Here is a 72,089-nt window from a genome sequence, read left to right as displayed (position 1 = left end):
AGCTGCTGTGCAGAGATGACACAGACGCCTGTGCACCACTGCTCACTAGTTTGCTAGAAACCTCAGCCTCCTGCTCAAAGAATGCTCCCCGCCCCCCACAGCCCAGCAGATTTTCCGGTGCTGCCCCTGCACACAGAGGTGAATGACCCTGGCTCTTAGGTCTACCTCCATGGCTCCATGAAATATTCAAGGCGATGGTATCAGCTGACAGTCATTAGCTCTGCCTCACATTCCTCTCACCACAGAGAAGACTCATTAATATTTATTCACCTTGATTTGCTTTGTTTTTCTCGCTTTTTTTTTCAAAGCCTGTTTCAGGATTTATGGAATAATTCTGTGGAATGTGTAACTCATGCACTGTGGATGTGGGCAGCTTGAGTCGCCTGCAGCAAAATCCTTCCAGGGATGGACAGGGTCAGCGCTATTGCAGCCAGCCAGCCTGTTTCACCAAAAGCCCACACAATGGCTTTTAGAAAAGTCCCTGTGAACCACTGTGTGAGCTCACAAGTGGCTGTGAGACCAGCCCTGCAAATATCTGATATTCTCAGGAGGTTCTTTCCTGGGTTCCAGAGTCCCTGCCTGCCACAGGATGCCATCTTTTCTGCTTACATACAGTCTGATGCAAGGCCACCTTGGCTTTGTTTGTGTCCAGGACCAGCCAACTGGGCAGGTGCAGGAGTAGACTGGCATCACACCCAGAGACAGGCTTTTGCTTTTTCTTCTAGCCTGCCCAGAATCTAGCAACTCTGAGCTACAGCCGAAGCCTTCCTTCCGGTAGGCTGGCCACCTAGAGCCCAGCAGTCTACTGAGAGCTGCCCACCCCACTGTTGGCTGAGCTGCTCCTTCCTAAGAGCCAGCCCTGCTACCCAACAGCCAACATCATGGCACCCTACCTGACTACTGGCACATTGTGGGTCATGAGATGTGGACGGGAAGGAGCAGAGATTGGGGAAGAAGGCGCTTTTAGCTACAAGACACGCGCCACCATCCTGTTCTTGTTGAACACCGGACACACTTCAGGCAGCCTAGTCCTAACCAGGGTGAAGTTCAGCTCAAGGCAAGTCAAAGTGATGTCTGTCAGTGCACACCAAATGATGCAGTGGGGCTTCTCCAGCAGTTATGGGGAGGGTATTGCTGACAAAAATAAGACCCAAAGATGTGTATCTGACATGTGATTGTTTTATTCTCTATTCTCACATAGGAAAGGGAGACAGCTTACTCCGTGTTTAATTCAGGTTGTCGGGGGGTTTTGTTTTTTGTTGTGGAACAAGTAAATTGACAGGAAGTTTTAGACACAGTGAGACACTTAAAATACTCGAAGCTCAAGAATGGAAAAAGAGTACAAGTGGTCAGCAATGCCAGAAACTGCAGATCTTCATACTGTGGAGCTGGAAGCCCAGTGTGCGCCTTCCCCTGTCCCTGGGGAGGGAGGGGGCGGGGAAACAAAGGTGGCTGCTGCTAAGCTCCTGTCTATCAAGCCTCGTTTTTTAAAACAGTAGAGTCACTGCAGCCGTCTAAAAGGCAGGAAATCAGTCAGTAAACACTCGTCTTGAAAGCACATGTTCAATCCCCAGAACTCACACAAAATCTGCACAACATGGTGAACACTTGAGATCCTAGTACCAGGGAGGCAGACACACGAGGACCCTGGCAATCACGGGCTAGCCATGCAGAACAGGGAGTGACAGACCCTCTCTCAAAAAAAGGTAGATGGCTTGAGAGGGATGACACCTAAGGTTGACTTCTGATCTCCCTGGGCATGTGTGCACATTCATGGGTGTACAAGCACACAGACACACACACAGACACAATGCATGAGTGAGCACACACATACTTGCACACACACAGACACTATGTAAGAGTGAACATGCACATACCCGCAGACACATATCATACACACACACACACACACACACACACACACACACACATATACATACTATGCAAGAGTGAGCATGCACATACTTGCACAGACACATCACACACAGACACACATACACCACACACACTATGCATGTGTGAGCACACACACACCTGCATACACACACACACACAGACACTATGCATGAGTGAGAATGCACATACCTGCACAAACACACATCACACACACACACACATAACACACATACATACACTATGCATGAGTGAGCACCCACATACCTGCACATACACACATATACAGAACCAGAAAGGCTCCTGAGTCAGATGTGCCTGAAGACCCTTCTTGGGACAGGGTACTCTCCCCCAAGGCAGTGACAAGCCCGGCATGAGGACCGTTAGGACCAGGACTGTTCCCCTCCACCTTGCGCTCTTGGGCCTGGAAGGCAGATGCGCAGAAGGGAAGCCCCAATTTCTGTCTCACAAGCAAGTTTTCACCTAGTCTAGTAAAGAATAGTTGGGCCTGTATGTTTTTGGGTTCCAAAGCCAAGGATCCCACTAAACACAGCTTGACAGTATCGAACAAAAGCAGCTGCATTTTAGCACACATTTTATAGGTGCTTTTTTTTTTTTTATCATTATTCCCTGAACAATACAGTGTGACAACTATTTCATGGCATTTATGTGGCATTAGGAATTAATAGTAAAGTAGAGATGATTTAAGTGTGTGGGAGGCTGTGTGGAAGCTGCAGGCAAACAATTGCACTGTTTTACACAGGGACTGGAGCGCCTGCAGGATTTTTTATTATCCCAGGTCCCAGCCAGAACCTACTTCCTCACAGACACCAAGGGCGGACTGTGTTTCACAGTTAGCGTGAGAATCCGTGAAGGATCAGAGGCATGCCACACGCTCCTCATTTTAAGGAAATGTCATGGCTCATTGAGACTTCAAGGCCACTGTCGGTGAAGCAATGAGGAGAGATGGCATCTTATCAGATAATGCCTGAGTAAGATCTCAAATGAGATGGGATTAAACAGGATCAGACCACAGAGAAGCCTGGAGTATCCCGGAGAGGCTTTGTGGTAGGACGAGGCTTGACTTGGGCCATGAAGGGATGGCCAAGGCTGGAGGCAAAGGGAAAGCACACATCACTCCCAGACACGCTAATGTGAGGAGACCCTCTCATTTAATGTAGAGTTTCTCAAGCACGCATACTGGTTTTCCTCTTCCTCAAGATGATATGTTGTTCATTTTTTAAAATGTGTATGAGCATTTCCTTGTGCCTTGTACACACAAGCCCTGAGCTCTGTGCATATGCCACAGTCCTGGAATCCTAGCGCTTGGGAGCGGGAGGCAGGAAGCAACCACACTTGACTATGAAGAAAGTCACACTTCACGTGCAATTCCTCAGGGCATCTGTGTCCTGTGAGACTGGGTCTCTCATTGGCCTGAAGCTTGTCAATTAGCCTAAGCTGGCTGGCCAGCAAGATCTAGAGACCCTTCTGTCTCTGGCCCCAGAGCTGGAATTATAAGCTTGGGCTACCATACCAACTTTTTTTTTTTTTTTAGGCAGAATCTTGGGATAAAACTGTGGTCCTCATGCTTGTGTGACACTTTACCAACTAGCCATCTCCCTGGTGCAACTTCCCATCTCACCACTTATGATTTTGGCAGCATCTGTTACCAAACCGTGGGAGCAGTATTCTGTACCTCACGACCCAAGTCTTCAGCTGTAAACTCAGATCAGCCACTCCGCAATCAGCAGCTTACTGGGTGATGATGGCAATGGTTAAATCAGACCACTTGACCCTGTTGAGGCACCAATTAGAACTGATAGGGTCAGAGATGACAAACCTAGATACGACTCACCACCTCAGTATCCTAGAGCCTGAGCAAGAGCAAGCTCTCACAGCAGCTGCCGCCCCATCCCATGCAAGTGCTTCAAGAAGTTCCGGAAAAAAAAAAAAGAAGTTCCGGACTCTGGCTTCAACTTGAACTGGTGGGAAACAGCATCCACTGACATATCTTGCTACAGTGAAAGATGCTACTGACACCGTGTCTGGTGGGGATGGCAAGGTGGACCAGATGTGGGACAGGGTGAGACCCAAGGCAAAGGAAGATACTATCAGTAGAGGCTGCAGGATCCCTAAAGTCTTTGTAGCTGACTGTTTAGAAAAGAGACAGGAGAAAGTTAAGGAGCAAGTCAGAACGGCCTCACTGCCTCTGCCATAGACAGCCATTGTGACCTGTAGTGGCCCCAAAGCATGGCTCCTCCTTCTCTGACATGAGGAATCAGACCTCCACCTCCACCCCAGGGACCATGTTAAAATTCCATAGAAATTGTGCTGTCTCACCGATAAGTCAAGCCCAGGGCACTGGAAGTGATTTATACGTTCTAAAGTAGGGGCAAGGCTGTGTATTTTGTCCTGGCCCCCTGTGCCTCCGGGGACCCCAACTTTTTATCTCACCGCTCATGCTCCCACTTAGAAGGCTCAGCTTTCCCAACTCAGCTCATCCACCAAAGTAGGGGGACTGGCAGAGATGTGTCTCTGTACTTTGGGTCTCCTCCCCTCCTTTCCACCCTCTCCTTTCTTCTTCAACTTGCTTTTATCATATTGACTTTCAAGTGTAAAAGCTACAAACATTTACTGGTTATTTGCTTTTGGCTTGTCACAAAGTGCCGGGCGCTTTATTTTTATTCTTATACCAAATTCTTATGTCTCCTCATGCCCACAATATACTGGAATGCACTTTTCAAATGTTAACGAGCCTCTCCAGTGAAATAGCTACTACTATTATTTCCATTTTACAGATCAATACTGAGGCACAAAGGGACAAAGAAACCCACTGGCTCTCACTGGGGACTGGCAGGGCTCCAGCTTTGCTGCAAATGCACAGACCTGCCCTATTTCACATGCACTTTATGCCTTGGGCATTCCATCAGTCACACAGCAGGGGTGTTTTAATTGTAGGAAAATCGGGGTTCAGAGAAATGGTGACTTGCCCAAGGTCACACAGCAGGAAGAGGACACAGCAGAATCATAAGTCTAAATGTAGGTCTATTTCTCCTTCTAAGGGCCTGCTCTGACCTTCCGGTTGGTCCGGCATACAGGAAGGGGGTTGTGCTGAATTGCTGGCCTATGGGAGTTGAGGCCCTGACTATCCTTCCAGAGTTGAACTCCACTCTTGGTCCCAGTGAGATAGCTGCCAGGACGGAGACTGGAGGCACAGAGAGGAAGGAAAAGGAGGAGGAATATTTTTTAATATTTTATTAATTTATTCATATTACATCTCAATTGTTATCCCATCCCTTGTACACTCCCATTTCTCCCTCCCTCCCATTTTCCCCTTACTCTCCTCCCCTATGACTGTGACTGAGCGGGACCTCCTCCCCCTGTATATGCTCATAGGGTATCAAGTCTCTTATTGGTAGCCTGCTTCCTTCCTCTGAGTGCCACCAGGTCTCCCCATCCAGGGGATGTGGTCAAATATGGGACACCAGAGTTTGTGTGAAAGTCAGTCCCCACTCTCCACTCAACTGTGGAGAATGGACAGGACACTCTCCACAGCTGCTGGGTTTTTAAAATGGCTGTGTATGTCTGAGTGCAGGCAGCTGTCCACTCCTGACCGGGGGGTCTGGCAGGCAGTCTATAGAGCTGCTCCAGGTTCAGAGTAGAACATGCACGCAAATCTTGGGGCTCTGTTAAATACAGGTTCTGACTCAGTGGGTCTGAGCCAGGTGTTTCTAATAGGCTGGCAGATGGCACCTCGAAGAGGTGGTCATGAGACCACACTTAACAGGCCACTTCGGGTTTTGGGCCTTTTCTTCTGTAGATCAGTGATTGTGATCCTCAGAAGTCTCCTCTGCAGCCACGTGATTGCAGTGGCATTCTGTAGCGCAGGAGGCAGGAGGCAGGAGGCAGGAGGATGACTGGAGCCGCAGGCTTTGATCTGCTTGCTTTCCCTACCTCCCCCACCCTTTGGCTTTAGTAAAGGCCCTGGCATCCTGCAAGATTGCCAAGGATACCCTCTCCCAAGCCCTCTGGGCAAGGGTGGGCTCCTAAGCATCTATTTCCATGGTAACACTCTACAGTCTCTCATCACCTGTTCCCTGTTCAAGCTCACGTTAGTTTACTCTTTAGTTGCCTCATGGTCACAGGCCTGCCCTTTTCCCTTCTTTTTTCATCTTCATTCCCAGAGGGCACCTGGCACAGCGAGTGCACTCCAAGCTTACAGGTGATGTCATGAGTGACATGAGACCCACTTCATACCTTACTACCATGCAGACTCCGTTAGACGAACGTTTGGCAATGGCTTGAAGTGTTGGGTAAACACTTTAAACTTACTTTTTAGCTCAGCAGTTAACTTCAGTGGTTAAAATTTGTGGGAAGACTGGCTGCACCACGCTTCCGAGGTGCAGGGAGAAGCTGGGGAGACCCATGAATTAACCTGAGGAGTAGAAATCTGAAGCTTGTAGCCAGGAAGAACTCCTTGGCCGTGACTGGCTCTCCCTCAGCTCTCACAGGTCATGTGCCAAGCAACTTCAGTCATGTGCTGCTCCCACACCTCTTTTACTTTAAGCCTGTGATCTCAGATTCCCAACAGCATTGATCAAATCTATGGAAATGTCCCCCTTCTGTCCCCTGCAGGGGAGGCTTCACTAGGGGCAAACACCAGCAGCTCTGGTTTGCTTGCATGGAACAGGCAGTGAATGATGCTGGAACCTGGGTGCTCAGCAAGGCAGTTCCCAGAATGCAAGTGGCCAATTGAATGCTCTGTCCCTGGGCATTGTTTTTCCAGGACTCCTGGGAGCTTATATGCATCAAGCTCTGAACCTTAAAGGGACTCAGGCTCCCTCTATTTCTTTAGTCCTCAAACATAATCAGTATAGGGAGTATGCTGCCCAGACTTCACGGCTTCCCTCTGCCTGTCTCTTAGTAAGAGGTAGACATCTGCACGAATGTGGGACGGATGTTGTGCCCACCGGTCAGACTTACAGCTTCAGCATTGCCAACATTCAGGAAAATCCACTGCCTCATGGTGGTGATGGGGCTCCAGAGACTCCCTTCTTTTGGAGTTGACATTTCATACCATGCAATTCTTGAGATCTCCGACCATATTATAAAGAAGAGACCTTTTTCAGCTGTGCTGTATCACCAGTTCTCCCTCTGCTTCCTAGACCCCTGATGCTATTCCTCTGGGCCCGCTAGCCAGCTGCCTCCCCCACCGGCAGCCTATGTTGGATCCTTTCTGCAGGCACTCTGAAGCTCATGTGTGGCTTCTGAAGATCCCTCTGTATTCATCTCCTTCCAGATTTCCATTTTGATGAAGGCTGTGTCGGAGAGTTCTAGAGAACAGATGGGAGGCTGTCGTTACACGTTACTGATGCGCAGAGCAGCTTTGGCTCCATGCATGCCAGAGCTCACAGCCACACTCATAATTTTTCCTCTGTTCCCTAGCCCCAGCCAGGAGCACAGCCAGTTTTGGCAAGAAGGAAAAGTATGTGCTTTCTAGGGCATTTATATAAAACATGCTAGAATTGACGAGGGGCTGGGGAACAAATCTTTTCTTCTTTTATTAGCAGAGAAAATACTGTGCTTCTCCTAGTCCCTCATGGATCTAAAATTAGGAGTCAGTAATCCGTTGGCCTAGCTTACGCACCACTGTGGGCTAATCCAGGGGCCTTCTGGAGGTGCTCTTTGATGGTGTCAGAGCTCCCAAACAGCCAAGCTTTTCAAAGAGCATCTTAGTAGCCAAGGTCATGGCACTATGGAATCCACACTAGCACAAGAGCTGGCATTAACTTCCTTTGTTTGATTGGACACAAATACTGGCCAGAGGAGAGAAATGGCCAGCCAAGGATTACTCAGCAGGAAGTTGGGAGCTGAGCTCAGTCCAGTCCAGTGTGTTTTCAGGGAAGTAGAGTAAGGTTATACAAGGATGGAGGGATTTTCTTTTCTAGCAGAAGGAGGTGGAAGGTTGTTTTCCACTTTTGATATGCTCAAACCCAAGATGGCTTACTGACTTCAAACTGTGGAGGGACACTGACTATGCTCATCTCTTATCTTCTGGAGAGACCCCAATTTTTTTTCTTTGAACTTGCGATAATTAAGGCATTTAGACTTATTAATAATAGAGTTGGAACACTTCAGATGAACATTGGCATAAAGCTAGGTTTTTCTATTTTTGTGCTGTGTGGTAGAGATGCAGATGCTTTTTTTACAGAGATTTCTGTAACAGGAAGTGAACTATAAGTCCACGGAAAGTTCAGACTGTAGCACCAGGTCTCCCGGAGGTGACACAGAGGTTTGTTTGAAAGAGCTAAACTGTGCTTTATGACCTACAGAGGGCTCTCTGTGCAGGTAGCAGAACCCGACACATCACCCCTTTCCTTCAGGGGCCATATCTTTTTTGGTACCTGAATTTAAACTAAACTCTGCCATGGCTTGCTCTTCTGCAGATGTCTCTGTTTTAGTCTGCAATGATGCTCACAGGAGATGGATGGTTGGGGCCTCCGAGACAGTGGGGAGGAGCTTCAGGCTAGCGAAAAACCAGGAGAAATGACTGCAGTGAGAAGAGCTCAGTCTGAACTGTCCTGTGGTTTGTCCACTGTGTCCACTGTGGCGTGAAGAGGAATTGAACAAACTCGGCTTAGGAAACGCTGATAATAAAGGGTAGTGGGGAGTACAGAGAGAAGCTGCTGTAGCTCAGGTCTGGGTGAACTGGACTGAGTTAGTGGTGATTACCTGGCAAGAAGAACTGGCATTGGATTTAGTGGCTGATAACATCTGGGGGATTAACGCAGGGAAATAATTGTTATGCCCAAAAGCTCCAGCTTGCCCACAGCAGAAGATCTGTATCAGCAAAAGCTGAAAAGGGAATTCTGAGAAGGGAGTCACCTGAGGCTGGTTTTGTTCTTGGAGTCAGTGGAGGCTTCCTTCCACCTCCATCCTCAGCATCACCTGTGGGCCACCCAGCCCATCACAAGTCAGGAAGTGGCATATGACCACTTAGTGCCATGGGCTCTTTTTGCATGTTTCTATGGAATCATCTTTGATTTTCTGGAAAAGAAATCCACACAGAGAATGTAAACTGGTGTGCATTAAGGTAGGGGTGGGGTGCGGGATGTAGGGTAAGAGGGTGGAGAGCAACCAAGGGCTGACAGGTGCCCTGCAAAGCACAGGAGAAGGAGAGCTGATCTCTCACATAGAAAATCTTGATGGATTTGCATAAATGGATTTCTTAAAGTTTGAAACCTTTCTCCCCATTATTCTTATTTTCCTCTCAAATCAATGAATGCATGGGAGTTTGATTTTCTATAATCAGTGTCTTGCCATAAGCATTTCTATTCTACAATTTAAAGAATTGTAAATAAACCCATTAGTTTACCCAGGGGGCAGGTGTGTAAAAGCATCTTTTGTGTAAAGTTCACAGCTGACACTTAATGCATCTCTGCATGGAATTCAACTTCCTGAAAAGTTACGCTGATAATGAGGGCTTCTCCTCCATCGAATTCTAGTCTAGCATAGGCCAGGCTTCGCCTTCTCAGCTCCTTGAACAATGAGCTCTCTCCTTACCAGTGTCTGACAGCGGGGAATTCACAGGCCTCTGCTTGCTTCAGGAGACACTCCGTCCTGCTTTTGACCTTGCCTTTCAGAAAATGGTCCTTATTAGTCATCAAGGCTGGGTGTAGAGTAGCTGAGACAGTCTCACAGCAGGGTGAACCCCCAAGTTGTGCCTGCAATAACCCCAGAGCTCCAGAGCCCTAAGGGTGGTGATTTAACAAATCATATGTTTAAGCAATGTGATGGCACACTGCTGCTTGAGGGGCCTTTGGAGCACGGTTCTAAATAATGGGGGAAATAATGAATACTCTCACAGTGAATTAAGTGGCACATGCACTGGGGGAGGGCTTTATCATCCTGCATAATGAACTCCCCCCACCCCACCCCCACCCCCATCTTCTTTATCCTGCCCTTGCTTTATGCTTGCAAACGGTCACTGGGAGAAGACCACTGGGCTCTATGTAAGCAGAGGAGAAGGTAGGATGACCAGCCTTTGCAGGACTCTGGAGCTAAGGCAGCGGAAGTCCTGTTTCCCCAGACCTCCCAGGCCACCAGCAACTGGAAGCCCATTCCCTTGCTTATGCACAGCTACTTCTATACAGGAAATGGTATTCTGGTCTACTCAGCACTGGGAGGTTTTCTAGACTAGGGAAAGCTTTGCCTGTGAGGCTGATGGGGGAACACAGGGAAATAACCTCATGGGATGGATCCCATGTTCTCAACAAAGCAGACATAACGCCATCACGTTATTCCTGTTCCCTCCCCAGCATGCCATGCCCCCCAGACTCTGAGCTGTTCTCTGCAGCCCTGAGTTGCTGGGTTTGGGACATAGGAGCTGCTGGCCTGCACAGGAGCATCCACTCTGCTTCTTCTACTGGCCCAGAGGTCTACTCTGCCCAGAAGCTGTCTCCCCTACCCAGGCCTGCTCTAAATTCACTGCCCTCAGCCATATTACCTTTCTGGCACTTTCTTCAAACAAAAACAAATAAACAGCAGATTTACAACCACACTGGTATAAAAACTCACGAGATACAGACTAAATTCATTGCTGGCTATTTATCTGTATGACATCCATCTATTCTTCTGAATGAAAATTAATTGTCACGTGCTCCTAAAATGCTGTGACCTTGGCCTGAGTGCTAGACTCCTAGACCACCAGACATAGACAAGTCTGCCCTGCGTCTGAGTGGCTTTCCCTGCCTTGACAGTACCTGAGGCCTTTCCTATTCCTTATGCTCCATGATCTTCTTTCTAACACTGCTCCCCTGCCTTGCAGGTATCTGTTTATCTACCTGTCTCCCACCAACCTGAGTGCTGCTCGGAAGAAAGAACTTCTTTGTCCACTGTGGAATTACACATAAAGATTCACCTGACAGACAGCATGGAACAGGTTCACACTGGGCTGTAACAGAGGAGAGAGGAGCAAGTGGGAGCTAGTCTTGCAAGTATAAGCTGGGGCCAGCACAATGATGCCTGTGGGGCTGTCATGGGAGTGGGGTGCAGGAATGTCTCCGCTGTGCCTCTTGTTAGCAGGAGCCTGACCCACCCACAGGCGGCAATAGACCTGCTACTGTGGTCAAAGTGACCTGTGGATCTGGAAGGACAAAAGGCTAAGTTACTCTCCGGCCAGTGAGGCGTCTATGCCCCAAGGTAAATGCCTTACGGAGCAGCAAAGCAACCTGCATGAGAGGGGTCCTGTGTGACCACAGCAAACAGAGAAACAAAAACAAGGCAATCAATAAACCTGAGCAATTTCATAACTATGGTTTGGGGTCAGCTTGGCCGGAGGGGAGAATTTAATTGCAAGGCTCCTCTGTCTCAACCGCCTGAGGCTAGCACTTGGAGTGGGAAGATGGAGAGTCAATGCTGATTATGAGCAGAAGGAGGAGGGCTGCAGGTTCAGGGAGGCCTGCCACCATCTATGGTTAGTAGGCTACAGATGAAGGTACCGGAAAGTGAGCGCTTCAGAGACCTGGCATTTCTGCTTTGAGTGGCCTTGAACTCAGACAGAATGATGACCTGTCTTACATTCTGGGATTTGTTTCTACAAAAGTAAAAACCCAATAGGATATTGTGCCCACAACGAACTAGAATATCATCTGGCACAGAAGGAAAAGAAGCTTAAGATACGGTCCCTAAACTCCCAACAGCTACACAGGTTGTGTGTGAATCTCCTCTGTACAGTGACAGTGTGAAATCAAAGCCCTCATAGAGAAAAGCAAAGGGCAAGACTGAAAGAGAAGTGGGTGTTCACGAGTGGGCTGCAGCGCTAAACTGGTTCCTTCTGCTAACTCCACTGTCAGATTGAGTTGAGCTCCTCACCATCCTGTGGCAGGAAGTACTAGGAAGGCTTACTGAAGGCTTGGTTCCTAGCTGGTGGCAATACACCACACACACACACACACACACACACACACACACACACACACACGCGCGCGCACGCGCACGCACATGCACACGCACACACGCACGCACGCACGCACGCACACACGCACACACGCACACACGCACGCACGCACACGCACATACACACGCACACACACGCACACACGCACACACACACGCACACACGCACACGCGCACACACACGCACACACACGCGCGCGCGCACACACGCACGCACACACGCACGCACACACGCACACACACACGCACACACACACGCACACACACACGCACACACACGCACACGCACGCACACACACGCACACACGCACGCACACACGCACACACGCACGCACGCACACGCACGCACATGCACACACACGCACACACACGCACACACACGCACACATGCACACAACCTTTTGAGATCATATTATTACATCATTTTCCCATTCCTACCTTTCCCTCCAAATCCTCCCATATCCCCACCCCTTCTTGATGACAACTATAGACTTACTTTTGAAAACTAAGTGGGCCCTAGATGGAAGAAGTGTGTCACTGGGTGTGTCCTGGTGAGTCTTATTCCAGACTCCTCCTCTTCTCGTCTCTGCTGTGTGACCAGGATGCTCTGTGCCATCATCAGTGCACAGTGAACTTGACCAGGGACTGAAATCTCTGGAGCCATGAGCTAAAATGAACAGTCAGCTCCCTAAGTTGTTTTCTCAGGTGTTCCTAATAGCAAAAAATTCTAACAGGAGCCCCAGGAAGAAGTTAGGAAGGGAATATAGCACCGCTTCCTTCTTTTCTCTCTTTCCCTACATCCCGTCTGCTGTGAGGTGATCCGATTTGCTCCATCAGGCACTCTCTACCATGATACTTTGCCTCACCACAGTCCAAAGTGACAGGACCAAATGACCCTGGGCTGGCACAAGCTGAAATAGCTTTCATTCTTATGCATTGATTACCTCAGCTATTTTGTCACAGTGATGGAAAGCTGTTTCTGATTTGATCTCATCTAAACCACATTTTAATTAGCCTTTGGGAGTGTGCTTTTTATAACAGATCACTATTGCCTACATAGATCCTGTCATTTCCTCTGGCTCCTGCTACTCTCCTTCTTTCTATTATTGGAATGCCATTATTCAATCAAAATCAGTCTCCAGCTTCCCTCACGCTGCAGTTAAGGACTCTGCGGTGATTGCTTCTCTGGGATTGCAGGTTCATTCCTTATAGCCTTACTTGGGTTGAGTCACAGACAACCCAGCTTGTCTTTTCTGCTCTTAGTGCTACGATGGGATGGCCTGAGCGCAGCGCCTTGCTCCTCACCCCACCAGTTCTATTCCATGCATATACTCCCTCACCATAGAAATGCTGCCCTAATAGTTTCTTCCTGGAATGTCTTCAACATTTGTACTAGCCCTGTAACCTTCTCCGTCTACTGTCCTGCCACACTGGCTTTTCATCACCTCCTGAAAGAGTCTTCATTCAGGTATTTGAGGAGTGTGGCTTAAATTGAAAGGCTTTTTTTTTTTTTTTCCCAAATCGCATAGACCAGATTTGAGCCCTGGTTCTAGCATTCATAAATGCACTGTCTGAGCCATCCATTCTAACTACTGTTAAATGGACAGTCATTGCAGCTACATCCAGATAAGAGATGCAAAAATACAGTCAGTCATGCTCCTGCCCTGGTGACTCTGAGTTAAGCATAATATCTGTTCATAAAGAGCTATCTGGCCACAGCCACCCCATAAGCCTACATTTCTAGTAAGTGGGACTCTTCACATATCTCCTGCAGGGTGGGTTATTAAGATCATCTGTAGACAAAGGAATGGTGTCCAGTATTGCCAAAGGAGGACTAGCCTGCTTCAGGCTTCTTAAGTCATTGATAGGCAATGGTCCTTTCTGTAACGGGAAGATGCTACCCTGAATCACAGTCAGATGGGATGGCGCGTACACAGTGCCTAGCTTTGTCCTGTAAGGTTGCTGAAGTTTCATTTGGAGTGTAGAAGAAGGGTCATCCACACGTCAGATGCTCTCACCTACTTGGTTCTTCTAAGGAAGCATAGTAGCGTGGTTAACGTCATGGTGGATGTTAACATCTGAGGCTAGGTCCATGTTTCACTTCAGTATGACCATGTACAGCTTAATCAACCTCGTTGTCTTCTGTGGAAATGGGATTACCACACCATCATATCCCATGTCCACTTGATGATGTGCCTAATAAATCAGCGAGGAAAGTGACCAGGCAGAAGGACACAAAGACCTAGGTGTGGGATACCCAACATGGGGAGTAACTAGGGAGTATAAGGTTGTGCCAGCCTGGTGAACTTCCCCACCAGGATCTTAAAGAATACCAGGAATACAAACTAAAAACGTGTATTCATTACAGTCTGCTACCAGTTGGTCAAGGACAACTCCCACCAGGTGTCAGGATGTGCACACAACAAGCCGGGAATCAAGAGATGCCCCGAGGCTAGAAGTGAGAGGCACAGGGTGAAGACAAGAGGAGTGTCTGAGGGCCATGGTGAGCAAGGCAAAGGAAGCCACTGTGGACTGACCCTTCAGAGTGACAGAAGAGACGGAGAGCAGAAGACTTGGACACATATCTGTTTTAAAGAGGAGCAATTTTTTATGAAGTTGTGTTGGTGAAAGACTAAGTTCCATGACATAATGATCACATTGTTGAAACCCTCCCATATGTCCCATCAAGTTGGACTCAAGAGTCACAGTCCCTGCTCATGACCTTCTAGACTGCTTAGGGTCGCGATCCCAATATTTTATCCTTTACTGCTCATTCTTTCTATACCACATACTCTAAAACTGGGGACCTTCAGAGATCGCTTGGCTGTGGGATGCTTGCATATTCTGTTCGCTCTACTTAGGGCATTCTCTCCCCTAGTAGAGCATGGCTGGCTCTTCTCTCCACACCCTTTATTCAACCTTCTGTCCAAATGGCAGCTCTTCAAAAACAGTTTTCCATGAATTCCCCCACTTAAATTAGAGGGTACTCCGTCACTGTGGGTACACTCTCTCCTTACTAAGCCTGGATGCTATGCCATTCCTGACATTATAGAATAGATTACATTTATGCATTTTTCCATATCTTTTTAGAATGCAACCTCCAAGAAAAAAGTACTTTGCCAGTTTTGTTTACTGTTATATTTAAAAATCCCCACAGCAACATGTCAGAACACACAGCAAATGCCCAATTAATGTTTGTGGCATGAATGAATCGTCCTATCACATACCACCTGTCACTTCTGCATCCTCCTTGCTATCTGCACAAGTGGACAGGTGACTCCTCCCTTGGCTCTGCTGGATGGACCTCTGCAGGAACTTAGCCCAAGCCCTTTTCCATCTACTCCAGCCCCTGCTCTGTTCAACTACCCGTGTTCCAGAAGACCTATTCTACCTCCACAGTTTGCTTGAATTGTAACAGAGGCCAATGATAGAATCCCTCTTCTTGCTATGCCATGCAGATGTGTTTTCCTTTAGAGATAAGACTAATTTGCAACACTACAGCCTTTACTGCTGCTGGGCAAAAGTGACTATTATTCAGTTTGTGTTTGAAAATATGTAACAATCTAAGCATAACCAAATGGCACTCCTGGCACACTGAAACACAGAATACAAGCATACTTACCCTCCTCTGCCCTCATGTCTCCTCTATAGGCATGTCTTTAAAAAACTAGCTTATGAACATGGTTGGGAATATTCATAAACTAGTTTTAAAAAGACATGCCTACAGAGGAGACATAGTGGCCTTATTCATAATAGCCAGAACAAGGAAACAGCCTAACTGTCCCTCAGTAGAAGAATGGATAAAGAAACTGTGGTACATTTACACTATGGAATACTACTCAGCTATTAAAAACAAGGAATTCCTGAAAGTTGTGGATTGAACTAGAAATGATCATTATGAGTGAGTTCACCCAAAAGCAGAAAGAGTCAAATGGTATATACTCACTTATATCTGGACACTATCCCAAGGAGCATGTCCCATGAGAGTCTTCACTTACCAGGAAAGTGGGACAGAGGGGAGGACATCCTATTGGGACTTTAGGCGAGAGAAGCATGGGAAAATGGGGAAATAGAAGGATCCAGATGGTCCTAGAAACCTACAAGAAGAACATTATGATGGGCAGATCTGGGCCCAGGGGTCCTGCTCAAACTACGGCACCAGCCAAGGACAATACGTGCAGTAAACTTTGAACCCCTATCCAGATCTAGCCAATGAACAGGACATTCTCCACAGTTGAGTGGAGAGTGGGGACTAACTTTCACATGAACTCTAGTGCCCCATATTTGACCACGTCTCCTAGATGGGGAAGCCTGGTGGTACTCAGAGGAAGGATAGCAGGCTGACAAGAAGAGACTTGATACCCTATGAGCATATACAGGGAGAGGAGGTCCCCCTCAGTCACAGTCATAGGGGAGGGGAATAGGGGGAAAATGGAAGGGAGGGAGGAATGGAGGATACAAGGGATGGGATAACAATTGAGATGTAATATGAATAAATTAATAAAATATTTTTATAAAGAAACAATTTTTTAAAAACTAGTTTATTTGAGTTCTTATACCTCTACCTCCCTTTCACCCTTTATTCCACCCTAAACCCTTCCAACCAACCAACAATAGGAGGGAGAGAAAGAAGGTCAGAGGGGGAAAAGGAGGATAGACCTCTATAGGCTGCTTCCTGCTGATTTGGGGGCTTTTGGGTTTCTTGGGGCAAGTTCAATCTCCTTCATCAGAATACCTAGCAGTCCAGTAACCCAGCAATCTCGCAATAGCAAACGCAGCATCCCCTCTTCTTTGGAGTGCTCCCAGCCCCTCTCCTGGATCTGGCATTTAAACCCTCTGAAAAGTCCCCAGAATTCAAAACATAAACTATCTGCAGCTGGGGGAAAATGCCCCTACCAGACCACGAGACACATTATAATCACCTGCTGTGGACCATCCGAAGCAGCCCCATATCCCACACCTGGGATTAAAACAAAAATGTATTCACGTAACATAACTGGTTTTTTAAAGAAACCAAAATCCTCACTACACTCCCCTTTCTGCTCTCCAAGTCTCCACTGTCTGCCACTGGACAGTCCTTTGTTGAAAGGAAACACTAAGTGATATAACGCTGGATTCAGGCATCTTCTGGTTCTTAAAGGTTTGATATGAACCCCTGACACCCAGGGCAAAACTCACACCGAAGTCAAGGTTTTCTCTTCAGCTCAGGAAACAAAGGGTCCCTTCCCATCCTTCTGACCATGACCTGCCCACCCCCAGCGGCTCTGAGCCAATGGTGTGGACATAATTCAAAAACTCTGCTTATTTTTAACATTTTTAGTATAGTACACTGAGAGTAAAATGAGTTCCCGTATTCTCATCCTCCATCCAATTTACCCTACGGCAGTGGTTCTCCACCTTCCTAACGTGGCAACCATAGAACACAGCTCCTCATAATGTGCTGACCTCCCAACCATAAAATTATTTTTGCTGTTTCTTCATCACAGTAATTTTGCTACTTTTATGAACTGTAATGTAAATATCTGTGTTTTCTGGTGGTCTTAGGTGACCCCTGTGACAGGGTTGCTGAACCCCAAACACGCCATGACCTGTAGGTCAAAAACCACTGCCCTCAGGACTTATCTATGCTTGTAGGTTAATGATGTGGCAGTGACAGGAAGTGGGGCAGGGTACAGGCATCGTCAGAACAGGACACTGCGGTGATTGTATTGGGTATTGTCCTGGCAGCTTTAGCTGTCAACTTGACACAGTCTGGAATCATCTAAGAAGAAACTCTTGGCTGAGGAATTGGCGGGATCAGATTGAGCTGTGGGTATGTCTGTGGAGGATTGTCTTGACTGTTAGGACGGCCCAGGCTCTCGTGAGCTGCACCGCTCGTCAGGCAGATGTCCTGGGATCCATAAGAAATCTAGTTGAGTGTGAGCATGCCAGACAGGCGGAGAGCAGCGTCTTCATGGTTCCTGCCACACTTCACTCGGAACTGAGTTCCTTATTCAGATGCTACACGGAGAGCATACAGGCCAGTCTTCAAGCTCCTCAGTCATGGACTGCCACCTGGGGCTGTAAGCCAAATAAACCCTTTCTTTTCTAAAGTTCATGGTCAAGGACTCAGTCATGGCCACAGAGGTGGAAGTAGACCAGGGATACAGTTGGCAGTGGCATTGGGATGGAGCTCATGGTGGAAGTATTATTTTGGTGTACCTAGACGCCATGACTTTGCCATAGAAGGGATGGCATAAGCATCAGAGGTGTGCTTCCACCTGGTGGGTGTCAGGGTGTTACCAGTGGGCAGTTCTCTATCTGACAGAGACTGTTTGAGTGGCTTCTCTGCCCTACCCCTTATCTACGGCTTCATCTAAGATGCTAATTTTAGAAACAGTGTCTGAAAATATGACTTTTGTTAAGTAATACTCCTCTGTGTGAGTGTTCCGTATGATGCCATGTCCAGTGGGTAGGGTCCAAAAATACCCACGTACAAGCATGTGGAGGTCAGAGGAGGATGCCAGGTGTCTTTCTCTGCTGTGATCTGCTTTATAGCCATGAGACAGGGTCTCTCACTGTATAATAAGCCTGCAGATTAGACTAGGGTGCCAGCAAGCTCCAGATCTGCCCGTTTTAACCATAGTATGCTGGGTTTGCAGCACAGCATGCGCAGCAGTGCCCTGCCTTTTACCTGAGTGCTAGGGGGGTGGTGGTCAGAGCTCAAGTCTTCACACACAGTAAGCGTCTCCTCATACCCGGTTTTAGTTTTAATATAGATTCTGCTGTATCTGAAGATGGAAAATCTTTAAGAAGAAAATGGAAAACTGAACCCACAAAGAAAGAGGGGACTACTCAGACACCACCATGTTTATGTTCCTGAAATCTTATGTGAGTCCCTGGAACTCACTTCTTTTCCATCCCTTCCTTTCTTCCTTCCCTTTACTTCCTTCTTCATTCCTTTTCCTCCTTCCTTCCTTGTTTCCTTCCTTCCTTCTCTCCTTTGTCCCTTCTTCCCTCCCTCTTTCCCCTATTCCTCCCTCCCCCCTGCAGTCCTCCCTTCCCCCTGCAGTCCTCTCTGGCTTCCCTCCTTCCTGCCTTCTCATTTCTATTCTACATTGTATATTGAAATTTCAAGTTATATTTGTATCAGATTTGATATAAATCTAATTTATTTAGTGAGATTCTTCTTAGGTCATTTGACGATCCTTCAAAAATGTTTACAGCCTGAATGTCCTTATATAATAAGGATATCCCATAATGTATTTATAAGGTTGAGTACTGAGGTTATTTCCAATTTATTTTTCTGATAGAAAGGTCAGTTTTCCTGGGGCCATGTGAGCGGCGGACTCGGGCAGCCTACTTGCTCGGCATGGTCCTCTCTGTGCTGTTACACATTTGTGATCAGAGGGGTTGCAAATAAGAAACAGAGTTACTGCCTCGGGAAATTCTCATCCAGTTTGAGGGAGAGATTGAAATGAAGTCACAACATTTATAAACTAACATATCACCGAGAGGGAACTACTGTATCGTGAAGCTGGATCTCACAGCTGGCACTAGGTAAGGACCAAGATCAATCCCAGTGACTAATTCTTGGGTACCATGAAAGGATTTGAGGCTCGTGGTTTATCCCACACATGTCCCTGCGAGGCACAGGTATGTTCTGCTCTGGTAAGGGTATACAGAAAGGTGCCATTTTAAGCTAGGGCTTCAAGGGCAATCAAAAGCACGAGTGAGCAGAAGAAGGAAGAAGCTTTCAGATCAAGGGAGTGAGAAGCCAATGCTCTGTGTAGAGGAAGGTTCCTTTGAGGAGAAGCAAGGAGTAGAGCTGTGGAGGCAGAGGAATCTAGAGCCCCCCGGGATATAGATAGAAGGAGGGAGATCCTGCCTTCTGAAGATCTTCCTGAAAGTTCTGCTGGACGTATTGGAGCACACAGACTCTATTGACAGGGACATCTATGTGGAAGGTGCTGAATTAAATCTGGCATGGGTGACAGGGGCTAGATGTTGGGAGGTAGCAGTGGGACCAGAATAGAAAAACAAGGCCAAAGAAACATCTTGCCAGAAAAGAATAATCAACATGTAAAGCATATACTAGGTAATATGAAGTGAAAGACATTAAAAAAAAAAAAAAAAAGCTTGAAGCCAACTCCATTGACTTAGGCCAGGTGGAGAGAATCCCTGGCTTTGGCCACTGCAGGAGTCACAGCCTGCTTCCGTGTGGATCCTATTCATCTCCTGGTAGCAGGACCACATGGGAGGGAAGGTGGGTGGCATGGCTGTGCATCCCGTATGAGTCCTGGGGAGGAAACCCTCCCAGAGAAGAAGGCTCTCTCTCTCTCTCTCTCTCTCTCTCTCTCTCTCTCTCTCTCTCTCTCTCTCTCTCTCCTTCTCTCTTGCTCCCTCTTGCTCCCTCCTGCTCTGATTTGCCTATTCATTCTTCTAGGACAAAGGTTGAAATTCAGTTTTAAAAAAAATGTTATCATCTTTCTCATCCAATCTTGGGTGCTGCGGGAGCTGCAGATTACTGTGCAGACATGGCCAAGTCCAATAACCACACCACGCATGGCCAGTCCTGCCAATGGCAGAGAAAGGGCATCAAGAGAACCCAGTCACAAAGATATGAATCTCTTAAGGGGGTTGACCCCAAGTTCCTGAGGAACATGCGCTTTGCCAAGAAGCACAAGAAAGGCCTGAAGAAGACATAGGCAAACAACACAAAGGCAATGAGTGCCATGCAGAGGGCTTTAAGGCCCTTTCGAAGACTAAGGCCATTAAGCCCAAGATGCCAAGGGGCCCCAGGTGCAAACTCAGACAGCTTGCTTTCATCACTCATCCCAAGCTTGGGAAGAAGATTCGAAGCTACATGGCCAAGGGTCGTAGGCTCTGCCAACCAAAGCCCAAGGTTCAAACCAAGGCAGAGGCTGCAGCTCTAGCTAAGGCCCAGGCTTCAGCCCAGCTCAGGCTCCCAAAGGTGCCCAGGCCCCTGTGAAGGCTCCATGGAAAAGGCTTCTGCCCATGTGAAGACAGATGGACTGGTGTAACACACCTACCTACACACTACTTACAGACAACCAGTGTCCTATGCTGTTTTTACAAATAAACCCGAGTCAAGCTGTGTAAAAAAAATGTTATCAGTGACTTCAACTCCTTATATTCTTGACCTTAAGTTACTCTGTTCTGCTGGACCCTGGACTCACTCTGATTTTTCTCACAGTCAGTGGGTCTGAGGTTTCTGATTCAGGACTATGGCAGGTGGGGGAGGGTATCCTGAGGACTTTTTATCCTTTTGTGATTCCTCAAGCCCATCACATGAATGAGCATGCTAGTGATGAACATTTTAGTCTTGCTTTTACAACATTTTTGAGAACATGTCTCATGCATTAATTTCTGTTTTTAACATAAATATAGCTCTCTACTTTGTTAAAGGAAATAGTGCTTTAGAGGAAATGTGTTTTGCCCAAGTTTTCACAACTGATGGGGGCGAGAGCTGGGATTCTGTTGTTGTCTACTGAGTTAATCCAATAAATATTCTTAAATCACATTACAATTCAACTTCTAAAACTGGCTGATTCTACACAAGAAAGAGTTCCAAGAACCCCAGGATGTAACTTTAGTGAAATTGCTGTCGCCAGTTCATCCCAGGAGCACTGTTCACCCTGTTCCTCACTACTGACATTGAAAGATTTGTGAAAACAGTCTAAAAACTTCTCTGTCTGTCTCTCCTGTTTCCTCTGCGTCGGGGCTATCTTCACATTGGAATGGTTTAGCATTTTCATAGTGGCATCCGTTTCTTAAGAGGGTTGAGCCAGCTAATTGCTTTAGGAAATTCTGTCTAAATCATGTATTTTTTCCACCTACAGTGTCTGAGCAGCCTCTCTCTGATATGCAAAATTATGACGGCTTGGAAGGCTCGAAGAGAAGCGTCTGGAATCAGAATTGCTCGGTGGAAAGGCAAAGCAGGAGGTGAGTCCTGGGAGAGGTCTACCCCCATCTTTCCAGAAAGTCTCCATTATTAATGAAACGTGTGTTGTCATGGTGATGATCAGAGAGGGAGTGGAACTAGAGGAAGACTTGAGAAAATACTGCAGCTCTGGGAGCTATAAAGTCTTTGTGACAGTGCGTCTCTGCGAGGACATTAGGACATCACATTGCTTTCTCCTGTGATCTGTCTCAGACATTATGAGGTCAGCATAATACCCTAGGATGATTTGAACCAGATGTGTCTCTGTCTCCATTCAACTCGAGTCCTCATAGGTCACTGATAGGACGGAGAATCCTAATATCTGATATTGATAATAGCCAATACTCACAAAACCTACTGAAACAAAAATCTAGGCGAGGTACCCAGGTTGACATAGACTTACCCTTTGTTTCAGTGGCTTATACAATGTTGTCATATAATGTCAGCTTACAGCATTTAGAATCACATAGCAGAGAAACTTTTGAGCATGTCTATGAGGGAGTTTCCAGACTGAGTGAACTGAGTTGGAAGGACCAACTGTAAGTATGGGTGATGCCATCTCATGGGCTCAGGGTTCAGGCTGCGTAACTATGCTAACTATGAGCATTCGCCTTGGTCTGCTTTCCGACTGTGAGTGCAACAAGACGAGCTCCTGCTGCCCTTACTTCCAGGCCGCATTTGACTGTACTTTCCGACTGCTAGCCAATTAAACCCTCCTTTCCTTGTTTGCTTTTGTCAGGGACCTTGTGAGCCTTTTGCCAGCGTTGCTCACAGCAGTGAGAAAGCAAAAGTTACAACAGAGGTGCTTCTCAGAGCAGGGCAGGAAAGAGCATTCCCAGTAGAAGGGAAAGGCATGCAGGTGTGTGGTAGTCACATAACTGGGAAAGGCAGTGTCCTGCTCTCCTCTGAACACACAGCAGATAGCAGGAATAGTAGGAGTTGACTAGAAATGTCTCTTTACAGCTAGAACACTGAACCTCATATACAAGGAAGAAGTGGTGATTTCAGTACCCAGTGGAGAACAATCTGAGGACATTTCTAGAGGAGAAAATGAACAACGCACTTTAGGGACTTAATCCCAAGAGGATGGGCAATAGCTAGTTGACTGTTGGTGTTTTTCCCTATCTAAAGTGATAAGAGGATCAGAAAGTGACCTTAAATAGAAAATCAAGGGCAAAGAATATTCTAACTCATTGATTCAGTAATATAGAAATAAACCCAAGAGGGGAAAAATACAGACAAATTGACCATAGATAAAATAAAAAGTAAATTCATTAATATATCCAATAATTTCCTTGAGAAAGATAAACTTTAAAATATTTTGGACTCTCAGAATAGGAACAGAGTAAAAGTGGCCAAAGTCTGGAATGAGAAGAAGGATGTGAAATCAGTCAGCACACAGAGCATCTTAAAATTCAAACCACTTATACCTGTGGTGACGGGTTTAGATTCCTAGTTGACTTACTGCATATGGTGTGTATAGTACATACGCCTCAAAAAGAAAAGGAGCAAAAGAAAACCCAACAACTAGCTGCAGAGATTATTCTCTTCCAAAATCAGTTATAAGTTATTCTGCAGTGGTTTCTGCCACTTGTTCAAACAGTTTCCACAGTGTATAATTGATTAGTAGTGTTCCCAGAAAAAAAAAAGAAAAGAAATCTTCTGGGTTCATGAGAATGAGCAGTACCAGTGTACTCAGGCTTGACAGAGCGTCACCCCACTAAACAAAACAACACAACACAGCATAACCCTGATGACATCTGACTTGTAAATATCAATGAGAAATCTACAGTAAAAGCCCACAAATCCCATTCAGACTTATATTAAAAGAGCTGCTCTATCACACTACAAAGCACAAATCATTAAAGATGGACACACTTTAAATGTGACAAGTGAGGGGTGGGCCTTACCAGGGCTCATCTGAATTCATAAGAAAGTCCAAAAGTCCCAATAGGAAGTAGGCAGCACATGAATGGACAATTCACACACAAAAAAAGGCTAATAAGCATATGAAAAGTATTAACCCTGTTAGTTATCAAAGAAATGCAAACGAAGCATCACTTTCTGTAAATCAAATTAGTAAAGCTTAAAAATAAATAATGGTAATACTGAGTGCCAATAAATACATGAAAATATGCCCAACCTCATTTATTCAGGAAAATGCAAATTAAAATCACAATGAACAGCCATTTAACACACACTAGCTTGGCAACAATTGAAAACTCCAGCAATCCCAAATATTTGAGGGGATACACAGCAGTTGGGGTTTGTGGTTGTGGTAGGGTTGACAGTTACAGACGGACATTCAAATATTATCCGGTAATAAGGATGACAGATGCCTTCAGTACAAAGTCATTTCCGGGTGTGTGCTATGCAGGGATATGGCTGACAAACATTTTCACCTATGTGTACCCTAACTATGAAAGTCTTTACACAGCTCACACAATTTAAAATGGTCATCTAAGCTCTACATTGGAGATTTTACTGTCAGTAATGACTATCTGAAAATCCTTATGTGTGTATTGACTCTTCTTTGGTAATTTAAGTTAGCCTTTTAGTTGAAGAGTAAGTTAGCCTTTTACTCTTCAAACCTACAGTTTTAAATTCCACGACTTCATAGGTAATTTCAACAGTTTTATGCTTCAAGTCTTTAATTGGTTACTCTATCATATATCATTAGAGAAAGATTATGTGCATAAATCGAATTCTTCAAAGATTTTCTGTATGACCTTTTGGTTCTAAGGATGAACAGTTTCTTCCTTGGGGAATGTGTCACTCAGGGTACTTAAATCTGTGTTCTAGGATCATGGCTCTTCTTATTCGACTTCTAATAAACTATTCATAAAATTCTTTTAGATTGAGTTGCCACTATATTTATTAATTATATGTTAGTGATCAAAAAATTTAAGGAAGTTTTATATATATATATTGTTAGCTAATTACTAACTTGGAAATCTGAAGTTTTATTGAGAAATGCATACCTTGTTGAAGTGAATAGTGTTATTTTCAATTTGGTTATAAACCTATGACTAAATATTAATTAAGGCTATAAGGAAGCAGAACACAGTATCAACTGTATCCCAATTTATTATTTTAATTAATGTATTGCTAAGAATCCTTGTTTCTCTTAGTAAATAGAAGTCAGAGCTTTCTTTAGCAAGGACACTTAATTCTTTAAATTTATTCCCAGTTATATGCTAAATATCACCTAGTGATTTATGGTTGATGTTTTCATCATCATAAATTATTTTTAATAATCTAGCCACTGAGAGCTTGGGTGTGTGAATAACAATTAACTGAGAGCATCCGACTTGCAGGATGATCTGTTCTCCACCCACTAAGGCCATTTGCTTCCTTGACAGGATCTTAACATTTGAAGCCTCCCTTTGATTGCTGTCGTGGGGGTTTTACATTCTAGATTCATGGTGCTAGTGCGATAGGAATCAAGGTGCCTGAGACGGCAGAAGGATCCTCTTTGGGAAGTGACTTGTAAATTGACCCTGACAATTTTCTGGAAGCCACTGGAAAGGCTGTGTCTCTCCAGGATCTAACACCTTAGGTTATAAATCTCTCTGGAAGAAATCTCACTCAAGGGTGTCAGGAGACAAGCAGAGCTCTTCCCATGAACACTAGGCTAGAAACAACCTGCATACCCATCAGGAGGAGAACATTCATGCAATAACATATTACATAGCAATGTATGAATGAGTAAAAAAAATCCAAGTTAGCTGGGCAGTGGTGGCACACGCCTTTAATATCAGCACTCAGGAGGCAGGGGCAAGCGGATCTCTGAGTTAGAAGCCAGCCTGGTCTACAGAACAAATTCCAGGACAGCCAGGGCTACACAGAAAGACAATGTCAAAACAACAACAACAACAAACAAACAAATATAAAAACCAAACAACCTTCAAGTTGCCATAAAAACATAGTTTGATAATATTTATAAACAAGAGAAACCTACTGAAATTGTAGATTAGCTCAACCACATATAAAATTATTCAGTCATACAGCAAAATTATAAAAGGCATAGATCACAAAAACTCAGTGTTGTGTTTGCTTTTGGAAGAAGAAGGGAGACCTTGGCTTACCTTGTGTACTTGGACTGAAGTTCCCAAGACATTTAGCACTTTCTTCTGTTTACTTTCCTAGTTAGTAGCATGAACCGGGAAGACCGGGGCCTGAAAACGAGGCAGACTAAAGTCTCGTGCAATAGCCAGCTTTATTCAAAGCATCAGACAGTTTATACTCTGAAGGTTAAGAAGAGTCGCCTGAGTAAAGTGCACACTCACAAGGGCAAGCTGACGTGTGGCAAAGACGGGTTTTCCATAGAGGCACACAAACAAACAGTAGCCAGTGGTAATGAGCAATCTGAGGTAAGCTTGCCACCCCTGGGAGGGGCACAGACAACCAAGAACAACCCACGCTATGGAGGAACAGAGGCTACAAGACTCCTGTCTGGCTTATTTCAAGTTTTCTCACAAAGTCTCAGAAGTCTCACACAGTTTTGTTCATGGACTGTGTTCACATAGTCTTCTTTAACATGTGTTTTGGCATGCTTCTTCATGCTTTAGGTTTTTAATAAATTATTGTAGGGTTATATACATATTTGATACTAGAAAGAACAACATATTTTTTGTAAATATGGAATAGATTAAAATGTAAAATATACATGAAGGTCATATTACGTTGAATATTTGAAATGGTTTTAGTGAAACTGACTTTTTTTTTTTTTAACACTTCTGGGAATAAGAATGGGTGTAATATTTCTGGAAAGTAATTTAGAACTGTTTATACAAAGTCTTAAAGTGTTAAAACTTTGTGACTCTATAATTTTATTTCTAGGATTATGTCTTAAAATTAATAGAATATTATTACAGATTAATAGTCAAGGATGTTTACCACAGTAGTGTGTTTGTAGGAAGAAAAATTGGAAATTATGTAAATAGGCTATATAGTGGAGACTGTTTAAGTACAATGTAGCAAAACAATATGATGGACCATTCAAGCATTAAATCTGTTTAAAAATAATGTTTTTTTAAATCGGAGTAGCCTCCTCACCTCACCCCCCGCCCCCCGCCCCCGAAAAAAAAAAAACCTACTTCATAGTTTATAAATACGATGGGGCTAGAAGGCTGTATGCATGTGACACGTCCAAATACTGTTAAGCATGTATTCCTTTGAGTGGGGATTGCAATGAGAGTTTCTATTATACAATGTTACAGACCAAGAAATGCCGGTCTGTGGTACCTCTCTTACCTAGCTGCAGTGTGACTTCTCCCTGGGAGGCATGAACAAATATCTACTTAACATTGGTAGGGCTCCAAAGAAGACCAAGGGAAAGAGCACACCTCGGTCAGGCTTGGTGAACCAGTGGATTTGTTGGGACCACTTCCAGGAGCGCAGTGAGGACGATTAAGTACAGGAGCATGGACACCTCAGTGACAGTTGCATCACCAAATGCCCCATCCCAGTGTGGGTGAGGATGACTCAAGAAAGCCGCATTCCTGGAGGTCGCTCTGTGCGCCGGTGGGAAACTCCACGGGGCGGTTTCTTCCCCAGCAGAGTTTACTGTGTATAGAACCTTGAGAACAGACAGTTCCACGGACTTTCTAACCCTCTCCATGAGAAGTGTTTCAGTTCGGAGAAAACGGAACCTTTGTTTCTTCTCTTGTTCCTCTCTGACGTTACTTCCTTCAGCTACTGTCGCTGACTCACTCGGAATCGGAAGTATGAATGCCCGGGGCGTCAGTCACAAGAAGGCTGTGCGTACAAGAAAGGGCCAAGGTCACTGGAAACCGAGTGTACAATTATGACACTCTTTAGTAATTAATAAGCATTCTACCTGCTAGGCAGGACATTCCTTGCCTAATCCCATGTAAAGCTTACCCAACTTCCAGGCCCATATCCGCTCCTCCTCTGTGAACTGAGCTTACTTTGTTGGGTCCTATGACATTTGATTATTACTTGCCACATTTCTGTGACAAAAGACCTAACAGAAATCACTTGAGGAAGGAAAGGGTTATTGGTTCACAGTTCCAAGGCTTACACTCCACCATAGCAGGTGGCAGGCTATTCACACTGTGTTGGTTCCCTTCCCTTCGTCCTCCCCACTCAGCCCAGGAAGCCAGCCTAGGCAACGGCAACGCCCCCGTTTAGGGTGTGTCTTTTCACATCAGTTAACCTAAAATACATAATCGCTCACAGACATGCCTGGGGATTCGTTTCCATGGTGATCCTATATTTTCATCAAGTACACCACTGTTCACAAATCACTTTTACTTTATTTGCACCAGTACATTTTCCTTAAAATTATTTTTAGTTTCATAGCTATTGAAGTCCTTGATAGAAGATAAGAAGGCAGTCTGTGATACCTGCTAAGTGCTGTCGGTTAATTAATTAATAGGCTGAATTGTGAAAGGTTAAATCCAGCCTTCATGTGACTTCTGTCATAGGTTCAAAATCCAAACTCTTAAGCATCACTTTTTTCTTGCCTCTCATCATCATGTCAATGGGCACCTGGGCAGAAAGAGCTCAGGTGCTGAGAGGAGAGACACAGAGGCAGGTCATTAGACCCTTTGATGTGTTTTCCACACCGAGAGCTGGGAGAAATGCAAATGTGTTCTTGAGCTAGTAGGTGCGCGTCAACATTAGGAAGCACCCAGAAAAGAAAGGGGAAGAAAGAATATATAACGCTTAACAAGAGGGTAACGCAGCCCGCTGGAAGGCACTTAGGAGTCTGGCTCATAAAAAAATTACTCATAAAATTGCATAGCAGGATTTGCTTTGCTTTTGTGTGTGAATCATGGTATCAATTTCATGCAAAAATAAAACAGCACCACGTTTTGTTGGGTGTTAGGCTATTGGGGATGGGATGGAGAGGCAGGAGTAGTTGAGAGAAAAACCATAAAGGGTTGATAAAGATGCCTGTTGTCATTACAGTGCTTGCTGCGAAACCAGCCGCTGAGCAGTAAGCACACTGCCAGGTAAAGATGGCTCCACTTCTTTCCACCTCTTTTTCTCAAGGGTAGTGCCAGAGATACGCTAACCAAGGACTTTTTCATTCTCCCGTTTGGGTTGGGATTGAATTGTTGGAAAGGAGAAGAGAGGAAGACTTCAGTTATACCTAGAGTGAAAATTAACTTGAGCCCCACTGAAACACAGCCCATATCACCAGACCGGCAAAATATGATAGGGATATTTTTGGCTGAGAAAAATCCACTGAGCTCTCTTTGCCAGTAGTCCTGTCCTGGTGCCTTTCTGTAACTGTTGAAGTCAGTCCTGTAAATATTTTTGAAAAGCCAAGAAAAAAGTGGAGGTGTTTGTTTGTTTGTTTGTTTTGGTTTTTGGTTTGTTTGTTTTGTTTTTGTTTTTGCTAACTTAATTTGTGTCTAACAGGGACAACCAGGAGAACTTAGATTAGAAAAATAATAGTGGCCATCAAAGAGTGATGTTGTGCACTCACTCCCCTTTGCTGATGGACTATCCTACATCCTATGTTAGTGCTCTACCAATCCTGAGGTAGGAGTTCACAGGGATGGAAGTGTTAGTGTTTGTGTTTTCTTTATCACAGCAGTTCCAGAGCTTATTTTTGTTCAAAGATATATCCTGTCTCTAGAAGACTGGTCTCGCGAGAAGAGAAACGGCACGGAGGCATCATGAAATGGAAGTGAATGAGGACCAGAGTAGGTGAAGAGGGATGTCAGCTAGTACCTAGCATGAAAGGCCCACCCCCTAGAGTAAGAGGCCCGCCCCCTAGAGTAAGGCCCCGCCCCGTGAAACACAGGGAGACTAAAAAGAGAACTGAGAGTGTGGGTCCATCCTGCAGGAGCTTGTCCACCGTGGTCAGGGCCATGAGGCACTTGGCAGGTGCCGGTAGGGAGAGCGACATTGGCCACACTCACTGGGGCTGGAGACGTTGCCCACTCATAACTGAATTCTTGGCTGAGCCCAGAACGGAGCATCTCTCTACCCAGGAAACATTGCTGTGTGGCCGAATGCGCTTCTATTTTATTGTGGGATAATCTGGCAAGATTAAGAACAAATCCTCTTCTCGTTCTCCAATCCTTTACCAAGGCTTTCTCTCCCATTGGGCCCACAAGAATGTTATCTCCTTGTTATTCTTTAATCGGCAGCATTTTGAGGTAGGTTAAGCACATGGTTATCATGAACAGCTAGACCTGGTCTCTTGCCCACACCGTTAGGCCAGGAAGGAGGAACAGCTTGATGAAGTTACGCTGGAGTTCCTTCGGGCTTTGAACAAATTGCTCCAATATGAGAAGTCACCAGTCTGCTTCTCGGTGTCATTAAGGAGGCCCAATGTGAAGGAAAGATATTAGTTTTCACTTAGAGAGCGAAGGCCACCAACAACTGAAGAGAGACAGGCTGCAATGCGGTTAATGGGGCAATTTGGTGACCCAATTGGGAGCCCAGACATTTTGCCTCCTGCCAAGCTCTAGCAAATTTGTATGATACAGGCACAGACCAGGACGAACAGATCAATGCATTTGTTCTTTCTGTTAAGGAAGAAAGGGGCTGCAGCCATAGTTTGGGTTTCTTTCCACCAAAACAATTTCTTCACTCACAGGCATGAGGATCGCATTGCAGCATCTTTTGTTCAGAGAGCTGGAAAAGTTCCCAGTGGGGAAAGGTTGAGTTTTATGTAAGGAAATTTGAACCAATAATCAGCCTTTTGCCTCAGAGATGTCTGTTGTATTAAAAATGTAATAAATATTAATTACATGATAAGGCCAGTCTTGTTTCATTTTATAGATCTCTCTCTTTTCTTTAAGACTGCAAAAAGAGAACCATTTTTTCCCCTAAGAGGTTCTATAGCATGGCTTAGCTTTCGATCTTGTTTCCTTTCTAGTTCTGAGGTTACAACAAAATTTGACTACATATTATTTTGAACTGAATCGGTTTCTTTCTCTTTACTATGGAGAATGAATGAAGGCAGGGTAATGAGAAGGAGAAAGTGGAATTCAGCCCAGAGTCAGGATCTTCTTCCATTGCTTGAGGGGCATAGCTCCACATCCTAGTCAGTCCTCCACATTTCACCTCCAGTCATCTACCCTTGACCTACTTGCTCGTTCTAGAATGTGACAGGTGGGGATGAGCACCTGTTGTGGCGGCTGCTGCTTTACATCCATGCTATTCTGCTACAACAAAACTGTGGCTTACTTAGAAATCGTTCTTCCTCATGTTTAGTTCCTGTTGAGGGGACGGAGGATCCAGGTGGGTCCTTGACCCTGGGCTGCCTGGCTGGTCTCAGCACTAAGTACTTTTGGCTTATGGGGAACTTACCTGGGAATGTTCCCAGCAGCTAGCACCTCCGCGATGAACACAGCTCGGCTGAGTTCAGCAGAATAGATCCAGGTAAACATCTTACGGCGGCTTAACTCCCCTTTCTGGGAAGAAGCCTGGGGCTGTGGTGACCACTCACAGAGAGCAGAGCCAGTAAGTGTGCGAAGAGCAGAGTCCAGTGGGCAGCTAGATGGTTCTGGGCTCTGCTTGCCTTTCTGAAGGGGGATGGAGATATCCATCCTCAACTCTTCTCCAATAAGCATGGACTTTGCACAACTCTTATTTTTCAAAGTGCTATAGTAGACCAAACGGTGCCTTTTTTTTTTTAAGAAGTCTGGTGTGCTGAACTGTTTTATACTCATCAAAAGGAAATGAGAAAGAAGACAATGAATTCTACATAGAAAAGGCCTATCTACAAACACGAATAAGTGCCTCAGTAACTACTGAAGAACAACAACCCAAAGAATACTTCAGGGCAGAGTGACCCGAGAAAGCTGCTTCTTGGCCAGCATGGAAATAAGAGGTTCAGATTTGTGAAGAAAACAGGGGTTGAGGCACCTCGAGAGTGCCCAGGCATGGGCACAGGGTGAGGAAGTACAGGGTCAAGGGAGAGGAAGGTAAAATTGTGTCTGGAGAGAAGAGCTTTTTACTGACTGGGACCCAGTTGGTGACAAGGTTGCTGGGGTTCTCAGGAAGAATAAAAGGCTGAAAGATGGAACATCTCTGATTAGAGATGCTGGACACTGGCATGGAGGTTGGGAAATGTTGGTGCAGATGGTAGAACAAAGATCCTACTGCACAAGCCTGGGCAAGCTGATTTAGCCATTTCTCTGAGGGGCTTATGAGTGAGGGGATATCTTTGGAACAAGTGTAGCAGGCCTCAGACTGACAAGACATAGGGGGGTGGTGTGTCAAGGAGGAATAAAATAGCTATGTCCTAGTTTAATAAATTTGAAATGCAAAAAACAAAGGACGGAAAATGAATTTGGAAGGAAAATACACTGGACTTGATTTTAGAAAATAATCTGGAGACAGACTATTTCAGTGATGTGATCACGAGTGGAGCTAGACGTATGGACACAGATCGCAGGTGAGGGCTGAAACAGGGACCCAGGGGACCACTGTCACAGTGGCTTTGGCCAAAACCAAAATGAAGTGAAGGTTCTCTAAGAAAATGATTCTCAATAGGCAGGATCAAGACTGAGTCTTAAATCTCAGGGGCACAGGGAGAAAAGAAAGACAGGAGACAAGGGCAGCATGAACCCAACTGAACCCCAGGAAGGAGGATTAAGACTACAGTGTTTGTCAAAGTTGACAGAGGAGACCCAAGTGAAGTGACGCACCTCACACTGATAAGGAAGCGTCAAGCGAGATGGGATCAATTTACTTTGAAAAAAATTTCCCTTATGGAAAGGGCCACACATGTTCCGTAAAGGATTGTGTATGGGGACGAAAAAAATAAACATAATCAGTTTGTTCAGAACTCTGTTCCCAAAATACATTTATCCCAGTGTGTATGTGTATACAGAAACATAAATTTACAGTTCGTGAACATGCATGGATATGCAGACACAAATGTGCTAGGAGGGTGTCTGGACAGGCACTGTGGCACTGTGGGACAGAGATGCTATAAAGCAAAGCAGACAGAACACATTTCCCTGCAAAAAGATGGCACTTGCCACCAGCTTGTTGCCATTGGCAGAACGATGTATGCTGAGAAGCCAATCAGATATTTGTTTCCATTTCCTTATCTGACCTTACCAGAGAAAGGCCTGGGATACCTGTGGTGTCCCTCAGCCACACCCTGAGATGGGCACTGGGACATCTAAGGAAAAGCAGTTTGTCTGTGTTTTTGGCTTCTCAGTCTGTGCTCTGTGTTCTGAAAAAAGGAGGCCTGAGGCTTCCAGGCTGATCTATGAGTTGAGAGTTGACTTCACAGGTCTGAGGAGGACAAAAACACCTGGCTATGTTCACATCCACTGCCAACTCCACTGCCGACTCACACACGGAGTGCTGGGATTAATAGTCTCCAGGCTGGGGACATCTTTAAAACCTCTCTTTTCTTTTAAACAATCCATGCTGGTTTCATTCAGCCTTCTAATTGGAATGAAACCTCTTCTACACATCCGTTTTGCAAGCCTGAATAACATCCTTTGGCCTTCTACAATGGGGTAGTCAGTGAGCTGTGAGGTATGCTGTCTTTACACCTTGGATAAAAGTAGTCTGTCAAAAAGAGGGTGGGTGGCCTAGCCACATTAGTGTGGCTGTCCCAGAAGCTCTAAGTCAAGGAGTCAAGCTAAGGAAAGTGCTCCCTTTGCTTGGTTTGGCTAATTCCCGGACTATCGCCAGAGGCTATGTGATTCTGAACCCTACGGATGTGTTAAGAGGATTTTTGGATTCCATCCCAGTGCTTTGAAAGAATATGTTTTAATGCTTTGTATGGCCCCCTCCTGCCAAGTCCCAACAAAATAAAAATGACATAGAAAATAGAGCCAGAGAAAGAAGAAAAGAGGTAAGCGAGAGAGAGAGAGAGAGAGAGAGAGAGAGAGAGAGAGAGAGAGAGAGAGAGAGAGAGAGAGAGAGAACTGAGGGATAGAAAGAAGGAAAAGTAGAAAGAGGAAAAGGGAAAAGGGGTGAAAGAGAGGGAAGGAAGGAAGGAGAGGGAGGGGAAGCAGAGAAGGAAGAGGGAAAGGGGGAGAAGTGAGAGGAGGGGAGGGGAGGAGGGGAGGAGAAGGGAAGGTAAGCATTGAAGAGAGAGAAACAGATGGCTGAGCTGGAGGGTCTGAGCTGGAGGGGAAGAGAGACTGCAGGCGCTCATCTGAACAAAATCCAACTTCCTGCAGGCAGCTGCCAGGGGCCCTATCTATCATCCACATTCAAGTCCCCACGATCAATGCTGCAGCCCGTCATTGGCCATCCTTGAAACACCAGAATCATTATGAACAAACACCAGAGACCCACATATTGAACTCTTCTAACTGCCTCAGAGGCCAGCCACGCCAAACACACAAGCTGCAAAAGATTGCCTTATGGGGTGTGTGCTTGAAGCAGGGACCAGGTCCCTTACTGTTGATCTAAATACGTCTTAAGACAAATGAACTGGCGCTCATCTAGTGATCGCCCTGCTGAAGGGGCTCCCCTCATGTAATGTCAGGTCTACAAGCTGATCAGCTTGCCTAGAAATTAGGGATTTCTGGACCCTACCATTCTGGTGGTAAGATGGAATGGTGCGGGTGCCCAGGTCCCCTCAGACCTTGCTCATGTTGGAGCAGGCCCTGGTTCTGGCACTTCGTCCCTACCCATCCCTTGAAAGAAGGTTCTAGTGTTCTCTTCCCAGTATTGCTTCCTAAGGCTCTTCTGTCTTGGAGTCTTTTCTGTGTACTGACATATGCAGCCATCTCAGATCCCACATTCTTGCGTAGATCACCACATGATACATTCCCCTGACACTCTTCTAGTTCCAGGGTCGGTTGGAACTTCTGTACAATTTACTTGGTTTCTATAGCAATCATCTCTCTCTCTCTCTCTGACTCTGTGTGTGTGTGTGTGTGTGTTGTGTATGTGTGTAGTGTGTGTCTATGTTTGTTTGTGTGTGTGCAAATGTACATGCAAAGGCCAGAGGCGAACTCCTGCTACCTTTTTCTGTTGCTCTCCACCTTACTCCCTTGAGATAAGGTTTCTCACGGAACCTGGAGCTTGTGGGTTTTGGGCTAGGCTAGCAAGCAGCAAGTCTCGGCAGTCCTCCTCTACTCCTCGGTACACACCTCACATACACGAACACTAGAGTCACAGGTAAATAGGGACACGCTTGACTTCTTACATGGGTGATGCAAATCCAAACTCAGGTGTTTGTACTTTCTTTAAGAGGGATCATGTCACATATGTGAGGCCTAATCATCCAACATCCTAGCATGTTATCTAACTTTGTACATGCTTCATGTAAGCCCTTGAGATTATGATGTTAGAGAGAGGTCAGCCTGGATTTGAGTCCTAGCTCTACCCAACTTCACTCACTGGACCCAGGAAACCAAACCAACATGTCAACTGCTCTATGCCATGTCCCACAATCACTTCCAACCTCAGGAGCAGCCTTGGAATGCGGATGAGAAGAAGGAAGCTCAGAGAACTTGTGTAGCATGCCTACACAAACACAGCAGCCAGGGCTGCCCATATGTAAGCTGTCAGAACCCCAAGCAAGCTCTGAGCTGTTAAGTGTTGCTGAGTTTCAATAAAAGGAAGATTAAATGTGGCAAGGCCATTTTCAGGACAATCTCCTAATACTCCAAAATTTATTCTACGGGTGACCAGATCCTCCCAGAAATTATTTTCTTATGATCTGCCTAGCAAGCCAAAACGAAAAGCACCCTCGGCCTTCAGAGACTCCAGGGCCATTGGGTCTTATGGCAGCCTTAGGCTCTCCTGCCTCTATCTCTCTGGTTGGCTCCCCCTCCCCCAGTAAATATTTTATCTTGCACAAACAGCTGGGAGGAGAGAGGTACACTGGCAGCAGGCTGGGTCAATTCTGTTTAAATATTGATCACAAACATGGTTAAAATAAAAGTTTATCGACTCAGCTGGCGACTCTGCAGCTTCAACACTTTGCTGAACAGCTTTCCGTGTGTGGTGACTCCACACAACTCACTTGAGTTATGATGTTAATAAGTGAGGCTCCTCCTTGGGGAGTACAGTGATGTCCTGGAGGCAGTTTCGGGAAGGAAGGAAGCAGCCTTCTGCTGGAGCCCGTGCCAGGGCCAATGTCTCCAACCCTGGCAGGGCAGCCTGGGGGGTGCTTCCCTTTCAGCTGTGAGCATAACTAGGTATGTCCTGGGATTAAGGGCCTGTGACCTTGAGAACGAGGGGGAAAGTGAAGACCAGAGGGTTCTGTAAGGCGCATAACAGCTGTGGATGCTTTTTTTCTACGGCTTTCCTACCAAACATTAGCATCTATCAGAATCCTCAGAGGTCCCATGACAGTTCAGATCCACAGCCCACCATGGGGTCACCGGCATGACATCAGCTCTGGAACTGGTGGCTTATTTAACTGGATGCATCCACCCTTGGGGAACATACCACCCCCAAGCCTCCATAAAGTGATGATTGGTGAGCAAAAACCCGGCAGTACAGTGATCTCAGGAACAGCCAGGTGAGGGCTTTCATACTCCTGATGACGCCGCTGGCAAGTTAATTCCTGCCCCAGGGCCTTTGCATGTCCCTTCAGTTTGTACCTTTCTTCCCAGAAATCTATATATTTCTCTGTTCTTCCAGTAAAATCCCTAGCTAAACATCTTTCCTAAGCTTCCCTGCTAAAAAGGCACCCCCACACTTTCTGAAGTTCTGTGTCTACATTCTTGCATTCTCTCCCTTGTAGCACTTGTCAGCACCTGACATTTTGCTCAGCTTTGTATTTTAATGCATCTTAGCCTGTCTCCTGGAGGTATCTACATCCCATATAAATGGCTTTGCTTGCCATCTTCTCTCCTGTATCCTGAGGGTCTGATCTCTGATGTGCACACCATGGATGCTCAGTAAAGGCTTCTGAGTGAGTGAATTCTAGAACTGTCACCGTCAATTCTACTCTTGGAGCCCTCCAGAGAACCTGCTTTATAAACTGTAAAGTGCCACTCATGTATATATTATTAATGTATTAGTCTACATTGCCAAGGCCAAGTTTTCTCTTCTAATTCTTCTAACTTAAAACCTTCTATGACAAATTAGGTGTTTCGGCTTTCTTTCTTTCTCTTTCTTCCTTTTAAATTTCCTGGAGGAAACCAAGAGTACTTCTTAAATCTTTATATTTAAGAATATATATATTTCTTAATTTCCAAAGAGAGTGTGTGACACCAAGCCCTCTGCCAAGTATAGAGAGGGAGAAATGGACCAGATGCCCCTCACATTTGCAGAGTTACCACCAACTATAGGGAGGGTCTAGCTTTGCTGTGTCATTACAGCCCAACACTTCCGTGCACTCATAAATATCCCAGAGGGGGTTTATAGGCTCCTCAAAGCCCTGGGACTGGCAGCCTCCTTTTCTGCAGAGAAGACAGACCCTACAGGTGTGAATGACTCAGCAAAGGTGGCAGAACCTGGCCACTAGAAGCAGAAATTACTGAGAAGTAGGCATCCAGCTCGGGTCCAAGCCTCAAGTTCAACCCTAAGCCTTTTTTGGGAAAACACATTTCTAGAGATGGGAGGGTTGGCTTCTAGAGGGCAGGCTGCAGGCCAACTCTAAGGGTATGAGGCTTCCTCAGTGGAGCCACCTTGATCTGGGCGATGGCCTATGAGGCAACTCAGTGCCCCAGGCCTTCGGGTGAAGAGCTTTTATCACAGGCAGCGATGCTCTCCTGGTGGCTGGCTCTCCTCTTAGTGAACAGCTTATCTGGTGATACCCCAAACAGCCAGCATGGGGCTTTCACTCTGCTCCTGGCGTCCAATATTAACCACTCAGATGGAGCTGGCTGATGGCTCACGCACTGCGAGGGACTTACAGGGTTCCAATAAAGGAAGACTAATTTACAGAGGAGACTAGCTTGTGACGGTAAAAATCAATGCGGAGGAAGGAGAGCAACCACCATGCCACCTGAATGAGAATCAGGGAGTGAGTAAGTCCAGCTGAGAACCTGTCACAAGGCTAGGAAGACTCCTGCTCTAGGTGGGAACTGCAAACAAGGAATTACACAGCTCTGCTTGTCATAGAGTCCTGGCTGGGAAAACCAGAATCCGGACATGCATACAACCAAAAGGCACCTTTGCCCTCCAGTCGGATCCGTACGTGCCAAGGAATACCTGACCTGTGGACATTTAATGTATCAGCTAAACACCAACAGGATCCTGAGTCAAGGGCAGCCCCAGCTATGCACCTGGAAAACTGGGTTATGTTTGACCCGAGCATAGGGCAGGGAGCACGGGGCTTCCCCAGTTCTGTATGTCTTCCTCCACCAATCCCTACCTTATGTTTTGAGACAGGTTCTCTCACTGAACCTGGAGCTCAGGGCCTGGGCCAGATTGCCCGGCTAGTAAACTGGGATCTGCCTTTTTTATCACCTGACTTTTGTATAGAGTCTAGGGAACTGATTGAGTACGTATAGGTTCTGCTCCGCCCACTGAGCTCCCAGAACTGGCATCTGAAACCAAGTGACTCTTCCTTGTGGGAGGTTCCGTATACTATAGTAACCCTGGTGTGCTGGTAGTGGTTTTCAACTTGGCACAAACCCACACACATCTAGGAAAAGGCAACCTCAACTGAGAAAATTCCCTGGTAAGATTTGCCTAGAGGAGAATGGATGGGGGTGCGTGTCTCAATTAGTGATTAATGTGGGAGAGCTGAGCTCACTGCCGACTCGGGCAGGTGATTTCAGGTTATATAAGAACGCAGATGAGCGAGCTACAAGGAGCAGTGAGCAAGCCAGCGACCAGTCTTCTGCTTCAGTTCCTGCCTCCATCTTCCTGCCTGGAGTTCCTGCCCTGACTTCCCTCAGTGACAGAGGTACCTGCAAGCTGTAAGATGAAATAGCACACCTCAAGTTGCTTTTGGTATGGAATTTTAACACAGCAGTAGAAACTGTAGGACACCTGGCTTCTTCTTGCCAGAGATAATGAGCAAAATGTGTTTGGATATGGCCAGATATTTCCTATGCTGCAAAATGACTCAGTTGAAACCAACAAGTCATAAGGGGGGAAAAAAAAACCACTTGCCTAACCAAGGGTGGACATTCTGTAAGGTTAACTGGCCAAGGTAGGGCCAAGTTATGGCAATGGCAAGATGCAAGCAAGGGAGATTTCTAATCCCAGATACTGGGATGGAAACCAGAGCTGCCAGCCCTCCAGTGAGGCTGACTTCCTCGGAGTTACAGTGTTTCCTAAAACTGTCCTTAATATTAGCCCCAGGCATCAACTAAACTAAACCTGTCAGGCCTCTCCTACCTACCAAGGACCTATGGAAAAAAGGAAGTTGCCTACTATGGTACTGAGAGATGACGGGGAGAAATAACCTTGGGAATTCAAGGAGTTCTCAGTCTGTTTTCTCAGAAGTAAGTTTTATGTTTCCTTTGGGAGAATACGAAGCCACAGGCAAAACATAAAAGAATATTTTTATAAGAAGTTCAGAAAGGCTGTCTTTCTGTTGGTGGAAGTAAACTATTTGTACTTAGTTGCTACAGGGATGCCAGCATGCTTTGAATCTGAGATGCCTACCACAAGCTCCTGTCTATAACGCATGTTCTCCAGCTACTGAGGCCATTGCAGTAGGGTGTGGAACCTTCTAGAAGGAAAGCCTAGCTGGTGGAAGTAGGTCACCATGGGTGAGGCTCTGGTGGTTATACCCAGCTCCTCGCTCTTGTGTGTTCTCTCTGCTTCCTGGCCTGCCATGATGTAACCAGCCTCTTTTCGAAACACATGCCGCCTGCCACCCTCTGAGTCTGTTGGCCCAAGCAAGTCTTTCCCACCTGGGCCTGTTTCTGCCAGGTATTGTGGTCACAGCACTGTAAAAGTGACTAGCTCAGAAGTCAAGAGATTCTGAAGGTGAAAGCTGCAGATTTTCAGAGCAGCTCTCTGTGTTTTGTTTTAACTTGAGCTGCTGTGCTACTCTAGGGTCCGGTTTCCTGTTATCTGAGGGTTGAATGATGATGGCCTCTTTCAGTATATGAACTCCTAGCCTGCCTCTGCCTGTGAGACACCCTGGCCACTCCTCCCAATCACCTCATAGCTTTAGGCACCAATTTGCCTTGCAAGCAAAGTGAATTCCTGATGTCAGTCACTGAGTGAAAGAGCAGGAATCTCCCTGTCTGTCCTCTGTTGGAACTGGCAGGCAGAAGGTTAATCCCAGCTCTGGTCCACAGAACAGCTGACAGGACAAGTTGCTCACTTTCCTTCTGGCTCCCACATGTCACAGAACCTGTTGGCACATGATTCAAACCCCCATTCCCATCAAAGTTAACCATCCCCTTGGAAATGAATGCACAGTTAACAAAGTGATAAGTTGATGCTTAAACTTTAAGCAGATTGCTTCCAGCTAATCTCAGTTAAGTGGCAGATGAGATCACAGGCTTTCAGCTCTCCATGAGCCCTAGCACCCACGAAAACCAGCCTGCCTCCTAAGGGAAAACACTTGTGAGATGCTTTCTTCTCCCAGAGTTGGGTGTGCATGGGGTAGAGGCTAGGAAGACAAGGAAGAGAAAGATTACCTTGCTACACTGAGGGCGAGGTTAGCTGTGCAGTCCTGGGAGCCACTGGGAGCCAAATTCACTATGATGGAAATGCAGATAAAGTTATCTCTGTTGCAGAGAGGGTTAAGTAGTGCACACGTGAACAGAGGTGTTGGCTCTGGCTTTGCACTTCCAAAGGCCTTGCTAATAAAGAGTGACAACCACTGGGGGCACAAGAGTGGAAAGGACAAAGTTCCTCTCCTCAAACAGCTTATTTCTTAGAGAAAGCATGAAGCAAGGGTCACTAAGATGGCCCCAGCTGGCTAGTCTGAGCCTCAAGAGAAGGTTTTGTGTGGGTGTAGTGCACATTCACTGATTTAAGTGTGAGCAGTAATGTCTTAGACGAAGAGGGCAGGGTGGGGGGAAGCCTTCTACATGGAGGGTACTTGCTGTGGCCTTGGATGTGGTTGAATTTGATCCTCCAAAGAATCGTGTATGAAAAGCTACGGTGCTGCGATGTTAGAAGGTAGTTAGATCCTAAGAGGAGGTCATGTGAGGAGGTGACCATCCTTAGAAAGGATAGAGGGAGTTCCTGTGGGACATGCTTCTCCTCAGACTGTCACACAAAGCATAGGCTGGCCCAGCCCTCTCTGGCATCCTGCCTCACACTATGTGATCATTCTGCGTCACAAACTTTGGCCAGGGTGCCATTCCGCTAGGTTTTACCAAGATAGCACCTTGCCCTTGAATCTTGTAACTATAGGCTAATAAATCTCATTCCTTTACAAAACATGCTACCTCATGTAAGTCATTGCAGTTATGGATAACAGACTAAACCAGAGCTGGTGACTGAATCTTTAAAAAAGAAAAAAAAAGGCAATGTTCCTATTTTAAAGTGAAATAGACCTAGAAAAGTGCTGAGCTCCCTCAAATCCAAGCTCAGAATTCAGTGATTTTTGTGATTCTGTTGTATGAACAGCTAATAATGATCAGAGCAGGCAACACTGCAGAAAGTGCGTCTTATTTATAACATCTAGTCTTCTGGGTTGGTGGCTCTCTCTTTAAATATCTCAGCAGCTCTGACTGCATCAGATACAGCAGCTGTCTCTCCAGAATCCAGTGTCAGAGGAAAGTTGTTAACAGAAATGTTTTGGAAGTCGCTTCTTCTGTGATGCATGCCTTGCCTGGCTCTCAACAGACTGTCATTTTCTCTGCTGTACTTCTACAGACTTTGTTTATAGTCCTTTCAATTAAAGCAGTTTTCCACTGTCTTGCACTGCCCTCTCTATTTTCATTAAGTTATTTTCTTTCCTCCAGAAACTAAACTCTTGAGAATAGGGATTTTAGCTTACATTCCATGCATAGAAAGTGTTACTGTACTTACCTGGGGAAAAAGTAAAAGTAAATTAATAACTTTAGGCTGAGGAAATTTGCTTTTGTAATTTTATGCTTAGCGAGTAGGGTGAATAGAATGGAAAAATTCTTAACAGGTTTACTTCTAATTTAAGAAATTATATACAAATTTATGTGTTTCACATAAGGAAATATTTAATTAAATTACTTTACATCTGTTGAATGAACAATCTAATGTTTATGCATAGTTTGTTAATATTTAACTTTTAAATGCATTACTAAATATTGTAAAGAAAACTGGAAAATTTGAAAAAGGAAAAAAAATCTGCATTTAGAAGGAAAAAAAACCAGGGGGTGAAAATAGATTGAATTATAATTGTTTTCTTTAGATAATAATGTTTAACTTCTTTTCACTTTTTATGAATTTCCTATTGACTTATCCAAGTGGCATTCGTGCTCTAAGTGCCTTTCTCTGAAGTGCTTTCCTTTTTATTTACAGACAGCCAATTCTCGGAGGCCAGCTCCATGTTTGTTCTTGAATCTCGCCTTTCTCACCTACTTCGCTGACCCCAAAGCTTTACTATAACATTCTGAGCTAAAAGTACATTATATTTCAGATTTCCCTTTAGTGTCTTAGTTGGCTGATATGGAAAGCACACAAATCTAGAGGCAGAAGGCCCACATTTGAGCGTTGATCTTTATTCTGAGTCCCAGAGTGACTTTGTGAAAAGTCAGTTATTCTCTCAGTGCCTTGGTTTTACTAATTATAAAATAAAACTGTCTTATACCTAGACATAAGAACATACCTTTGTAGTCATGCTTAGGCCTAACCCAAAGCTTTGCTACAAAAATCCATAAAGCAAAGCTAAGTTAACTTGCATATGCACTGTCCTAACTTTGGTTGTAGATATACTCACAGATGCATACTACTGCAAAGCAGGTCAGGGTTCTCTGTTGTGCCCAGCATATATTTTTTTATTTTAGAACGTAGTATTTGTATTCACTAATTACATACAACATATATTTCTTGACTCATTTGCTCATTTCTTGGCATTTTTAAAAATTGAATCCACCTGTGTTATGGGCACTGTTCTGAGTTCTTGCAACAGAATTGTTACAAACTAGTTCTGACTCTCAAAGAACTTAGAGTTCTGTGTCAGCAGCATGGTAGTTACAGACAAAGTAGAGTGTGCTTGTGACATAGTCTGGAGAGAAGATGCATAGGTGTAGGGTACCCTGGCTATGCATAGGTGTAGGGTACCCTAGATAGGTATAGGTGTAGGGTACCCTAGATATGCATAGGTATAGGGTACCCTGGCTATGCATAGATGTAGGGTACCCTGGCTATGCATAGGTGTAGGATACCCTAGATATGCATAGGTATAGGGTATCCTAGATATGCATAGGTGTAGAGTACCCTGGCTATGCATGGGTAAAATAACTGTGCATCCTAGGAGAGGCAAGAGGAGCAAAATGATGCTGGAGCCAAGTCTGAGAAGTGATGCCATTTAATAAAGAGAAAGCAGCAAGTTCAAAGGCACTCTGCCAGTTTATTTTGGAAGAGACTATGGTTATTTCTGGTGGAGGCTGAGTTGCCGCAAGACTTAATGTTTGTGTCACTGACCCAGAAGAGAGGGGCTCAGAGATTTAGATGTATTTAAAGCAGATTTCCATTGTGAAGTTGAAGGTAATTTGAAATGTCTACTATATACTATGGTATAAAGCAAAGTACAAACTGAGCCTGTAGAGGTGAGGCTGTGTGCCAGGCTAAGAGGCCTGAGTCTGTGGAGGTGAGCCTGTGTGCCACTCTGGAGGGTGACAATCAATGAGCCACCTGAGGGCCTGACTTAAAGGAGGTGAGCTTTGTGTTTACTCTAATGTTGCCTGAGTCTGGGGAGATAGGCTGATGTGCCATAGAAGGGGCTGAGCTGGAGAGATGACCCTGTGCCCAAGTGAAGGGGACTCAAGCTCATCCACACCACCTGAGCAGGCCCATGAAGGACCTTAGCAGCGATGCTGTGGTTTGAATACAGGTGTCCTCAAGCACTTAGCCACTGGCCCCTAACTCCCAGTTGAAGGCATTAAGTTACTGAGACTTTGAGAAGCAAGTAGAATATTGTAGTTCTACCCTTATCAAAGACCTCAGTACCCTCATACAAAGGCTTCGGCCTATTTCTATTTTTCTGCACTTTAACTCGTTCAGCCATCTGAAGATGCAGCATCAGGCCTCCATTTTGGAAACATGAAGATGAGTCCTTTTCAGTTACAGAATTTCCTGGTACTTTAATCTCGGACTTTGAAACCTCCAGAAAGAACCACAAGCAATAAACTTCTGGTAACTTAGCCCGGTGGTTCACACCTGTAACCTAAGCACCCAAGGAGCCAAGATAGGAGAGCTGGCATGAGTTTGACACTAGCCTGGATTCCAAGCCAGGCTGAGCCGCAGTGAGGCACCATCTCAAAAACACTTCTTGTGACTCACCCAGTCTTAATGCACGTAGACATTTTGTCATAACAGAAGGATCAGGCATTTTCCCACTGCCCCATCGGCAGACTGGAGGGAGGGAAACACGAGGAAGCCTTAGAGGAATCCACCAAAGCCCAACCACATCATACAGTATGTGGATAGTAATGGGAAGTTAGCCTGAGAGGAACGGCAGTGGGTGAGTCTGTATGCATGGCTACAGAAAAGCTTTTGAAATTTTCCTAAATGTTATGCTTCGGAAGCTGAGACCAGGATGTAAGATCATCTAACAGCTAGGAAGAGAAAACAGGGCATGTTTTTGAAGGATTCAAGGCTGACTTGAACCTGCCTTGTGGGTGTTCAGGCAGAGACACAATAAATAGCTAGAGATATGGGGTTTGGAACTTTGGAAAAACATCTAAAATGTGCTTCATTGTACTAGGATAAAGTGGAGCTCTAAACACAGAAGCGCAAAGTCCAAGCCACATGCTCACAAAAACCAGAGAACACAAACTGGATAATGAATATTGAGATTGAACATTTAATGTAGCTTAGAGTTTTCTGGAAGTCTGGGCAAATGCAAGCTGTTTTTATGTCCATGTTATTTTTCCATTTGTAGAGTTTATGAAAAAAAAAAAACAGTGAGTTTGCTCAACATAATACAGTAGAATTTGGAAAGACGTAGCAGCATGCCAATGAAATTCTTTAAAATGGAGAATCGGTAATTCCAGTGTCAGGATTCTGAATTCATACTGCAACTCAAGAAATGACAAATATTTGACCTTGTCAGAGGTCACAGAGAAAGTATCCATGTGTTGTCAAACATCTCTAACGACAGTTACCTTAGACTAAATCTGTATCCAGATGATGCCTTCTCAAATAGCACTTGAATGGACTCTTGTGTGTCTGTGAAGATGGGTTGGTTAAAACTAAAGAGTTAACAACATGTTATGGTGCAACTGAGACCTAGTCAAGCACTCTGCTGTCCTGACCCTCTCAACAGCCTTCTGTGCTAGGCGCTGAGCACCGTAGCCACAATTCAGGTCTAGACTCAGCAGAGTGTCCCTGCCCTTGACACACTTGGCCCATCCCTCAGCTGAGGATAGTTTGAGAAGATTCTTTTGTTGAAGAGAAACGCACACCTCAACTGCAGCCTTTCAGTACTCCTCTGGGAAGGGACAGCTGTTTCCCCAGTGAAGGCAGACTTTCTTAAGTATTGCTTGGTTTTTCAAATTGGATTTGCTGTTGCTCAAGAGAAAAAAAAGTATCAGAAAACTGGAGTAGAGAGAACCCAGCTCTGACAGCTGCTTGCTTGATTCCAGCTATGTGTCAAGCCCTTGACAATCCTGATGGGTCAGGCTCTTCAGAGGGTGGTGTGTACTGTGGTTGTGTGTCAGTGTGTGGGAGACATGGACAAAGTAGCGTATACTTGTTATACAGTAGGGAAAGAGAATTTGCACATGTATGAGGCACACTAGATATGCTAGAAACAGGAGGAAAATGTTTCTGACGGCCCCTCCAACAAAGCATCATTGCCTTGGTTCCTGATCCATGAAGTTCATTATTTTAGTTCAGGAGCTTTTAAGTTGAACTTCAGAGTAGGTGAGGAAAACCACTGGTTTCCCAGCATGAACTCCGAAAACTTCAATCATTCAAGATGGCTCTGCAGCACAGAGTTCTATAGTCAATTCAAATCCTACAATTAAAACAGCAGCTACCGCCTCTTTACTTGATTGTTGGTGTTTGACTTGAGAATCTTACTAATATCCCATGGAATTAATGTTCTACAGAGAACATTATGGTAAATGCTAGCTTAATGTTTCACCATTTACAAAACATATTCACAGTTATTATCTCAGATTGGTCTCTAGCGAGGCACAGTGCTTGAATGTTTTTTATTGTGGAAAATCCATGGTTTACAGCGGGCTAACCACCAGCCAGGACTGACTGGACAAAAGCCACCCAGGAGGGAGGCAGATCCTAAGTGTGTCAAAATGGGAGGGATGCTAATAATCTCTCTGTTCTTTGTTGCTAGAGTTAATTCAAGCCAAATCTTTCATCTTTTCTGATAAACACTGATCTATTTCCAGGTTCGCAAAGAAGGGTGGAACACAGAGTAGGATCAGGCCTACATCCAGGCCTGGATGCATGTGTGCTGCCCACCTCCATCACTGGCTTCCTGGTTTGCACTTACTTTGTAGGGTTTCTCCTCTTGTGTAACTTGGATCTTCGGGGAGAAGTGTTCTGCTCCATCTCTAACCTGGCTTCAACCTCACTTCTCATTGCCAGTCCCCCAGGGCCACCTATGCACCACGTCTTTAAGAGACTCTTCTTTATTGGCTCTCAAGAAACTGCTGTCATTCAGAACACAACTTTCATCTCTTGGACACTGTCTGTTGCCATAGAAATCTGTCTTAAGGGGCTCTTCATGCTGCTAGAACATGCTACAAGGGCTCACAAAAGCTCTCAGACACAGCTGGGGCTGGCCAGTCCTTGCACCATTATTCCCTGGCCTACAAAGTGCTCCTTCACTCCACCTGATCCTGACTCACACAGGCCTCTGCACAAAGGCACTGAGGAGAATAAGTGTTTCCTATGCAAGGAGGGAGACCAACCTAGCTTGAAGAATGCAGGAAGTGCTGTGCCCCCCTCAGGTGCTTAAGGGGAGGGCTCCTGTTATTGAGGTAGGCAAATGTCTGTAAACAGAAGTGGCTGTAAAGATAGATTCTGTGCTGTAGAATCATGGGAACTGACAGATGAAGTTAGGCCTAGCACTCTCAGTGAAGTAGACCCAGATATGATTGTGGTAGAGAAAGAAATGGCTAGTCTGCTTGCTGGCAATCCCACACAGCCCTAGAAGTAGACTTGGCGGTAATCCATCTCTGAGAAAGGCTGAAACCCCACCCTGAGTATGAGAATAGTGGTCTATCGTACAACTGCCCCGTGCGCCCATGCTAAGGAGTACCAAGTGCTCACTCATGCCTCCAAAAGCATGAGTGAGCTCCTGAGCCATGGTGATCTACCCAGGGAAGTGTTCCTGCTGGGCTGTAGAGGTGTGGATGTGGATAATGCAAGGAAGACGAGAGTTGGGGGACAGGGTGCCAGTGTCACTTTCAACAGCATTGCTGTTTCATCTCCATTGACTTGTTCCACCCCACATGGCTTTGTCTTAGTATAGGTTCCACTACCTCCTATCTTTACATCAAACTTGTGACCAAACCATTAACATATAGACCGGTCAGAGGACACTGAGGCTATACACCATGGTATAGAGGTACGAAATCGAAGGTTAAAATCTGACTCCTTGGTTAGAGATGGGAGGACGGGTACTCTGAGATAATTTGAAAGGCATGGGGTTTGGGGTCAGATCTGGGTTCAAGTTCTAACCCCTGTCCTTCATAAGTGTAAGACAGGAGTCAGCTCCTTGTAGTGACCCAGCTTGACTTGACTATAGCATCAAAATAGCTATTTTACCCGGCATGCTTTATGAACCCAAGGACTCGGCAGAGTTCATTGTATCAGCCACTGATACCCAGACTCTCAGATCCTTTTGTGGTTGATGCTAACATGTTAACAGTCTTTAGAAACCCCAGGGATAAATTTCTTCTTCTTGCCTTGTGGTATAAGTCTCCTTGTGTACTAATATGCTCCTGCCTTAAGTTGTTAAAAAATTTCTCCTTGTTCTTCAGTCCCTTCCACCGTCACTACCCCAAACACCAGTTTTCATACTCTAAGAAGGGATTTTTTGATATTTAAAGGCTATAATTCATCTAGAAAGAGAGGTAAGTCAGAAAACTCCCCCAGAATTCGTGTAAAAACAAAGGAGCAAACAAACAAAGCAACAGATGTAGCATCACACATTTGTAGTCTCATCACTGGAGAGATAGACAGGGGGATTCTGGGAGCTTGCTGGGAGCCAACCTAGCCAAATTAGTGAGCGCTCAGTTCAGTTAGAGACCCTGATTCAAAAATAAAGTGGGGAGTGAGTGAGGAAGACCACCCAGGGTCTACCTCTGGCCTCCATCTTGCAAGGAACATGTCATATACAGGTACACATGCCCCCAACTCAAGAATACACAAACAACATGATACTTTACACTATCCCTGGCTCTTGGTAACCTCCAGGCAGTGGCTGTGACCTTGACCTTGCTGTAGGTATATGATCTGTCCTGTGGTCTCTGGAGCCAGAAACTGCATGCAAATCTCATCTTTTGTTTCTTTGTTGCATTACCCTTGGGAAAGCTACTTTTCCTGGCATCAATCTCCTCATCTTTAAAAGAATAAATAAGAACAATGTCTGTCTTTAGTGCTGGTAGAAGCCAGTGATTATAGGCACCTAGAACCCCAGGCAGCACCCTCCATGCACATTAGATAAGTGTTAGTCTGTGAGACAGCTCTCCTGAGCAGCCCTTTCATACTCTCTCCTCAAACCCTGGAACTTCTCAGGTAGTGCCCACATATACTCCCAGAGCTCTTGCTCACTGGCCACTGCGTCCCTCAACCCATATTGTATCACCACCATACTTTTAAGAAACAATTTTGAAGTAAAAGGTGTTGTAAACTTGGAAGTGACTTACAAAGTTAAGATGAATTCCATAGTATAATGTCCCTCCCCTAAAAATGGCCAATAGAAAAAGTGATAGAACACCTTATAATTTTGAGAAACTATTACTTTTAAATGCAGAAATTCACTGGCTAGCTTTTAAACAACAGCTGAGTCTGAGAGATTCATTCAGTTAGAATCGTTCTCAGAGTTCTGAGCAACAATTGGAACTTCAGTTTTTTTCTCAGTAATTTCAAAATTCTGCAGTGCAATTTCCAGGTAAGTTGTGCAGTTCTCTGTTAGTATACTTATGAAGATGCTGGGGACTTAGGGTTACTCATCTCAAAAAGTGTTGCTTCCATACATGAGTTCATCCACAGAGCCCATGTGTTTATAAAGCTAGAATGTGTGTGTGTGTGTGTGTGTGTGTGTGTGTGTGTGTGTATACACTACATACAGCAAGAAGAACCACAAAAAATCAGGAATTATATTAATGTTACGTTCCTAGTGTTTTGGCTATTTGTATTTGGCAGCCTTGAAGAAGACCTCTTACAAGATGTGCTTCCTCATGTGGTACACTGAGGACGAGACAGAGATGTGTGTACAAAGTACTTAGCACAGGCTACACACTAACACACACCAACCAACTTCCTTTACTAAGAGGTGCAAGATAAAGCTTACTATACACAGCCCATCATATTGGGAAAGTCGTCTCTCACAGTGGCCATTAGTGCACAGTATGCCTTGATTGCTGAACTACATACACTGTGTGTCTTCTGCTCTGTATTTCTCTCTATGTTGTGGCCAGCTTCTCCTCAGACAATGAGCAGTGTGAAGCGTTTATCACAAGTGCATTGATGGTGACTAAGCATCATTAAGCCCAACACGTGCCTTCACAGCATTTACCATGACATGGACAAAGTCCACGCTTGGGACTCTGGTCACGTGTTAATTCAGGAGAGACCTCATCTGCATCTGCCTCACTTACATATTGCTATGTGACTGAGTATGAATTCTGAATCTTTGTTTCCTCTTGTAAAATACAGGGGACTGTATTACAAGAGCCTCAGGTTTATGTGAATCCAAGGGAACCAATGTATTTTAAAGGTGGTAGCACTAGAGCTATTATGGCATAGGCTGTACCTTCATATTCTGTTTATTTTGTGTTTTATATAAGTTGCTTTTTATCTTTTATTTGTGAAATTATTATTCCAGAAATTGAAAACAAAAACAAAAACAAAACAACAACAACAAAAACCCCACCTTTTTTCCGAAGGGGGAAAAATCTCAGAACTTTATGTTTTGGACTGACCACATGGTACATGCTGTAACTGTAAACAGTTTACATCCATCCCTTGATGTTTGTTCGCACCCAAGGCACTCTTCAGGTAGTAGGATTTCACTGGCTCCACAGTGCTCTGCTCAGCCACACTGCCTCTTACCTCAGCAGCATCATCTCTAGAGCCGACCCTTCCAAGCCTGTGTGTGGGAGGCACTGAGCTCCAGTCTTTCTCATATTCTCCCAGACTCTGACTGTTTCTGGTCTCCCGGCCTTCTCACCCCAGCTGCAATGACCTGTGTGACCTTGGCTTCCCCAAGTTCAGTTTTGTGGAGGGAGAAGAGCACCTAAGGTTCTGGGAGCATTGCAGTTTGGGTCTGGCCCTACAAAGAGTGCACAAGAAGTTGACTGGTTCCTTTCTCTAGGGGGTACCTGGCAGCTTCCCCCAGAAGGACTGATCGTCCCCTTGCTGGGGACACATTTTCTCTTAAAAGTCATTTGATTTGGAAGCTCTTTTTCCCATTTTCTCAGCAATCTCAGACCCCTCCCCCCCTTTCACTGTTTCACTATTTCTATCTCTCATGGTCAGTAATCCTTCCCGAGCACTGTCCCCATGGGACCACAGCGTCCTCTAAGTTCCATGGATCTCATGCTGATTCCAACAGAGGTGACGCAGAGGGGTGGACACCCCGAGAAGGAGGCCGGGTTGAAGACTTTATCTGCTTCTTGCAGCTGCATCTTTTGTGAGCTGCATTCTCTGGCTCGTCAATACCATTTCCCATTAAATTAAATAGCTTATTGACTGGTATGGCATGTGGAGATGGGGCTGATGGGATTCACAGAGGCTCCTCACCTCTCTCCCCTCTCTGCAACAATCACAGGTCACTGCTCAGTAAATCAGCCGGTAATGGAGTTTGAACTCTCAGAATCAGCTCTGTGTACCCTTTTTATTTGTTTTTAATTTGTATCAATGGTAATTCTGTCTGTTTCAATTTATGTGGTGGTGCAGGCTGCAGAGCAGAGGAAGTGCCTTGTATTTTTTTTTTTTTTTTTTTTTTTTACCCCATTAGTTACAGAGGGGCAAACCTGTTCTGGTGCAGGGACTGGTCCCCTTCAGTCCTCTTGTCTGGGCATCATCAGTGAGCGCCTTTGCCTCTCATGTAAGAGATAGTCTCAGAATGGGTTTTGTGACCCAGAAAGTTGTCATTGGCTCTTCTTTGCTAAGAGAAGCTGTAAAATGTAGGATGGGGTGGGATGCTGCAAGGACCAGCCTTGTCCTGCATCTTCCAGGATTCTGAGGTTGCAAAGCCTGGGACCTAGCTGGTCCTGGAGGGATTTGCATTCTGTCTTCCAGTACTGCTCTCCTGCCTCTTTACTGCCAGGAAGATAGCATTTCCTGCCAGTAATGTGTCTGGAGCAACAGCAAAGCAGATACAGTGTGTTGCAGTATCCTTTAGCTCCCATTTGTCATCCTCTTTTCATTCCTCTTGACTTGTAAGAAACACAAAAAATACAGAAAGAAAATTAAAACACACTTAAGACTGGTTGAAATGAGAGGGAGAAACAAAGCCACTGGAACATGTGTGTTCATGGTTGGTGAAGGCTGTTAAGAGTTCCAGGCTCCACACGATAAGCTTCTGTCTTTACGGGGCACTGTGTACCTCAGGAAAGGTCACTTATGGGCTGAGGGCTCCTGAAGGAACTAGGGCAAAGGACAGGTATCCTCAACAGTACAAGAGAGAGGTCACCCTGGCCTTCTTCCTCTCACTCATGAAATCTTCTCTGCCTTTATCACTCAAGTCTGAAAATCTATGAGGAGACAGATTTTCCATGTTTGAGCTACAGTTCAAAATCTCCTTTGACCAGAGCACTGTCCTCTGCCCTAGGGAAACTTGTCTACAACTCATTTGCTGGTTTGTGGCAACTTAAACTTTACTACTCTAAAACTTTATCATATCCAGTTTTTCACACCCAACCTCTGATCAGCCAATGGGTTTGGATTCAGAGAGCCGTGCTCCACTCAAGCCACAATCCTAATGAGTAAGAGCTCTGGTGTGTGCAGGGCTTAGGGATTAAGTTCCATGCCACTGGAGACAGTTTTCCACACATGGTCCTCCCCACGGAAAGTTCCCAGTGTAACAGAGTCAGCGGCTCACTGTGTCATTTCATCCTCTCCTGTCTATCCTGTGAGGTGGAGCAGGTCACATCTGCCTTGCCTAACGGAAACATGACAGTGCTGATTTTACCGAAAGCGTTGAAAGATCGGATAAAAGGCAGGAAGTTTGCAGACTTGGTGCCCTTCACAGGTAAGGGCTGCTGCTTTCAGCACCCTACCTGTCAGACCCCTTAGGCAGCCAGTGAGGTCAAGCCAAGGGCAAATACAGTGTCCAGTACTAGTCCCTCTTTTGGTTTCAAGGACAGGTGAGGCGACACCGAAATGTTTTCCTTTGGTCTGAGTTGAGAGGTTCTTCCTTAGCCCCTGAGTAAAATAGTTTCAAAAGTCTCTGGGCAAGTTATGTGGCCCTCAGGTAGGCTGCAGTCTTCTCCAGCAGAAGAGGCTGGCTGCCTTGAAAGTGGCTCAGGCTGGCCCATCTGGCGCTTTTGCTTGAGACTCCTGGAAGTCTCTAGCTGCTTAATGGATTCATTTAAGTGATAATATGAGCTGATCGTGTGTCAGGCTGTTAAAGTGGTGATAACATACTGCACTCACAGAGCATTATCTACAGTAACTGCATTATAATGGTCAGGGAATGTCGGCGGAGCCACAGCTGATATTCCCATAAACACCAGATGAGTGCAGAGTGACGAGGCTCCTCAAGGCGGGTGTGGCTGAAGCAAGAGGAAACACTTCATCTTCAAGGCCCTCATTTCCCACATGTGCAAAAGGAGACATGTGTGGACAAGTGCTGACACATCAAAGTGTAATAAATGCACATGCTTCCTCTATCAAAACCTGGTCCTGAAACACACTCAATCCAGCTTCAGGAAAGTGTGAGAGCTGCGAGTTTGAATTATGGCCAGGCTCAGGGAGGCAACTAAGCAAGAGGGAGCAGACAGCAGAATTCTGGGCTGCCCTGACCACAGAAATGTAGGTTTCCCACCCTCAGTGTCTACAAGATACAAATGCATAGGTAGCCAGAAAAAGAAAGAAAGAAAGAAAGAAAAAAAGAAAGAAAAAGAAAAAGCATGGCCTTTATCGGTGGAGAAATGACTCTGAAGTAAAAACAAACAAACAAACAAACAAAAACTTCTCTGCCACTTCACCCTCAAGTTGCAGCATCCTTCAGCATCCTTTCATCTCTCAGTATGTGGTATCTCTTCTGCTGTCCCACCTCAATATGCTATTGCCCTAAAGTTATACATATTCATAAATAAAACGCTAAGGGTATACATGAGGATTTCTGTAGCTATGACTATCGGTCTCAGACTTCATGCTGGCAGTCATAATCATTACCTTCTAACTCAGCATCTGTGATGGTCACAGAAGTGTATTAATTTTGCCTTATAGTCACAGAAACATCCTAAGACAAGACTTGCCACTGCCATTTTAGAAAGGAAGTAATAACCAGCCAGAAGAGCCCTGTGTCAGGCTGAACTTCTCTGAATACATTTTCTTAGTGAGTTCGTGCATGCCGTGTGTGTGTGTGTGTGTGTGTGTGTATGTATACATGTGTTAATGTATTTGTGTGTGTGTGTGTGTGTATACACATGTGTTAATGTATTTGGGTGAATGTGTGTGAGTGTGTGTGTGTGTGTACATGTGTTAATGTATTTGTGTGTGTGTGTGTGTGTGTGTGTGTGTGTGTGTGTGTGTGTGTGTGTGTAGGCCAGAGAACCATCCCCACTGTCATTCTTCAAGTTCCATCCACTGTATTTCTTGAGACAAGGTCTCTCACTAGCCTGGAGGTCACTGGACTTGGCTGCGCTGGCCAGCAAGCCTCTACACTCCACCTGTCTCCACCTCCCTCCCCACTGTTGCAATTGAAAGACCGTACGACTGCACTTGATTCTTTTTTTAAAAACATGAGTTCTGGGCCTGGAACTTGGACCCTCATGCTTGTATGACCCTCAGGCTTGTATGGCCAGCATTTCACTAACCGGACCATCTCCCCAGGCCCATTTCATTGTGCTTAAGTTCTAAAATACTGTACCTCCCCTAATAATTAACCATGAAGGTCACTGTCCCCACATAACTCTACAGATAAAGGAGAAATATCACTCCACGGCTCAGAGAGCTGTGTGTATGGCATCTCAGACGCGCCTTTGTGTGAACTGTCAAACTTGGTTGATTCTCTTTCTATAAAATCGGGTGTCGTAAGCACTACACCTTTCATTGATGCCCACCATGTACCCCCTGTGCACAGGGTTCACCGGTGGCCTTCCTTAGGTAGCAACTCTGCAGTGCAGAGGGGAAAAGAGTTCGGAGAAAGTAGGAGGGAGAAAAGACCACATGTGTCATAACTTAGGGAAGTCAAAATCTGGCAGCACCAATGAGGGCAAGATCCAAGAAAGCAGATGGACAGTGCTGTGTGGGAACTGAGTGAAGGACAGAGTATCCGAGTGCTTGGTGAACTGTCTCACTTAGAGATGAGGAGGGACCGTTCATGATTTGTCCAAAGGAAGAGGCTAGTCTCTTGGCTTCAACAAGAGACTTCTGGAAGCACTCTGTGACCACAGTTCTGCCTTGACCCCTGGTTCTTGGTTTTAACCTGGTTGTGTCTCCTACACCTTGTCTTTCAACGGATGGAGAACTGTGACCTGAAATCTTTATAGGCCCGAGGCTTTCCTGTCACATGGATCACTGAGCCCTACACGATGACTAGTGACAGGAACGACCCTTGTTTTTCCAGAAAGCAATGCCCTAGAAATTCTGGGGCTCCTGTCCCCTTGCCCTGGGGGAGCCTGTGGCCTGGAGAGATTATTTTACAGCCTGCCCAGCACTGCCATCCTCCTGGTATGATTTGGGGTCAAGCTGCTGTTTTCTCTGCTTAATAGGGGAAGTCCTATAAAAGGCTGTACATCACTGCTAAAATGGATTCCTAGGGCACAGTGGGCATGAGAGTGAGATGGTGTAGGGTATGAAGTGCCCAGAGGATGCAATCCCACACAGAAAAGAGACAAGTGGCTTCCTGGCACTCAGCGTAGTGCTGGGGTGAGGCGAAAAAGAGGATGGAAGTGCTTAGCTGCCTGATGCAGGCTTATTCCTGGGGTAATCGATTGGGGTGACAGCTGTGGACCCTGTGGTTATGGTGAAGCCACTGCATTGGGCAATTTAAGTTGATGAGTTGTATTTTGTGTGAAATACAACTCAAAACACGCATACATATCCAGGCTTCTGTGGGGCACAGTGGTGCTATGAAAGCAGCTGTGACCTCCAGTGTCAGGGTCCCTGCGGGTCATGTCACTCCAGAGCATTTGTCAGGTCTGGTCCCCATGGCACAGCTGGTCCTCACTGGAGACAGTCCTTCAGTCAGCTCTTCTCTCTCTACCTGCTGCAGGACTCCACCCAGGTCAAGGCATTGCTTTCCTCATAAAGATACTAACGATACAGAATCTAGGGTTAAGGGATTATCACACAGGAGAGAGGTGAGGGAGAGCTGGGGAATCTGGAGAGGATTCTACATTCTGCAAGATGAGTTATAAAGCAGCGTGTATCACTCAATACCTCTGGATCATGTCAGTGACATGAACAGTTTTATATGTATTTTACCACATACTTGAGGAGCTCCCAAAATGTCATTAGAAAAAGTAAGAGAGTGATTAAACAGATGGTATGGGGGCAATAAGCAAGTGATCATGGCTTAGTTTAAATGACAACAGCACTTACCAAGTCCTGAGGAGGGGCAGGACAGGGAAATGGAGAGAGCCACAGGCAGGGGAAAGGGCAGAGCCTGGAATCCAGGAATGAGTCCTCCAGAGCTGTTGTGGCAGGGCACCTGTAATTAACAACAATGTACTGTCTGTTTCAAAGCAGCTGGGAGAGACTTTGAATGTCCTTGCCACCAGGAAATTATGCATGGTTGAGGTGATGGGTGTTCTCACTGCCTTGATTTGATCATTACACAGCATGTACGTATATGCAAACATCTCAGTTTACCTGTAGATTGTGTGTCGATTAAGAGCCAAAGAGAATGTTTAAAAATCAGGCCAGGGAAGATAGTTGATAAAATAGCTTTCTGTGCAAGGATAAGTCTTGGGTTTAGTGCTGAGGGTGCAGATACAGGTGAATTCTTGGGGTCCCCATGGCCTCACTTAGTATACTTGACAAGTTATAGGCAAATGAGAAACCATATATTGGACCGTTTCTAAGGAGTAATACCTGAGTTTGATCTCTGGCTTCTATATGCAAGTAGGTATACATACACACTTGTAGACACAGCTACACACGTGCAAGTGAATACAGGCACACATGCACACACACACACCCCACCACCACCACCACCACCACCACAACAACAACAACAACAATGTTGCCTACAGTTGAATCTTGAAATCAGATTATCCCTTTTACCCTCAAGACTCCTGTGTGGGCACCCATGCTAGACTGTGCTCTTTGACCTTTACAGAACCATTTTCTTCCTTTTTTTAAATTAATTCATTCATATTACATCTCAATAATTATCCCATTCCTCCTTCCCTCCTGCTTTCACCCTATTCCCCTCCCCTATGACTGTGACTGAGGGGAAACTTCCTCCCCCTGTATATGCTCATAATGTATCAAATCTCTTCTTGGTAGCCTGTTATCCTTCCTCTGAGTGCAACCAGGCCTCCCCATCCAGGGGACATGGTCAAATTTGGGGCACCAAAGTTCGTGTGAAAGTCAGTCCTCACTTTCTACTCAACTGTGGAGAATGTCCTGTCCATTAGCTAGATCTGGGTTGGGGTTTGATGTTTACTGCACGTATAGTCCTTGGCTGGTGCCATAGTTTGAGCAGGACCCCTGGGCCCAGACCTGCCCATCATAATGTTCTTGTAGGTTTTTAGGACCCTCTGGATCCTTCTATTTCCCCATTCTCTCATGCTTCTCTCACCTAAAGTCCCAATAGAGTGTCTTCCCCTCTTTGCCACTTTCCTGATAAGTGAAGACTTTCATGGGACATGCCCCTTGGGCTAGTGTCCAGATATAAGTGAGTATATACCATTTGACTCTTTCTGCTTCAGTGTTAACTCACTCATTAAGATCATTTCTAGTTCAATCCATTTGTCCACAAATTTCGGAAATTCCTTGTTTTTAATAGCTGAATAATATTCCATAGTGCAAATATACCATAGTTTCTTTATCCAATCTTCTACTAAGGGACACTTAGGCTGTTTCCATGTTCTGGTTATTATGAATAAGGCCGCTATGAACATGGTAGAGCATATGTCCCTGTTGTGTGCTGGAGAAAAAGGAACACTCCTTTATTGCTGGTGGGAATGCAAACTAGTACAACCAGAACATGCAAGGTATCCTGGAAGGTGAGCACGACTATGGAGCTTAGCTCCACCCAGATCCTACCTCCAACCTGGCATGCTGTGCTCTTTTACTAAGATTTCTTCTTTCCTTCCTTCCTTCCTTCCTTCCTTCCTTCCTTCCTTCCTTCCTTCCTCCCTCCCTCCCTCCCTCCCTCCGTTCTTCCTTCCCTCCCTCCCTCCCTCCCTCCCTCCCTTCTCTCCCTTCCTTTCCTTCTTTCTTTTTTCCCTTTGGCCTTTTGAAACTAGATTTCTCTGTGTATCATCCCTGGCTGTCCTGGAACTTGCTTTGTAGACCACGCTGCCTCCATAGAGATCTGCCTGTCTTTGCCTCCTGAGTGCTGGGATTAAAGGCATGTACCACCATGCCAAGTATTTTCCTGTTTTCAAATTAAAACTATCATCACATCCCACTCTATCCCTCCCCCAGTGTTCCCACATGCACCCCCTCACCTACACAAGGTAGAGTCCCTGGGATCAGTTTTGTATTCCTCCATCTCCTTCCAACTAAGCATCTGAAGCCTCTACATTTGAAGCTCAGGGCACCTCAAACACATGATCACCTGTGTTTGTACTGGCCCCTCTCCCAACATGGGTGGTGTCATTGCCAGAGGGCACTCTGCTCTCGTCTCTGGTTTCTATCAGCTCCTTCTTGAAGCACAACCAGCACGAGTCTTTCAGCGATTACTAAGGTTAAGTCACCTACATATTAAAGTGTTTTGGGTAGCCATCTGCGCTAGAAGATCTTCCTGTGGCCTGCAATGCTCTGTGGGAGCTACCTGCTCTGTCCTCATAGCAGCAGGTGCCTTCCTCCTGGCTTAACAAGAGCTCCAGGCTGTTTCATGACTATTTATCCTCTAGTTCTCAGTTTATATCTTACTTCTGCTGAATAACCATTAATTAATTGACTCATTATTCACTTATTCAATGAATATATTTCTAATAAAGTCTTGCTAAGCATGGAACTAGCACTGGCCCTCTCTCCCAGTCCATTTAAAGCCCTCTGCTGTTTTCATTGCTGATACACTGTTCTTTATATTTTTTTATATGACGCTAAGCATAATTTGTAATAGGTTTTCTTACTTTTGGAATTTGTCTCTCTTCCTATACAACTTTAAGGTTTTTTTCTTTTTAATGGCATAACCTGTTTAACTCACCAGTGTTATTCCTGCAAATAATATTTATTCTATACATATTCGTTGAATGAATAAATCTCTGAGGGATGAGAAAGTTTGCTGCCTTTTCTGCTCACCTTGCTTAGTTCATAAAGTAGCAGTGTGTTCTGCTGGGGCAGGCTGAACAGGAAGCAGGCTCAGTGTGCTCTGCTGAGGCTTGCTGAACAGGAAGCAGGCTCAGTGTGTTCTGCTGGGGCTGGCTGAACAGGAAGCAGCCTCAGTGTGCTTTGCTGGGGCTGGCTGAACAGTACTGGCTGAACAGGAAGCAGGCTCGTCGACTCTTCCTAGTGATGATCAGCTTCTGTTAAAAGATGGCACTGACGATGATTAACTCTAGAACTGTGTTTTACAATTTATGGAGCATTTTCCACATGCATTATCTTCTTCAGTTTAATAAAAACACCCTAGCCCTCGGCTGTTCTTAAAAATTAAATTTAAAAAAAAAAGAGAAAGTCTTAAGGGCAACCAGGATTAGGCTGTTATATATTTAAAGTCTATTAGTAAAAGATTGGTGAGATAGTAAAAGAAGTAAAGACTCCTCCAGTCTGGCTTTTTATTCCACATTTCTTGGGAATTTCCTAAGTTTGTAGAAACAAAGGCACATCTGGCTAGGTCCTTTGTACCTGTGCCTTCTAAATCCTAAGCGGCTCACTGGGAGTGACCAGGCCTTACAGAGCACACCCACGCCATGAAGGGTACCAGCACCCTATCCATCAGCAGGAGTGACCAGGCCTTACAGAGCATACCCACGACATGAAGGGTACCAGCATCCTATCCATCAGCAGGAGTGACCAAGCCTTACAGTGCACACCCACACCATGAAGGGTACCAGCTCCCCTATCCATCAGCAGGGGGACGCTCAAAGGCAAAGAGGGTCACTGGCCAGTGTGTCCCAGCAGCTGCTCACTAGGCGACAAACTTTCAAGTTCTAGAGAGGGGCCTTCGCTTCTCTGTGCTTTCTTTTCTTCACACTAGCCCTGGGGTGGATCTTCCCACGCCAGAATCCTCGATAAACATTACAAGCAGAAGTAAGGCCCTGGTTAGAGTGTCCTCACAAATGACTACACACAGGCCGAGGCAGGAGCTGCCCCCATACTAGGGCCCTTTGCAGCTTAGCAATTGCATGGCAGTTGAATCCCAAGGTCTTTAACTGTGAGCAGTGAGCTTGTGAGGTTTCCTGCCATCAGCACAGTGTGGACTCTTGCAGGACAGAATGTTAGGATTGTAATGATTCTCTGCTGTCAAGAGTCACCAAGGCCAGCCTGAGGCTCTGGGGATGAGGAAGGTAACCTACTTCCTTGAATGCACTCTAGCTCTGCCAATAAAAATATTGGCCAGAGTCAGCCCTGCATATGGTTAGATGATGACCTGCTTGTAACAGTCTCCACAGCCTGAGGGGGTGCTGTTAGGAAGCCATGACTTCTTTTTTAAAAAAATATTTTATTTAATTTTAATTTTTATGTGCCTTAGTATGAGAGTGTCAGATCTTGGAGTTACAGACAGTTGTGAGCTGCCATGTGGGTGCTGGGAATTGAACCCGGGTCCTTTGGAAGAGCAGGCAGTGCTCTTAACCACCGAGCCATCTCTCTAGCCTGAAGCCATGACTTCTTATCAAGTCTCTCTTCTTCCTTCCCTATCCCCACAAGAATGCACCACAGTCTCTGGAGTCTTTTTGGTCTAGCATTCTATGACCATAATTCTCACTAACTCGTTCTGTAAGGTCTCCAAGAGAAAAACAAAAAGGTGGCAGGGGCTAAAGGCAGAGAATACAAATAAACAATGCCAGATACATACTATTTTTGGTGCCCAGCAAGTGAAAAGTTGTGAAGGCGCTTGTTGAGTTGAGGGAAGGGCGAAAGGAAAATGTGGGAGACAGATATAATCTTGCTTCATGTGTGTTTCTATTCATAGACACCTTATTGCTGTGTGTTGTTGGTTCAGTGATGTTAAACTCTCAGCTAGCAATGCTAAAATTCAGACCTGAATAAAGCTAACATGGGTAACCCCTCTGCAAGGCTCAGCATAGCAAAGACACAGTTCTTCGGTTTTGTGCTTGGGTACCACCAGTGGAGAGCACGTGATTGGAAAAGACGTGGCACCAACTAGATAACAGTATGGCAATTGTTTACAGATTGGGAGCTAAATCACAAAATGACAGCATTTCCAGCTCTGCCTTCCTAGGGAGGGGGGGCATGTGGAGCAGTTCAAAAGCATCTATACTCTCCACTCTGCGTATTAGTGCATGATAGCAAAACAACGTGAGTTTTATTTGTGGTGATAAGTTAATAGAGTTGCAGGTAAACGCACAAATACCGGACTGCAGATACCTAGTACTAACTGTTTATGTATAAGAGAGAGACAGACAGAGGTCATTGGCCATGTTCACGGTGACATGGCCCTAGACGTTTTAAAAAGATACTTTTATTTTCCTGAGGGGAAAAAATTCTCAAGGATTACAGAATGGTCGTAAAGTCAGTGTGTAGCTAATGATGGCCTTGTCCTTCTGCTCCTCCTGCCTCTGCCTCTGAAGTACTGAGACTATAGGCTGTACCACTGATTGAAGCCAGGGCTTTGAGCTTACTAGGAAAGCACTCCATCAATTGAGTTACAACTGATGGGCGATGATAGATTCATAGAAAGACGCAGACGATAGATGAAGAGAAAAATGGGGTGGTGGAGAAGATAAATAGAGACGAAGAGAAATAAATGGACGGATAGATTTAAATATGGGTAGAGATAGCGATTAATAGAAGATGCGTAGATAACACAATAGGACAACAAATAGATGATAGACAGATATAAGGCAAATGGATGACAGATGCGTAGGTAAATGGTAGATGCGTAGACAGACAGACCAATAGGTGGCAAGATAAGTATAAACACGTGGCCATTTGACAAGTTCCCTAATTCCTTAAGCTTCAACTTACCTAGGCATAAGAGGATTTATAGGCATGCATGGCTCTGCTGTGAGGGCTCCCTGAGGCGAACCATGCAGAGGCACAGCAAGTTTACTGTGCTGAAGGGAAGGAGGAGGCCCCTCCTCACTTTTCAGCAGACCGTCCATAGGGAGTGCCGCTAGCTTTCATTTTGGGGAAACGTTTTTCTCTTCCTCTTAAAATCATCTCAGAAAACCATTTTGATGGTTCTTCACCACCACGGCTCTGCGTCTTGTCTCCTGTTGAAAGTTGCCAACATTTAACCCCTGCTTCATCGTCTCTTTGCATGTTTACTGGAAAAATGAAACCCACCGCCATTGCAAGGGCCCTTTTGTACCCTGGCCAGGTGCTCCTGGGGCCCGCTCGAGTGCCAGCGCCTTCCCTTCTGCTGTTGTTTTTGTTTTGTGTCTGTTCTGTTGATCTCATTTCTGCTCTCACCTGATCAATCTCCTCCATCTGAGAAGCCAAACATCCTCTGCTCATTTCCTGGCTGCCAACTCTGACTCAGGGGAACGTGCTGCGTGGGAAAGAGGGTCAGAGTCTATATTTAGCACTCAGGTAATTTTCTTTCCCCAGCATGTCCAGCAGCTCCAACGAGAATTTGACATTTAAGGGGACTGAGTAGCAAGAGAAGTTCTTATTTATCTGCTGTTGGGAAGCGGGGGATTGGGAGCAACACGCCGGCTGCAGGGGTGAGTGAGTCAGGAATCTGGGAGAAGAAGAAATTACCCACGACTCACATGTAAGAAGACATAGAAAAGGAATTCTGAATTGCTTCCTTTCACGCTGTGCTCATCACTGTCTAGAGGATTGCAACCTCAGAGAAGGGTCCCATGGAATGGTGACCACGCTCCCAGCTGCACAGTCCTCTTGGGTCCTGGATCAAAATTCCCCACACTTTGATATATACAGAAATCACTCTCTGATTTAAAAAAATTATTTTATATGCATGTGCGTTTTGCCTGCGTGTGTATCTGTGAACCATGTGTGTGCCATGTCCATGGATGCCAAAAGGTGGCTTTGATTATCTCAGACTGGTCTGTAAACAGCTTTGAGCTGGTGTGGGTGCTGGCATTGAACCCGAGTTCTCTGGAAGAACAGCCAGCACTTTAACAGCTGAGATATATCCCCAGCCCCTGCAAATCACCACAGATGTTAATGTAATGTAGGTACTAAGCTAGCAGTTTTTGGTGGGTCCAAAAGTCTTATATTTTCTGTTACTCTTCCAAATTAATCTGATGTTGCCCAAGACTGTGGACTTTGCTTTGACTGTGGAGGCTGCAGAGCTCTGAGACTCTATAGGCAACTAAATAGAAAGGGGGACAATCTGACTCCCACTTTCTTCCATGCAACTGGATTTTTGTTTCTGTTTTGAGACAGGGCCTTACTCTGTAGGTCTTTCTGGCCTGGAACCCTCTTCATAGTCCGAGTTGTCCTCAAGCTTTACAGAGATCTTGCCCTTGTCTTTGAAGTGCTGAGATGGTCAAGCAAGCCACCTACTCCAAACTCATTATATAGCTGTAAGGAGGCGTGGCTACGGTACTAGCCTTTTACTGTCCTGGGTTCAGTCAGCTGATCTGGCTGGCTCGGCAGTTGCTGCCTTCTTCCCTCTGTGATCCATACATGTCCTCAGTGTTGTGTGGCTGGTGGAAGAAGACATTGTGTACACTAAGGACCATTCTAGAACCTCAAAACTGGCTCTTGAAATATCATATATATATATATATATATATATATATATATATATATATATATATATATTTATCTTTCCATGTGTCTTTCCTCTCTAAACTCACCGTACTCGGAGCCTGGATGGAGTTCTGTAAGTCCTTGCATGTAGAAATTTTATAAATATTGATACTGTGCTAAATGCATCCTTGCTTTCCTAGGAGGCTGTGCTAGCCATTCTGCCCCTACAGACTTAGTATCTGTATCACTCATTTGGCAATTAATCTCACACAGTGTAGTGACAGCTTTGTATAGTTGTGGGGGACTGTTATATATCTTTTGAATTGCTATTATTTTTTAGCCCCTTTATGTATTGACTTTACTGCTAGATTGTAAATAAATTCTTTAAGGTGAGGAACTGTATTTTCATTCATTCATCAATCACTTAGCTTGCACCTACCTTCTATAAAGCAGTGTGCCAGGGTCTGGGTATACACAGACTGAAGGCGCAGGGGCATGGGTGGTCATCCAGGCCTACCTGGTGTAGGGAAAGTGACTCAGCTCTTAGGCAGAGAGAGGCAGTGGGGCTTGGATCCCAGACACATTGCCTCCTACCTGTGCAATTGTAAAGAAACAACATATTCCAAGTTCTGTCTTGTGAGATGAAATGACATAGAAATGCCAATCTTGTAGAATTTTGGTGAGGCTGACTGCAATGAAAAACAATGCTAGTCATCATAGACCCCTCCCCTCCAAGATCACTACCAAGTAGATTAGGAAAAGCCCAATGGCAACAAAAGTAGCCACAGCACCAGAGAGACTGTTCTAGTGAGGTCATTTCTCTGTAGCTTCCAGAAGGAATAGCCAAGAAAGGCTTAAAAAAAACAAAACAAAACAAAACAAAACAAAAAAAAACACCTGCTACGTAGGGGCTAGAAAGACAGCTCAGTCATTAAGAGAACTTGGTGTTCTTCCAGAGGACCCAGGCTTAGTTCTTAACATTGCAGTGTAGCTCACAACCAGCATACACCAATTGTAGGGACCCAGTGCTGCCATCTTGTCTCCAGCATAACCAGGCATGCACACACTGCACATACATACATGCATACAAAATACTCAATTTAAAATACCTGCTGTGTGGATGCTACCATATCCCTTTCTCAATAAAGACACATCGGAAGAGTTCATTGGATTTGGACAAAACTACTAATACTAACCCAACTTTCATAGACGATCCTCCGCATGGGCAGTCATGGGTGAAGGGGCACTAAGGGTATCAGCACCCCTAAGAAGCAGTCCTTACTCTCATGCATGAACGGTGCCTGCAAACATTATAATCAGAGCACCCTGCTAAGCAGGAGCTCCATGTACAAATGCAAAGCAAACAGGGACAGGACAAGGGAAAGCTATGCCCTCTGACAAGAGACAATAGTGAGAGATGGAGACTGAACAATGGAGACTGAATAAGCATCAGGTGAAGGGCAGGTTAGGTGTCCCTCAGAGGAAGGCAGAATTCATAAGCAGTACCCTAGAGGCATCTCCTAAACTTTGAAAGAGCAGCAAGAACCCTATCCTGAAGGACCCTAGAGTCATCAGGTGGTCAGCTCATCTGCTTTGACACACAATCTGTCCTTTGGTCCAGGTGAAGAGCCAGAGTCAGGGCAAGGGGCCATGGCTTCCTATATGGAGAGAAACATCCTGACTAGCAGTCCATACTCAGGTCGGTATATAGCCTGCTCCACTCTGAAGTAACCAGGAGAATGAGCAAGCGAACAAAAACAAAACAAAATAAAACAAAACAAAAAGGTAGGGTTATCTGTCTGCTCAGATAGAATACCTCCTCTTTGTCAACATAAGCCGAGTCTCTTTGTTAATTCCTGAGAAAGCACTAAAAACATGGCTTGGTTAAATGGAGCCTCCAGTGTTAGCCCATCCTAGTATTTATGGCGATGGAGCTACCAAAATCACAACTGTCACCCATCTGACTTTCCCAGGACTGAGTTTCTAAGTGAGCTCTGGGGCTTTAGTACTGTCCTTAAAAACACAGGCAGGCCTGTGGTCCATACCCCTGCTGTGTCTGAGGATGTTACTCTGGGGTTGGCCCAGATGTTCCTAGGGCCTATGTCATATCAGATCTGCTCTAAATATTGCCACTTGCCTTGGAGAAGCTTGCAGAATACTCCTCAGCCTAGAGAAGCCTTTGAGAAGGTCTTAACTATATAATGGACATATATTTTTCAGAGCTGGGATGGCTTATCCAAGACCACCAAGAAGCTAATAAGCTTTGGCTTCCATCTCTGTCACTTAGCAATAGTCTTGGGCCACCAAACCATACATGGATGGTTAACATATCTTCTCCTTGTATTGCTCTGCCCCCTTCCATCCTTGCATCCCTGTCTTCCGGTTAGAGGACCTACATTGACTCCCTGGTCCCAATAAACTTAGTGAAGGAAGGAAGCTCACCCGACTTTTCACATCAAACATCAGTCTTAGAGGGAGGAGGTGGAATTAAGATGGGGAAACATGGCATGTTTAGAATCAGAACAAAAGAGTGGGTGAGGGCGGGCTCCAAGTCCCCTCAACACTCCACACTTGAAGGCTCTGCTTTGCAATCAGAATGACTTCGGCCCCTGAGGAGGCTGGGTGAACAGTTACAAGCAGAAATTAGAGCTGAGGGAGCCTTCTGACTAAAACAGGCAGCCAGGTGACCTGACCGTGGCACCAGCTGAAAATTCATACCAGGACCAAGCGTATTAAAGACCAAGGGTGGGAATTAACCTCGTTTAGCACAATGATTAAGTGTCTGTCGATAGAGCCCTTTCCACTACTGCTAAAAACGTACTGATTTTTCTTTTCTTTAATTGCATTAAAATTAAGGTAACCCAAGACCTCAGGAGGAATGAATGCCAGCCCAACAGAAACCACAGTCCCTAGGAGCTCCCCGGTCTGCCAACTATGCAGTAATAGGCTCCAGTGTTAAGCCCAAGAAAACTGGATAAAGAGCTTTAATCACTAGGAGGCGAACTGGGAGGACAGGGCCTGAGATGGCTGAACTTTGGAGATAACTAGTTACAAAAAGCTGGAAGAACGTTGGTATGCTCGTCAGCCCACAGGTAGTTTTTATCTGTTGCTCTCTGCCCTGGTAGGAAAATTTGGCTTGAGGTAAAGCATCCAGCTACTGTCCCAGTAATTTGACTCTTGATCAGCTTTCTGATGTGTCTTTCTGGTGTTTGCAATAATAGCTGTCATTTGCTTTATCTCTTGAAATGAATGAAAATTATTGATAACCAACAAGGAAGGGATCATGGGTGTCAGGAGTTAGAAGGCCGGGGTCAGCACAAACTCACAGAGTCTATTGATGTAAATCTGGCAAAGGTGACCTTTGGGGTCACGGGACCAGTTACAACATTTGCACAGAGAAACAAGATTCATAATGTAGGTGGGGATGGAGTTCAGAGAGCCCCAATAGTGTCTAGCTCAACAGCAGAGTTCAGGCTGGCCTCCAGGGCCCCCTGCCCACCTGAGTTGGCTGTGCTATGGCACTGGCTTGGGGAACAGCCAGGAGGCAAGGGGGCGGAATGAAGCTAGGAGTCAGGTTGTGGAGGAGGTGACTCTTCTGTCACTTTCTTAGAGTCTGAGGGGTCACTTTCTGAGCCTGTGGTGGTGCTGCATGCCTGGACTCCGTGCCTCTCTGTAGAGCTGTGTTCTACCTTTTGGTTTCCAGCTACAGGGGTTTAGAGAGGACTATGTGGAATGAAACATTATCTCAGTGAAAGAGCTGAATACGTAGTAGGAGGTCCCACGACTAGGAAGTCAGCACAGAGCAAGAGAAACACGGTCTATCTGGGAGTTAGTGTAGAAATGACAGCGCGCCCGCGCCTCAGTTAGACGGGAGACACCGTCCTTCCTTCCTCAATACTGTTCCTTCCTTAAAACTCTAAAAATGCTTTGGCAACACAATAAACAGTCTTGCCTAGGGTCCACGAGATGCTTCTAGAAGATGCTATTTTTGCAACCTTCCCTAGATGCCCGCCACGCCTACACATCTGCATGGTCTCTTCTTTGGAAGTTCTAGTATAGGATCCAGGTTCTGAAGAGTGAGTTGCTCCTGGTCCTTCCTCAGTGTGTGTGTGTGTGTGTGTGTGTGTGTGTGTGTGTGTGTGTGTGTGTGTGTGTGTGTGTCCCGTGAATGCAGGTATATGGCTACATAAATGTGTGTGTACATACATGTGTCTAGAGGCTAGAAGCCAACCTGTGCCTCATGTACTGCCCACATTTTTTTTTTTACGGGGTCTTCCACTGGGACTTGAGGTTTGCCTTGTAGGCTGTGCTTACTGGACAGGAAGCCCTGGAGATCCATGAATCTCCACTCCTGCAATGCTCAGATCCTAAATATGTCTTACAAACCTTACTTATATCCTGGAGATCAAACTCGGGTCTGCCAGCTTACACTGCAGACACTCTACATGGTGAGGCATTTCTCCACCCCTCGCTGGCGTTTTGAGTAGAGCTAGCCTATGTAGCCAAACAGTTTATTCTGGTTAACTCAGGTGACAGCAAGGGGCACTAAGTAAAAGCAGTCTTCTTGGCCATTTTGGATAGCTGGCAAGATAAAAATGTTTCGCTTTGCTTTTTCATTTTAGAATGATTGAATAAAAATCAAAGAAAAAGAATATTTCATGGCACAAAAACATTAACAGGCATTCAAATTTCATGAGTGGAGTAGAACAGTTACATAGAGATTGCTTAGCCCATAGAGTCCAAAGCATTTACAAGCTGGCTCTCTACAAAACAGTTTGCTGATGCCAGCTACCTAATGGAGTCCTTGGTCACTGAGGAGGAACAGCCAGGCCTACTTTGTACTTTAGACAAGATAGTTAAAAATCCAAACAGAAACCTGTGGAGAGGTTTAGGCTTGAGATGAGTATGGGAGTTCTTCATACACGCATGCACACACACACACATGTACACATGTGTGTACAAGCACACAAAGCCGTCTCGGGCCTGGAAATCTACTGTTCATGGAGTAGGTTGTCATAAGGAACTGCACAGTCTGGTGACCATATATGGCCGATGTACTCAAGATGGATTTACTCCTGTCAACTGTGAAGTAGTCAGAGGATTGAAATGCATCCAAGAACAACCTGGTGTGGTCTAACGCCGACCACTATCTGTCCATGATGGGGAGGCTATAGGAGGCATGAGCCTTTGTTAGCTTGGGTGTGGCTCAATGTCTGGGCTCTCAATATTTTTTATTTGCTGAGCCTCATGTAAAAAATCAGTGCATATAGCAGCTAGTTCTCACCCCAAGGAGAGTGCATTCAGTGGGCCTGGGGTGGATGGAGACAATCAGTACCTTTCAGAAGTGTCCTGTGGTTGTGAAACACTGAAGGATGGAACATCTTCTCCTTCCTCAGATCAACACACAGTCCATTTCTTTCCTCTTATTGCATATTGTATTTCAGCTCCAATTGGCCAGTTCCTAAAGTCTGTATAGAGAATCTACCATGTGCAAGGCACTGGGTCATGTGGTGCAAGACAGCAAGGGGGCTTGGGAGGCAGAGCTAGGAGTCCTTCCTCCAGTAAGTCATCCTGACACTCGTGGGTGTTTCTAGAAGGCTGTAGCCCTCCAAGAGACACACTCCTGCTCTTTCACCAATGTTCATGTGGATGGGCTCTCTCAACGTTAGGTTCCGCAGCTCTGCATTTCTAGGCTTGAAACTCATAGTTAGGGCTTCAGGGGTTCTTGTAATTTCAGTGAAGAAAGGATCTTTGGGGAGTCTTAAGCCCTCCCTTGAAACTAGAGAGTCCTCTTTTCTTGTTCCTACAACACAGCCCAGGCTAGGGGAGGAGTGAAGTCTGCATTCAGCTTCCATTTGTTGGTGATGCATGCTGCCTCCGGGAGCCAGGAGCTGGGGCTGGTGCAGTCTTTCACAGAAGGCGCTATTGGCCCTGAGGCATGCAGCTAAGAGATAATAAAAACTTTCTTTTCTCTTTCCCTTTTGTTATCAGTAAATGAAGCAGACCGGCTGCCAGGGTGACAGAGAGAAAGAGGGCACATGCACATGGACAAGGTGACCGAGTCTATTTTTTTTTGAACTATGATGAATTTTTTTTAGCCGAGTCAGTACCTGACCACCACCTCACATTGACACTTTTATTATCTGTAGCTCAGTTTCATGAAACAGATTTGGTTTTTTTTTCCAATTGTGAGTTTCTTTTCAAAGCAAATCAGCCTCACTCTCTGGTGGTGCTTTTGTCTTGTCCCTTTTCCTGGGAGGACGTTTCTTGTGGGCTGAAAGCATGTAGCTCTGTGAGATACAAAAGCACACATTTTCTCCAAGAAGCTCTTGTTTCACCCCAGTGGTCTCCAAAGAAGTGAGTGGACAACAAGAATAGCGATGATAATAAAAGATAATGTTTATTGAATCCCGACTCTGTAAGAGGCACCTTCCATTTAGCTCCACTCCCTTATGGCCTTTATTTATTGCAACAGCTCCATGGAGTAAGTGCTAAGATCACCCCATAGTACAGAAGGAGACTGGCAGGTACAAAGAGGCTGGGCAAGTAACCTACACAAGATCACAGATCCCTAAGTTGCAGATGCAGGACTTGGCTACAGGTCCACTCTCACTGTGGAGCCTGTACTCTTAATGTCCCCGCAAAGAGATGTGCTGGGTATAGCCTGGGGTTTCATATCTCCAGAAATCCCTCAGCTCTCTGGATACTGAAAGTGAACAATGAGGGATAAGGCAGAGGGAAAATTGTTCTGGAATTTACTTTGTTCTTCTTCTGCTGAGAATGAGTGACGGAAGGAACCAGGGTTGAACGAGGGGGCGGGGGCAGCACCACTTGCAGCCCAGAATGGACATGGTACAGCACCTCCCCAAGTATGGGCACATTGTTTGTTATTACCACTAAGCTAGTAGAGTGCTGTGGCCCTAGCCCCACTGCTCCATCCAGCGAAGGTGAAAATGTGAGTCTGATGAACTTTTCAAGGCAAGTCGTTGGACCATATATTCTTGGGGATGGTGTTTCAAGGACAGGTACACTTTGATCAATTCAAAGAAACATTCAAGCTCATAGAATATGTGGTCAAGTGATGACGAGCTTTCTCTTGAAATTAAAAGCTGAAATATCAAAGGAAGAGGGAAGATAAAGACACCGTGCACAGTGTTTCCTCTAAGTAGCCAAGGATATCTCCATAGTGTCCCTGAGGGAGTCTTCTCCCTTCCTTATCTAGTCTTGCTTGAGCAAGTTTCTATTCTTCCTTAGCAAGCTGAGCCAAGGAACTGCTTGCCTAATCTTGCAGCATGAGCTCATTGCAGGGGCAGCGTGGCTATCCCATGTGTGTGGTGTTCCCTCACTCTTTGCAGGGGCAGCGTGGCTATCCCATGCGTGTGGTGTTACCTCACTGCAGGAGCTCATTGCAGGGGCAGTGTGGCTATCCCATATGTGGGGTGTTACTTCACTGCAGGAGCTCATTGTAGGGGCAGCGTGGCTATCCCATGTGTGCGTGTGGAATCTGGTCAATCATGAGATCACAGAAGGCAGGAGAGGAAGAGAGAATCACAAAACCACCTTGGAACTGCCTGAGATGCTCTCCAACTCCACCCCTCACGCCAGCCACTCCCTCTGTTTTTCTCTCACTTAGTCACTAAGTTCCCATTCATTCATTTATTCCTTGTTTAATTACCCAGCCTCTTTTCATTTATGCCTAATTCATATAGCTTTCCTGTTTATCCAGTCGCTCTTCATTCATTTCCCTTTCAAAAGGGAAGTAGTCCCTGACACTAACATTCGCAAGGGGAGGGGTACACTGTAAAACAGCTCTGGATTAGAGCACACAGTCAACTTTAGGATTTCTAGGTGAGGCTACCAGGAATTATCTATCCAAAAGTATACAAATATATGCTTTAAATGTGGGCATAAACTCTTTATTTTTGCAGTTCAAATCATGTTTATATTAATTCTTTCACACCATGTCCTACTGCTTGTGACCAGCCATACAGTTCTAAATGAAGAAAAAAAATTTTTTTTTCTGGAGTCTCCACAGATGAATCCCTACTTGGACAAACAACATAAGAGGCATAGCACATTTTGCATTTAAAGTTAATTGTATAAAGTATGATTATTGGAGCTTCTAAAGTTGTCCTTGGGCTGGAGAGATGGCTCAGTGGTTAAGAGCACTGCCTGTTCTTCCAAAGGACCGGGGTTCAATTCCCAGCACCCACATGGCAGCTCACAACTGTCTGTAACTCCAAGATCTGATACCCTCACACCAATGCACATAAATTAAAACTAAATAAAAATATTAAAAAAAAATAAAGTTGTCCTTCCATAAATAAGAAAGGGCAGGTGAGAAAAACTGCAGAGAAGCCAACACAGAACCTTTCATTGCTGTCCTGCTAAGGTAACTAACCTGGATCAACTCATAAAGACACAAGTGCTTTCTATGTTAAGTAGCTTGAACTGATTGCTGCATGGAATATGAAAATCCACACGCACCTCAGCTCACTACTTCAATGTTCCTGCTTTTTCCATTGTAAGGACATGGGATGTCAGCCCACACTACCTGCTTCAAGCTTCAACATCCATGAAATCTGCTTCAAACATCACCTCCCTTAACCCAAACCACTGGTTCTCCCTGTCCCTCATACCCGGCTCTATGCCCATTTTGCAAACATGGTCACATCTTCCCTGGCATCATGACTATTTTTGTGGCCCATGCAGTCCTTCTCTTGGACAGGAACCTCCCAGTGTGGGCACTGTGCCTTATGCCTCTTTTCAAAGCTGGCAGCCATTCTGCAGATTCTGACCCCAGCAGGTAATCACTGAGCACTTGATAAACAGACGTCATGGAAGGGGTCCAGGGGGAAATGAGATGTAAGCAAGTTAGGAACTGTTTTCTAGAGTTGTTAAAGGGAGACCAGACAGACAAAGTCTCCGGTACCAGGTCGTGAGGACCGGCAGATCTGTGAAGCAG

At 45.4% G+C, this 72,089-nt stretch overlaps 1 long non-coding RNA gene across 1 annotated transcript; it reads left to right on the top strand.

Moving 5' to 3' along the window:
- The first annotated feature begins 18,595 nt into the window (after positions 1-18,595).
- Positions 18,596-66,515, top strand: LOC127191050 (uncharacterized). The gene is made up of 4 exons (XR_007830816.1): positions 18,596-18,720; positions 19,143-19,389; positions 21,693-21,795; positions 65,981-66,515. It is a non-coding gene; the product is annotated as an uncharacterized LOC127191050 (long non-coding RNA).
- The last annotated feature ends 5,574 nt before the right edge of the window (positions 66,516-72,089 follow it).

This window comes from Acomys russatus, chromosome 6 (genome assembly GCF_903995435.1).
Source record: "Acomys russatus chromosome 6, mAcoRus1.1, whole genome shotgun sequence".
Classification (NCBI taxonomy): Eukaryota; Metazoa; Chordata; class Mammalia; order Rodentia; family Muridae; genus Acomys; species Acomys russatus.
This window is presented reverse-complemented; position numbering and strand designations above follow the sequence as displayed.